Raw genomic sequence first — 72,089 nt, forward strand, 5'->3', positions numbered from 1 at the left:
AGTCCCTCACGTCCCTGCATCTTCACTGAGCGCGGGAAGAAGAAAAATTTCTTTCGGGGAAAGTCTGTTTTTGGGAAACCGATCTCGAATTGGTGAACTTAAAAACAGACGTTGCCTCCTTCTTTACATCATTTTCCTCAGGTGAGAGAGGCAAATATATTTGTACGTTTCTTTCCATTATTATGCACTTTCATGGGTAAACTGATTCTCTCTCTCTCTCTCTCTCTCTCTCTCTCTCTCTCTCTCTCTCTCTCTCTCTCTCTCTCTCTCTCTCTCTCTCTCTCTCTCTATATATATATATATATATATATATATATATATATATGTATATATATGTATATATTTATATATATATATTATATATATATGTGTATATATATATATATAAATATATATATATATATATATATGTATATATATATATATATATATATATATATATATATATATATATATATATATATATATGTATATAATGTGTGTGTGTGTGGATGCAGTCTGCTTTATTTCAGTAACCTCAATGTTGGGAAGGTTTTCTGGACAAGTTTTACATGAGAAAGTCAAGAGAGTAGGAAGGGGCACGTGAAGCATTTTCAGTATCCATATAATACTTTTCTGCAATCAGCAAGCAAGTGAGGAAACATAAAAGGTTGGCTTTTTTATGGAGATGACTTATCGTCTTACGTTGTGAAATAATTACATGTGAAATAATTACATGTGAAATGTGCAGTAATCTTTCCATGCGCATTACAATATCCGATCTGGGGACAAATTGCTTCGAGGAATATATATATATATATATATATATATATATATATATATATATATATATATATATATATATATATGTGTGTGTGTGTGTGTGTGTGTGTGTGTGTGTGTGTGTGTAATGTGGACATTAGGAATAATAGAATGGGCCCTTGGAAATTTTAAGATAAGCAAGGGGAGGAAGAAAAGACGATGGATTGACCAACTAAGAAAGTTTGCGGGTGTGGACTGGCACCGAGAGACCATAAACATACATACTCAAGTGGAAGGACATGTCTGAGGCCTTTGTTCTGCAGTGGACTAATAATGGCTGATGATATATATATACAGTATATATATATATATATATATATATATATATATATATATATATATATATATACATATATATATATATATACATATATATATATATATATATATATATATATATATATATATATATATATATATATATATATATTTGATGGGTAAAATGTAGACGAGAGATAAAATGGACGTTATTTGTAGAGAAGTAAAAATTACAGAGAGAGAGAGAGAGAGAGAGAGAGAGAGAGAGAGAGAGAGAGAGAGAGAGAGAGAGAGAGAGAGAGAGAGAGAGAGATACAGGGGCAAGGAGAGGTCCCAAGATACCAGGTATGGAGAAAAGGGTGACAAACAAAGGCAGAGATAAAGTGGGGAAATATGCAAAGAAGCGAGGGGAAAGAAAGATAATAAACATGATAGATTAAAGAAAAGGAGATAGGGTGAGGGGAGACAAAGGAAACAAAGAGAAAATATGAAAATGTTATGAAATGTGAAATATGAAAAGGGGCGAGAGGAAAATAAATTTAAATGTATATGGATGTGCAAAGTGTTTAGGCACCACCAGTAATGGATTAGCTAAAGGGGAAGGAGCTGCACACGTATACGCACATTCCTTTCGTGCAATATTCTCTCTCATTTATTTTTGTTGTTGTTGTTGTTGTTGTGGGACAGCTGTTTGGCTACGCGTATGTGTAATTCCTTTCGGGACAGAAAATGGAATTGGTAGAACCACCCCATTGCTCTTGTAGTCCGTATTGAAGTCCCTGCTAAGATAATGGAAGTTGCTGCTTAGAGTGACGGGAAAGTGGGGTTTGATTTGAAAAGGACTTACTGTACGTGTTACGCAGGCAAAAATGCTCTCTTGCCCTTTACGAATTTCCTCTGGATCAGTGTTTAAAATCGAGTTAAAACCGAGAATGTTTTTGTGTCACTCGTCATTTAGTTTCATACTCTACAGGACTTGGCAGCTGTGCAAGTTGGTCGTTCGGTAATAGGATTTAGCAATGGAGATCTTAGGTGAGTTTTAGTGTATGTGCTTTCTTGGCCATTGTTGATGCAGCCACTTTGGGAGAGTAAGCGTATTTACTGTAGCCCCCCTGATGTCCTTCAAGTTTTTCTTTTAATTTAAAGAAACTGCATTTCAGTTTCCATGTCAAATATACACTAGATCAACTGTTACATTTTGGGGAATGATACAGTTTGAAATTCTACTTGAAACATTTCTTTTGTATCTTACATGTACAGCTGGTGATTAGAGATTTCCCGTGGCCATACGAAAGTGTAAGAACTCATGCTTCACGTTCCTTCAGATGGACAACTTATTCCACTTTGAATGAAATTGAAATTCTAACAAAAGCAATTGTAGTTTGGTGAAAAGTAATACTCCATCGAAATTCAGAAGCCTAGTATGATTTGTAATCGGTACATTATTCAATTTGTGTATCAAGTATCTATTAAGGTCTTGGGGGGGGGCGGTTAGAAATCAAGTGGAAATCACAAGTTTGTCGAAGAAGCTCTTATTGAGAAGTTGTAGTCTCTTAGTATATGACAGTTTTCGAGTACGATTGTTTAGATTTGTGAATATTTATGAATTAAATTGAAGTATAGAGAATTTGATTAGTATTATAATAAATTTTATAGAGAATATTCATAGCAAACAAGATATACCCAACATAAATTATTATAAGTTCTTTAGCACCTCTGTAAAATTAATTCAGTCTGTGACACAATCCAAGAACTTCTGTCGATCACTATACTTGTCGAATTCTACCCCTGACATGCTCCAAAGAATTTATATTTTATTCTAAAGAATAAATCCAATCTGAGTTGGTGTCATTCCTAGCGACCGAGTTAGTAGCAATGTTTCTCTGAAAGAATGTAGGTTTAAAAGATTCGATATTCTCTCCACTTCTGCGTCACCTAATCCGCATGCTGCTATATTCAAACGATGTTTATTACATGCATATTGAAGGTGGATGTCTGCAGCAAATTTCCCTCTTTTGTCTGATTACATCCCGTACTCCTCTTGCATTTACATTTAGTCCTTTTTTACTAATTGCTGTTAATTTCTGGCAATTATTGCCTTCGCCAAAATGAAATATTTTGTTAAAAATTCAACCCTGTCGTCGTTTATTTATTGGTTTCGCTAAAGTCGAAGATTTTACGAAGGGTATGTATTCACTTGTCTGTTTGTTAGTTTATTTATTTATTTGTTCGTTTATGAGCAACTTTACACAACAACTACTGTATCGATTTTGACCAAACTTGGTAGTCATGTCGAGGATGACCCGAGGATGGATCCGCAGCATTTTAGATAAAGTACTTAAAAGTACAAGTACGCAGCAGTACTTTGAAAATAATATCAATACCAAGTAAATGGCAAATATTTCGTTAGTTTATTTTGTGTTTGTGAACAAAAACCAATTTCAACGAACCTTAGGGGACATGTGAGTTATGACCCAAGGACAGATCCATTAGATTTTGAAGAAAATACAAGGTACAAGTGTGCAATAGAGTTGAGAGCAAAATAAGGCTACTTGGTGTGGCGAAGGCATGCTCTCTACCGAGCAGTGCCCCTCAAATTGTTCATGTCGACACTAATTTATATAGTCAGGGTTCGATAGACCAAGTCGACAGAAGAAATTTTTTTTTTTCTCACCTATTCGACTCCAGTTTTTTTCGTGTCGCATTCGTAGTTTAAAATATCCCACTGGGTTTCCATGACTGTTTTTCGTGTTTCATATGATCTGGATATTGAAAGTTCTTTTCTTTTATTGATCATTGGACGTGTTCAGGATGGTACTTGGTTTCTGATGCCTTGATTTTCTCGTTATCCCTTTATTAGGAAAGCCTCTTGAATCTCAAGTCAGATGTTGGTAGCATATTATTATTATGATTATTACAAGCTAAGCTACAACCCTAGTTGGAAAAGCAAGATACTATAAGTTCAAGGGATCGAACAGGGAAAAATAGCCCAGTGAGTAGAGAAACAAGGAAATAAACTACAAGAAAATTAATAAACAATCAAAAATTTAATGAAAGTAACATTAAGTTAGATCTTTCTTATAAAACTATAAAAGCTTGAAAACAAAACGAGAAAGAAGAATAGGATAGAACAGCGTGCCTCATTGTACCCTCAAACAAGAGAACTCTAATCCATGAGAGTGGAAGGCCATGGTACAGAGGCTATGGCTTTGCCCAAGACTAGGGAACAATGGTTTGATTGTGGAGTGTCCTACAAGAGCAGCTTACCATAGCCAAAGAGTCTTTTTTACCCTTACCAAGTGGAAAGTAGCCACTGAACAATTACAGTGCAGTAGTTAACCCTTGAACGAAGAAGAATTGATATCAGTGTTGTCAGATGTACGAGGACAGTAGAATGTGGAAAGAATAGGCCAGACTACTCGGTGTATGTGTAGGCAAGGATAAAATAAGCCGTGACCAGAGAGAGGGATCCATTGTAGTCCTGTCTGGCCAGTCAAAAAAAAACAATAACTCTATCGGTAGTATCTCTACTAATAAATAAAAAAGGAAAATGCTGCTGTCATAGTTATCACTATTTTTTTTTAGTTCTTGGCATCGTTCTTGGCCGTTGCATTATTCATTATAAATCGGACCGTGACCTTTCACGTTTCCCAGGTGGTCCTATGTATGAGCCAGCGCTGGACATCCTATTGATCTCCCCAGTTTCGGGAGGGGATATTTCTTTTGATTGTACATCCAAAATTTGTCCATATGATTTTAATCCTTCACTAAACTCCATGACAAACCGTAATATGATATATATATATATATACACACACACATATATATATATATATATATATATATATATATATATATATATATATATATATATATATCTTAGTGTTTGTGGGTGGCTGGAGTTGCCTAGAAATCTTGGTTTTCAGGTTTCGTTCAATTATTTTTTATCCCATATACATCATAAATCTGCTACTGGACGCTGTTAAGAGTTTATTTGTAACCTCGAAATAAGTTTATATCTTCTGATAAATTATCGGAATTTTGTTGTGGGTCGTTGCGGCATTTGCAGATTGGACTTCGTATTTGAGATTAACCTATTGTTAAAATCGGTTATTTCAGAAAAGAAGTATTTTCAAGATGACTGCGAACATCTGCTTTTTGCAGCCATGCAAGCATATCAAAGTAGTTTTTGCCGGGCGGGAAGATTGGACTGGGAGTGGGCGGGATATTACCTTGGGTGGTGGTCGTGGGTACAAACTATTGTTTTCCGAAATCTGTGTCTGGAGGGTTGGGCGCGGTGCCGAAAGCCGATACTTTGCTAGAATTTAGAAAAAAAAAAATGCCAATACGTCGATGGCAAACAGGTTATCGGCAAATACAAGGCAAAGTCAAACGTCAGGGCCTTTGGCTGAGGGGGATGGAGGAGTAGTGGGAAAGATAGCCATGGCCTAAAGAATTGTGACCCCCTTTGGGAGATGGGCGAGGAACGACATAAAGAATTGGAAGCAGCTGTCGCAGTATATATATATATATATATATATATATATATATATATATATATATATATATATATATGTGTGTGTGTATGTACAGTATATATATGTGTGTGTATGTACAGTATATATATGTATGTATGTATGTACAGTATATATATGTATGTATGTATGTATGTATGTATGTATATATGTATATATGTATGTATGTATATATATGTATATATGTATGTATGTATATATATGTATATATGTATGTATGTATATATATGTACATGTATATATATATATATATATATATATATATATATATACATATATATATATGGCTATATGTATATGGATATATATATATATATATATATATATATATATATATATATATATGTGTGTGTGTGTGTGTGTGTGTGTGTGTGTGTGTTTGTATATGTATATGTATATATATGTATATGAATTCAGTGTTTTTGAAGTCGAAGCTATCCTCAAAACACTAAAGAGATGGAAAGCCCCAGGATATGATTGAATTACTGCTGAGATGATACTGGCCGAAAAGGAAGTGACTCGCAGACTATTTACAAGATTATTTTGTACAATGTGGCATGAAGAGACAAAACCTGGTGAATGGGAGCTAGGAGTGTTTGTGAAAATAACAAAAAAAGGAGACCTGACTGACTGCAATAATTACAGAGGCATAACACTTACATCAGTTGTTATGAAAATTTATAGTATGCTTATTCTCAAGAGGCTGGAGAGTAAGATTAATGAAAAGGCGAGAGATGAACAAGCAGGATTTAGAAAAGGTAGCAGTTGCACTGACCAGATTTTCATTTTGAGATTTACAGCAATGCATAAGAATATAGAAATATCCTTTTGATGGCATTTATGGACTATGAAAAAGCTTTTGATAGTGTGCACCGTCCAATTTTGTGGAGAGTCCTGTGATATATATTGGAATTCCACATAAATATGTAAATTACCTTAAGTCCGTTCATAAGCATCAAATGAATTTCCAGTGTACAGTAGAGTACTCCAAGGGAATGTGCTGTCACCTATGCTGTTTATCCTCCTCATGGATTTTTTAAGACGCAGAACAGTTGGGGGTGGTGGAGAAGGATTGGTCTGGCCTAGAATATGGTTATGATGCTGTCCCTATTAGCAGAACACCACAGGATTTACAATGCTTGGTTACCAGAATGCATGAAATATCACAGGAGTTTGGGCTCTAGATAAATAGAAGAAATGGAATATGCAATGGAAGATGAAATATCATTGGAAGGAGAAATGATTAATGAGGTAGAATCATTTAAATATTTAGGAACTATGATCTCCAATAAAGGGTCTTTAGAATGGGAGTTTAATGAAAGATTGAAAAAAGCAAATCAGGTGTTGGGTAAGTTAAGTAAAATTTGGAAATCAAATTCCCTGAAATTACATATAAAAATCAGGCTATATATCAGTTTAGTGAAGTATATGTTACAGTATAAACACTACCTAACAGATTTTGTAGATTTGAGAACAAAGCCCTCAGATGAATATTCGGAGATAAATGGCAGGATAGGATTAGAAATGAAACTATAAGAGAGATTATTCGACTGCTATATGTGGATGAGATCATGGTGAGGGGTAGATGGAGATTGCTTGGGCATACTCTTAGCCCTCCCCGAGAGAGATTAGTTCATCGAACATTTAATTGGGTTCCACAAGATAGAAGAAGAGTTATTGGACTCGGGCCTAGGTTGCTGAGAACTATGAAGCGTTAAGTAGATGATGATAAATGGAGAAGTATTGATTTAAAAGCACAAGATAAAGATGAATGGCGAAATCTAACTGAGGCTCTTTGCGTCAGTATGTGTAGAAATGATAATGGTGATGATTGACTAGCATTCATTAAATCATAATGTAACCAACTTTTCCTTAGCATTTTCTATCTTCTAAGTTTACTTGTATTTTTTTTTTCACAAAAAAAAATTTATTTGCTGCAGTCAAACCCCCTTCCGAAAATATCTCCATAACTATTCTGATTTACTCAATGATGTACAAATATCTATCCTTGCCTCAATTCACTCACTGTCATAAAAAGTTTCGTTTACTTTCAGTATTTTCCATCTGATGACAACTGTTACAATCTTTCTCCCTGCCTTGCACCTTCGTAATTGTACAATCTTCTAACAAACTAATTTGTACTGTTCCACATCCTTGAGTTATCCATACAGTAAAAGTGCTACCCCTTTTGTGTACTCCTTGTGCGATAGTACTGTTATCTCATTTAGCCAGACAACTACAGAATTAATCCAGCTGCCGACTCTCATCTTGATTTTTTTGACAAAAACTTTTGGTTGGTTAAATTTATCAAATTTATCCCTGGTCTGGATATTAAACTTTGGCACCGTTATTCAGATTGTTCTTTACACCTGTTGCATTAGAATATTCATATTTCTGACCATCCTTTGCATTCAGATCTTCTTTGACTCTCCCATCCTGTGTGTGGTAGCAGTTAGAGTTAATTCTAAGAGTCTTGACTTCTCCATCGTAAGGTTTGACACTACCCAGTATTCCAGAAGTTTTAATCCGTTTGTGACCAGATTTTGGAGTGCTCTTCCGAATCAGGCAGTTCAATAGGTGGAACTACAGAAGTAAACTTACAGAGAATTTTGTATGTTGAACAGGCTGACATAAGTTTCTTCTCATTTTATACATGGCAGATCTATTGTAACGTTGTTGCTAATCTCAAGATAGGGTATTCATTAATCATTACTTCTCATGTAGTTTATCAACTTATTTCCTTTCCCCACCCGGGTATTTTTCCCTGTAGGAGTCCTTGGGCTTATTGCATCCTTCTTTTTCAACGAGAGTTGTAACTTAGCTAGTATATATATATATATATATATATATATATATATATATATATATATATATATATATATATATATATATATTTTCCTATATTCCTATGTATTGTAGCCATGGAAGGGAAAATTATTGGAGTTAGTACTTTCGTCGGTTAGGAATATCAACAGATTCAACAATGAGAATACTTATACAAATACGTCGTATTTACACAGGACAAGGGGATCCCACAGCTGTCAGTTTCTTGATAATTCCAGAAAAGTCCGAGTTTAGATAAAAAGAATAATACCGGATTAACAGAAAACAGACCAGGGCTTAGATTTCAACTTTGACATTTGGTACACGAGATTCAAAGGGATTCAACAATATTCCTTTGGGGTATAATCATTTACATGGATTATTTCACCCGTTATAAAATTGCATGGTCAGAGACGAGTTAAGTAATCCATGTTAAAGGCTCTACCCAAAGGAATGTTTTTTAATCATTTTCAATCTCCCCTACCAATTGGTCAAAATTTTGACCTAAGACCTGGTCTGTTTTCCGTGTCTATAATACATTTTATATTCATCACGTGTCAGATTTCGTGGTCTCTCTACACACACACACACACACCACCCATATATATATATATATATATATATATATATATATATATATATATATATATATATATATGTATATTATAATATTTAACCAATATTTCTTAAGAAAGAGTCACTCACTCCAGAAGGAATACAACACAGAGGTCACTGTCCTTATAATACTTTTAGGTGTTGAAAGGGGGATAAAATCTGGCTCAGAATACTTGAACATGGCCTCTTCGTACATCTGCTCATAAGGTTCACCAGCATCGCACCGATTCCCCTTTGAACCCGGCTCTATTTATAACCTTTCATTGTTTTTCACTTTCAACATTTATTTCCTCACACTCCCATTACCAATATTTAATGTCTACAGATATTTATAGTCAAATTCATTAGCCCAAATTGGTTTGTAAATTACACCGTGTATTAATATTCCCTGAACAATGTTATTGATCATTGGTGCCTAGTGATTTTGAGTTTCGTTGTCCTAACTGCTAAAGTATTGTGACTCTGGTTATAAATTGATTAAGATCCTGACGCAATTGTAATTTGTGGATAGAACCCCCCCCCCCCATTCAAGGTTTTGAACAATATAATTTAATGCAATGCATTAAATACTATCGAGTGATAATAAATTCAGTAGACATTTGTATGGAATTATTCACCATAGATTTAGTTGTTGTCATTGTTTAATTAAGGGAGAACCTAAGAATATTCTAAAGGCTATTTTGTGCACCTTTTAGAAATTTCTTAGTTGTTTTCTTAGAAAAAAGGGCAACTCTACAAAAAACGAAAAGGACATCTTTTGAATCAAGTATCTGAGAGAGGAAACTTAATATTTACTCTTCATCGTGTAATATTCATACAACCCATATATAAATTTATAGGTAGTAGGCTGTACAGGGCGCCAGCCAGCCACCCGTTGAGATACTACCGCTAGAGATTTATTGGCTCCTGTGAGTGTTACACTGTATCCCTCTCTCTGGTTACGGCTCATTCTGTCTTTGCCTACACATACACCGAATAGTCTGGCATATTCTTTCCCCATTCTCCTCTGTCCTCATACATCTGACAATACAGATTACCAAACAATCTTCACTCAAGGGGTTGACTACTGCACTCTAAATGTTCAGTGGTTACTCTCCACCCGGTAAGGGAAGAAGAAAGACTTCAGCTATGGTAAGCAGCTCTTCTAGGAGGACACTCCAAAATCAAACCATTGTTCTCTAGTCTTGGGTAGTGCCATAGCCTCTGTACCATAGGTTTCCACTGTCTTGGATTAGAGTTCTCTTGCTCTAGTGTACACTCGGGCACGTTGTTCCATCTTATTTTCCTCTTGAATTTTAAGATTTTATAGTTTATATATGAAAGATCCAATTTAATGTTGCTGTTCTTAAAATACTTTATTTTGATTGTATTCTTCTCTTGTAATGTATTCATTTCCTTGCTTCTTTTCCATACTGAGCTATTTTTCCCATTTGGGGTCCTTGGCTTGTAGCATCTTGCTTTTACTACTAGGGTTGTAGCTTAGCTTCTAATAATAATAATGTACGCACAAAATGAGTTTGAAGTAAGAATTTTTTCAATTTCAAAAGTATTGTAATGTTTCCAGTTTTGTTGAGGGCATTTAAATAATTTTCTTGTTTACAGAAACTAAAATATGGTGCATGGTTCCCGAAATTATGGTATTCATAAAACCTTATAACACACACTCTCTCTCTCTCTCTCTCTCTCTCTCTCTCTCTCTCTCTCTCTCTCTCTCTCTCTCTCTCTCTCTCTCTCTCTCTCTCTCTTGTTTAAATTTAGAATGACTTAGTCATCATCAATTTTGTTATTGTCTCGATTTATGGTCTTTTTGTGGTTAAACTAGTTTTCGTTTTTAATAAAAAATTTTGAATTTTTTTCAAGCTTGTGTTGATTATAGGTTACATTGAAAAAAAAAACTTTCTTTTTATCGTAAGTGGAATGACTATGATTTAGGAGCAATGGAACTATAGTATTTGGTGGACAAAACTCCTATCGTTTTAGCTGTAGGCAGATACAAATGACCGTTGAAACTATGCGATTCGCAGATATAGAGAAATCCAGGCTGAAGGCAGTATTGAGTTTTCATTTAAGGAGAGAGCGCATGCGCAGCCATGTGGAAGGAGGGAGGGGAAAAGTGGGAGGAGTAGGGCGAGGGCGAGGGGAGGCTTTAAAGTGAGGCATTGAATGGCCTGACGTGAAGAAGAGCTGCCTCTATAGACAAGGCCTCCACGATGCAGCATTGATGCTGATGCTGATGCTGCCGCCGCTTCCTGGCCATAGGTAACGGAGGGAGGGGATGGAATGAGGAGGGAAGGGAAGGGAAGGGAAGGGAAGGACGCCTTTCATATTTGCCCCTACCCCAACGAAACACCAGATATGCCGTTATTGAATTTCACTCCAAACCGGGGGTTTTAAGCTTAATCGGTTATTTTTCAGGTGCGCGAATGCTTTTAAAAATCCCTTTGATGTCTCTGGTTCAGTGCAGCACAAAGGCAGCATTTTATTAAGGTAGACATGCTGCTATACTTTGGCATAAAATAATTTGTTTGGGAAATAAAATCGGATTTAAGACAAACTTTGTTGTATGGAGGAAAACTGAGCTTTACGTCATTCATGGACCAGCGATGTTCATGAAAAGTTTAAGCAGAACTTTTTAATAAAGGCCCTTTTTCAGCAAGAGACATTGGTCCTACGACGTTATTCTATAGTAGTATCAATATCAGTGGTCATCTTCCATATGTATACAGACATAAAGTACAGTACACACACACACACACACACACACATATAATATATATATATATATATATATATATATATATATATATATATATATATATATATATATATATATATATATATATATATCATCATCGTCATTATCCATGGCTAGTCCATTGCAGGACAAAGGCCTCAGACATGTCCTTCTACCCGCGTCTTTCCATGCCAGTCTATACCCGAAATTTTTCTTTGGTTTAGATGATAACACAGTTATAAGTGACACTGGCCAGTTATTCATATTCACCCGTACTGTAGACAAAGATTTCGTGGTACATGAAGAAATGCTGCACTTGAGTCAGGTGTCAACGAATATCGATGATTTGGAAAATGCTAAATTCTTTCTTAATGAGGCGCATTTGCACTGACTCGCAGTGGTGCTCTTTTACCTCGGAAAAGTTTTCTGCTATCTGATTGGTTCGAATTTTCTTGTCCAACCAATCAGCGATCAGGAAACTTTTCCTAGCTAAAATGGTACTACTGCGAGTCGGTGCAAATCTGCCTCACTACAAAGAATTGACCATAGTTGGTTTAATAAAGGACAATGGATTAGATTGTATCACGGTGCACTGTATAAGCATTTTGTGGCAAGGTATTATAATTTAGTGATGCCATTAATCAGAGGTGACAAGAAGTGACAATGACACGGAAAATTTATATCGTTCCTTGAAGAATTGAATGCAGAATTTGGGGATGTACTCAAGGGGTTAGTACGGGAAAAATGCTCTAGAATTTGTTTGCTCTTCGGAAAGATAGTCTTTCCTTTCTTCTAACTGAGCAAAATGGCAGTACAAAATTGAACGAAATTGTGGTAAGATAGATTTTATTTACTCTAGCATTTCTCACAGACATAACCACCTACTTGAATTTACGTAATCTGAGCTTACAAGGCAACCAACAAAGTGTTTCTTATCTGGTTGGCTACATTTAATATTTCCACAAGAAGCTCTTACTATTCAGTGCTTGCTTAAGAAAGAGTGATCTGGCACGCACTTTATCATGTTGTGAACTCATGACAGATAATATAAAGTCAGACTTTTCATGCTTTTGCCAAAATATAAAATGAAATCTTATCCTTGAATTTGAAATCATATTTAGACTTCGAGAAGCTGAAGCGTAAAGGTAGAGCATAATAGCACAGATGTGCATGAAAGGATCTTTTTAACCCTGTCATTGCAACTCCACCAAGGCAGTTGAAAGGATTTCAGTCAAAACCTGGTACAGAGGTAGACTATGATGCACTAATTTACGCTTCGTCCGTCTTGTATCCAGTCAGTGTCTGTCGCACTTGTCATCTCAAATCCCCTCACAATATTGAAGGGATTTCACTTGAAGTGGGCACAAAGGTAGTCCATCATGCATATGATACATAATCGTCTCTCATTCTGCCTATCCATCAATGTTTTCATAACATTTACTCAGTTTATTTCTAAGGCCTTCAGACCTAAACAAGATTAGATGGTAGAGAAAATCGGGATAAAATGGTCGGGAGGATTTTTTTTTGCTAAAATCCTATAAATTTCTCAACATTCTAGAAACTTTCAGAAAAAAAAAATGATGGGGATGGTAGGGGACATGCGTTGCTAAAGCATTGTTCCCTAAAAGCTTATTTTAGAAAAGCTGATATCTTTTATGATTCGATACTGGAGTGGTTTTTAAATTCGTACAGCAGTAGTTGCTCCTGACAGATCATGTGCTCCTACCGTATGGTGTGATTGGTTTCTTTTTCATCTTATTATTTCTTACTTTGATTCATTTCGTTCTATTTTAAAGGTTAAATCTTACCTATTAATGTTCAAAATTGGTTTACTTTTGATTATACGCTTAATTTTCTTCTAGCAGACCTAAAGGAAAAATGATCACTGTAAGAAATAGGAAAAAAGTCATAAGACCAACTTATCTGTTCCCTGTAAATATCTTTATTGTAATTATTATTGCAGCATCAGATTTTTATGGTTATTGACTTTTATTTCGAGTTAATCTGAAGCACCTTTTTTTTTTTTTTTTTTTTTTTACTGTGGTAAGACCAAGGTACATTCCTGTCCTGTCAGGTATTTCATGTGTATATTTAGATATCTTACCATTTTAATAACTGACAAAATTGGTCGATTGCTGCGTTTTGCATGGTACATTAAATCCTCATAGATGACTTCGGAGTAGGTAATATTAAACTTTTATATGCATTTTAATATAATTACCTCAACACAAATTAAAAGATCATATTGCTCGGTCTTTGGTGATTAGTGTGAAAGCATAAGACTTGCTTTTTAACTAGTGTCTTTCAGAAATATAAAGAAAAGAAAAGAAACAAAAACAATTATCCGATTAATATTTGTCATGCGAAGGAAATGACGCATTTCACAGAGACGAGGAGAGGCGAAAGAAGACAAAGCTTTAAAATAGAAGGAAAATGGTTCAGTTAAACAAAGAGAAGAACGTTAATAAAAAAAAAAGTGATAATGTAGATGTTATTAAGAACAAAGAAAAGGGAGAATGATAAAGAGGGGAAAGATGATATTGAAGTGAAAGATGCTCGTCTCTGGAAGGGAAGTAACAGTCGTAATTAGAAAGAAGTAAAAATTGGATTGGCGAAGGAAGGGGAAAGGTGGAAGGGACGATGTAAAAAGTAATGTATTGGAATACGCTCAGTGGCGCTCCCGCGGGCGCTTGACCAATCGGGTTATTCGAACGTGAGTACAACTAGAAGGTTGAAGTAAAGACCGGGAAATGTCAATATCTGGTGCAGAGGGAGAGATAGAGACTTGTCATACAAAGCACATATTCGCCTGTGTATTATATCCAATTTTGCCTTTGTCTTACGGTTTTGTGCATCTACTGCTCTCTCTCTCTCTCTCTCTCTCTCTCTCTCTCTCTCTCTCTCTCTCTCTCTCTCTCTCTCTCTCTCATGGGCAATTGATCATTGACATTTCAGCTCGATACATCGATGGCGGTACAGTAGTTCGATAGCTCAATATGGTGTTGTCTTGGAGGGTAGATGGTAACTCCAGTTATATACAGGGTTGGTGAAAGTGGTGAGTAATTGGGCTCAAGTGATAAGAAATTTAATCCTGGGTTAAGTATTTTCTTTTTCTTGAATTAACGAGGTAAGTGCGGAATTTTCATACAAGTTGGATGTACAATTTGTTCGTCCGTTGGTCACACCCATTTTATATATGTGTTCATTGATATTTTTCCTATGCGTCTTAATGCGTTTGCGAGTAATTGAAATTGTCATGTTTCATATACTCTTTGAAAGGGCATTCTTTGTATTTTCGCATGGAATTGAAAAAGAAAATATGAATATGAGCATTTCTGTATAAAGCACTTATCGTAAACTTTGTTACATAAAAGATAAAAGGGCATTGTCCGTCTTTGATCTACCATTGCTCAATTTATTCTGACAAGCTATTTATTTTATTTGTGGATTACATGGGAAATTTATCCAACTTTCCGTTGCAGTTTTCACTTTTTCTTCTAGTGTTATTTAATTAAAAACTTTACTTTGAGGGATGCTTTTCTGGTCCGTCCGTTCGTTTCAGATTGCACAGAGCTTTCGTTCAGGGCGGGGTCTTAGACTCATGGTCATAGCCCCCAAGTGTATACTAGAAACAAGAGCCACACACTGAGTGTGCTCCTGTGCAGTCGCTCAGCCTCGAGAGCGTGACTGCAAGATATCAGCTTTTACTCTATATTTCTTATAAAATTGAGTTGGAGAATCAGTTCACTCACAACACACCTAGAGCGTGACTGCAGGACTTGAAAACCAGATTCCTCATGAAATTGAAGAGAAGAATTTCCTTGGTAGAAAAAAGTTTTATACCAGCAAGTTGCAGTGAGTAGAAGAGACTGGCAGAGGAGTGAAGGATTATGAGTAGGTGAGAAAGGAGCAGTTATAAGCGTTACAACTTAAACCTGCCCAAGAGGGACGGGGGCTGGGGGGCTGGTAGTTGAGAGTATGGTACCAAGGAAGGAAGAGACTGAACAGGTTGGGGGATCTCTAAAAAGAGAACAGACTGGACACAAGTCAGAGGATTATAGCGATGAGGTCTTTTAGGGACAGAGAGTCCATTGCTGAGTAAGGATGGGAGAGAAGGAGGTTTCTGGGTGGGTGGTGAGGGAGAAGGAATTTTTGGAAGGTACTGGTGCGGGTAGGGTTGGGATAACTGAATCAGAAACAGTGGTAGGTTGATGATAAGGCCTTTAACGTGGGACTCTCTGCAGCTCTGGCGGCTGCGACATAGGTCCAATTGATGTACTTGGTGGGATGATCGTCATTGATTCAAACCTTATCAAGCTCTCTGGAAACTTCCTGTGCCAGGTTTGATAATAGAGGGAACAGTTTGGATATTTAGGACAGATTTCTTTTGCTTCCTTAAGTGCTTCAATGCAGGTCTGTGTTGGATGTCTTCGGCTGCAGATGCCACAGACCGTGGGGCTCCTGCAGTCGATTCTGTGATGTTCCAAGTGTTGGCAGTAGTAGCATCTTAGCGATTCTAGTGAGAAGTCTTCAGTGGTGAAGGTCACCATATTCCAAGGTCCAGTGACGATGTGATGGGCCCAATGAAGGTGACAATGACCTTCTTTGTGGGCGCTTCACCACTGCCTTTGTGGCACTCTGCATTGGCGATGTTTCTGCAGTCGATGAGGAAGTCAGGAGGCATCTTGACTGGATAGTTGCAGACCACAGTTTTCAGCAACCTCTTTTCAGGGTCCAGGAACATCAGGAAAGATTCCCTCTGAAGAAGGCTGGTGCTGTGTGGAAGCGTCGGGTGTGCGGCTGCAATGGCGCTACTGCTGCATATGACCGGGCATCTCCAATGGAAAGCAGCTTAAACTTGGGAAGTTGCTTTGGGTCTGTTGAGGTGGGCTCTGGTGGTGGTGTGGACACTTGAACATAGGAGAGAGTAGCAGATGCTCCAGCTAGAAACTGAGTCAGGCACTTGGTCCAGTTGCAATCTGACAGATAGCTCTGGCAGATCAAGTGTTGCGGCGTCGGTGGGAGGACCAGTTTCCATGGATGATGCAGTTGGCTTTGGTCCCAAAGAGGCAATTAATGGAATTTGTGTAAGGAGGTCCATACTGCAGGGGAACCCTACACTATAGGACCTTTCATGATTCCTTTCATCTTATACATTCCTAGGCATTCAGCATTTCGCACTGCATATTGCTCATTTATGTCAAATCCACACTATCAAAATACCTAGAAAACAAGAAAGTCTTCAGTTTCCTCTTGAAAGCCTTAAAATCTTAGTCTTTCGGATATCTAGTGGGAGCTTATTGTATAGTCTAGAGGCTGCACTTTTGAAAACTCTAAAACCTACAGTAGACGTATATCTTGGTTTCAATAATTTGAAGTCATCTGTAACTATTCCAGTGTCAATAGGATTTGTTGGTTGCACAATATGTAGCAATTCTCTTTGAAACAAGTGGTTGCATAATTTTCTTAGAGTAACATTTTCTTGTCTTAGTCTAAGGTTTTGTTCTGATTTAATAATTCGAGTGATTTAATTTTGGTGTTAATTCTTCTGTATTATTGTTATCTTTGTATAGAATATATTTATTTTTGTAAAGAGTGCATTATTTGGATCACCAATATCTTCTATCAGTGCTTTGCTCTAATCCCTGACTAAGAACCGAAGTAAGAGGTTAGTTTAGAATAGTTCAAGTAAAGTATTCACCCAGTTTTTGTTTTGAGTAACGCAAGAGACCTTTATATTCAGTGTTCATATATATATATATATATATATATATATATATATATATATATATATATATATATATATATATATATATATATATATATGGCCGTCTGGGAGTTGCGTGATATTCTTAGAGATTGGTTGTTATTTTTCCATTGTAACAGATTAATGTAAAAATAAACAGGTGAGTTTGGAGCTCGGGAGTTTATGTAATTCGCCAGCTGATATATACTGATAGGAAACATGTTTTCTGGGAAAATGGTGGAATGGCTAGTGGCGACCTAAGAAGGTCGCCTGAGGCACCCCTCTAGGGCATGCTGGGAAAACAAGAGAGGTCAGGGTCGCGCACGTGGAGACGGGGTTGAGAGGGTATAGGGCTGTTGTGGGAGGGAAGGGGAGCTCTGGTCAGGGAGCTGGCACTCAAAGGGGTCTCCCTATACATTGGTCTGCGGTAAGTATGTTAAGAAAAATACAATTTTCTTAGAAATCGTCATATATGCATATATCTATCTATCTATCTATCTATCTATATATATATATATATATATATATATATATATATATATATATATTTTATATATATATATATATATATATATATATATATATATACACACATACATATACATACATATATGTATATATTTATGTATATTATTTATATATATATATTATATATTATATATATATATATATATATATATATATATATATATATATATATATATATATATATATATACACACAGGTAGTCATCGACTTACGACATATGTGACTTATAACTGATTGATTTTACGACAATTTTTTTTTCAAGGTGATGACGTTACGAGTATATCTGAAGTACTACACAAATAGGGCAAATATTACCTTGGAAATAATCTATTGTATGAAAAATAAACTGATTTGTCTTCGTAAGTTTGCATTTTCTTTTACTGTATTGATAATATACAGTATCACTTTTCAATAACAAGTACATAAGAAAAGTTTTAAATACCTGTGCAGAGTTCATACGTGGCTCATAACGTCATGTCACTTGCAGAAAGCGACCGGGGCAATACAGTGATTTCCTTCCAATAGGCTAACGATTAACATTAGTATTCTAATTATCGAAATATCAAGTAACAATACGAGCTGTTTTGTATCAGTTTTCATGAGTACTACGTAGCGTAAATTTGACTATACGCTAGTTTCATTCAATCTCTGTTAATATATCGATATTTATCCTAAGAAAGTACACGAAGAGGACCAAATATATTCTTAGAAATAATATATTTCCTTTTACATTATGAAAATGAAATACGTTTACTTTTTAGTTAGTATTTTAATTCCTTCCAAGAAAAGAGAAAATGGATTTATATATTTTGTAAGTCATTCTTTTTTCTAGTTTACGTTGCGTGTCTTGTGACGTCATATTTCTGGCGGAAGCATACTGGCAAACCAAATGATTTCCTTTCGGCGCCTTACTGGGTAATCTTATTACATTATTCCCATCATCGAAACACCGTGTAACGATATCAAGTGTTTTAGTGGTCTCCTTGAGAAGGTATGAGAATAGTACAACCTGACGTAAATTTAAGGGAAAAAAAAGTGTGATGACGTCATATTTTTGGCAGAAGGCGAGTGGCAAATCAAGGGATTTCGCGAGTGGCAAATCAAGGGATTTCCTTTCGATACGTTACTAATATTCCCATAATCGAAACATCAAGTAATTATACAAAAAAATTCTTATAATGTCCAAAGAAATATGAGGATTTAACAGTGAATTAAAAATCAAAATACGGAGAGAGAGAGAGAGAGAGAGAGAGAGAGAGAGAGAGAGAGAGAGAGAGAGAGAGAGAGAGAGAGAGAGAGAGAGAGAGAGAGAGAGAGAAAAGAATGTATGCAGGAGTAAGTGTACAGGAGTGTAAACTCAGACTTATTAAAATTATATTGGAGAGAGAGAGAGAGAGAGAGAGAGAGAGAGAGAGAGAGAGAGAGAGAGAGAGAGAGAAAAGAATGTATGCAGGAGTAAGTGTACAGGAGTGTAAACTCAGACTTATTAAAATTATATTGGAGAGAGAGAGAGAGAGAGAGAGAGAGAGAGAGAGAGAGAGAGAGAGAGAGTGAGTATTCCCATGATAACTAATGATAAGGTCTATAAACGAGCTGTATGGAAACTGTGATACCCTATAACAAATTGGTGCTGATGTAATATTCATTAAGAAGATATTTCGAATGTCAAGAAAATTTTATAACTCCGCATTATTCGTACTGTATGTGCGCATAATCGCAATACGGCCAGCGGGACCTTGAAATCAGCTGATGCCAACCGAAAGAAAATAAAAAGTAATGGTTGATTATTGAAATGCTCAAGAAATTGAAAAATAGAATATAAACATTCTTTAATAAACCACAATTAAACACAATAATGCCTAATGAAATATGAAGGCTTAATAATGAACACACACAAACGCACATAGAAAGAGCGAGAACGTTTTCTCATGATTAATAAAAATAACCAAAACAAACTGTATGAAAACTATGATTTCCTGTAACATATTGGCGGTGATGTAATATTCATAATGAAGATATTTCGAATCAGTTAAGAAGTTATATAGAAAATACGAATCCGTATGTACGCCATCTTTTACCAATCAAGAATGACTTAATATTCTGTTTACTTTCAGCTGATCATAACAAAAGGTAAACAAAATATTAAGTCATTCTTGATTGGTAAAATGCTTCGAAAATTGAAAAATAGAACACAAAAATGCATTAATGGAGCATATGATACCTTACGAAACAAAAAAAAAAAAAAAAAAAAATAAATCTAATAACGGTTAACAGTAAGAAAATATTGATGAAATATGATCGAGATGATTGCTGAATCATGACGCATCATAATAAATCTACGAAAACTCAACTTTTTTTAATTCGACATACACTTAAATCGACTTACGACGCGTCTTTCTGGCCATATGTGTATTAAGTCGAGGACTACATGCATACTCTTAAGAAGCTGGTGTAGCATGAGAGTAAATATTTTATTCACGTATTTTATTTGTGTATTTAAGAGATTTATACCCAGTTCGAAAGGTGGGTCTCACGTATGTAGGATTAAGTAATGTATTTTAATTACCTAAGACTGTTGTCATTCCTTTAATTGTATTTTCATTCAGTTCCAAATATGTAAATTTACATTATTTCTAAGAGTTAAATTTTTGTTTAACGTATTGTTACGAAGTCATATGTAAATTTGTAAAAAGGTATGCTGTATGACACACACAAGCTAACACGAGGGATTTTGTCATATTTTTCATGTGGTTAGAAAATGCATGAAGATTCTAGATTAAGGTTTTCTCTTTTTTTTTGTAACATTACAAAAGGTGGTGGGTGGAGTTAGCTGAGTGTGTTGCCCTCGCCATGTTACATTGGTACCCTGCTTCAAAAATTGATAAGTTGACAAACTGACGCGAGAGCTGGCCGGACCATGAGCAACCCTGGCGCCGTAAAGCCCTGCTCCCAAGTGTCTAGTATGATGTACTAGAAGGTTCTAGAGTAATTAGGTATATATATATATATATATATATATATATATATATATATATATATATATATATATATATATATAGGGGTCTAGCATACATAACAGACAGACAGAGAGATTCAGCCTACACTCAGATAATTCTGTGTCCTCACCAGGCTCTATCCAATCACTTAGTGTTGCCTCTCATACATGAATTGTGTTGTTTCTCAAAAGTGTACAGTGTTTGTGCAACACTGAAGTATTCGTGTATCTGATTAGAAGTGAAAAGGGAGGTGAGAATTACCAGTAAATGTTATATTGAGGATTATTTGTAACTGTCCTTGTAAAATTAGTTAAAGTGAAGTGCATTAGAATTTTTGCTCAACCAATCTGTAACCTTGTGTGAACCAAAAGACATAAGAGTAACAGTTACGTGTATGTATGTCATTATTGTTTAATCACTAGAGTGTTAACTGTTGACTTTTTTCATTAATTGTCAAAATTAAATATTTTCTTAAATTGATTTCCAGTGAAACGAGTGATTGTATTTTTGCAAGTGTTTTGTCATAATTCTAATGTCTATTTCAGATTTAAATTTCGAGTGATTTATTTTTGGTGTTAGTTTTTTTTTATTGTCATTTTTATATAATACAGGTTGGCCATCAATAATCCGGCTATCTATAATCGGGAAACATCAGTTAACCTGCATTATTTTCGCTACTGGCCGCTTGGTTGGCGGCACTGTTACTCAATTATTTTTGCTACTGGCCAGTTGGCAGCGCTGTTTCCAACGTAATCAAACATAAGACGCACGGTCGCACCCTCGTCAGATTTAGGAAGACAGTTTTTAGTGTATTTCAGCATATATTGTTGAAAACAGTCTAGCTGTACATAACACAAACAGAAACATATGGGTATATTTCCCTGCGTAAGACAAGGTCGAAAATTAAATCAAATTTGAACGAATTTGCGTCATATCTGCTGTTTAAGACGACTGCTGAATTACAAAACCTTCAGTGCATACGGTACCTTTTCTTGTATACTTGAAAATCCAAAATAAAACAACTAAAGAAAATTTTATATCGAGCTTTTGCTAAACATAAAACCAAAAACCACTGCTTTGTCACCTTTCATTACCGATCATAACGAACAAGTGAACACCTGTGTATAAGTTACCTTTTGCAGCAACAGATATCTTACCAATTCTGGTCTGGGAATTTACTTTATCCTTTCTAATAATGTCTAAAGAAATATGAAGATTTAACGGTGAATTAAAAGTCAAAATACGGAGAGAGAGAGAGAGAGAGAGAGAGAGAGAGAGAGAGAGAGAGAGAGAGAGTTCTTTTTTTATTTTTGTTTCAACATCCATATTTTATGACCAGGGAGAGTTAGCCCTACTGGTTATTATTATTATTATTATTATTATTATTATTATTATTATTATTATTATTATTACTTGCCAAGCTACAGCCCTAGTTGGAAAAGCAGGATGCCATAAGCCCAAGGGCTCCAACAAGGAAAATAGCCCAGTGAGGAAAGGAAATAAGATAAATTCCAAGAGAAGTGATTAACAATTCAAATATTTCAAGAATAGTAACATTAGAATACATTTTTCATATATAAACAATAAACACTTTAACAAAACAAGAAGAGAAATAAGATAGAATAAAGTGCCCGAGTGTACCCTCACACAAGAGAACTCTAACCCAAGACAGTGAAAGGCTAGGGTACAGAGGCTATGCTACTACACGACTAGAGAACAATGGTTTGATTTTGGATTGTCCACCTAGAAGAGCTGCTTACCATGACTAAAGAGTCTCTTCTACCCTTACCAAGAGGAAAGTGGCCACTGAACAATTACAGTGCCGTGGTTAACCCCTGGACAAAAAAAATAATTGTTTGGTAATCTTAGTGTTGTCAGGTGTATGAGGACAGAGGAGAATATGTAAATAATAGGCCAGACTATTCGGAGTATGTGTAGGCAAAAGAAAAGTGAGCCGTAACCATAGAGAAGGATCCAATGTAGTACTGTCTGGCCTGTCAAAGGATCCCACAACTCTCCAGCGGCAGTATCTCAACGGGTGGATGGTGCTATTAGGCCAACCTACTACCTTTCATGATTCTTCTTTTTTTATATTTTTTCTCAATATCCATACTTCATGCCTAGGGAGAGTTAGCTCTTACTGTTCCTTTACATTTCATGATTTTTATTTTTTTTTCTCAACATTCATACTTCATGACTAGGGAGAGTTAGCTCTTTCTGTTCCTTTACATTTCACGATTCTTCATTTTTATATTTTTTTCTCAACATCCATACTTCATGATGAGGGAGAGTTAGCTTTACCATTCCTTTACATTTCATGATTCTTTTAGTTTTTTGTATAGATTTTTATAACTTCTTTGTTTCAACTACTGTTTGACTGACACAGAGAAGCACAGTAAGATGAAATTGAAGCTTTATCTATTTGGCTGCAATGACTGTTAAATAGCTGAAAGCTGTTTTCAAGGCATAGCAATAATTATCTGCTAAAAATTTAAAATGAACATTTCTTTTAAAGGCTAAGGCACAGACAGTAATGTTTTACTTTATTTTGGTAGTTGGTAAAGCCAGAATAACTATCATTGGTAGGTTTTATAAGAATAAGAATCATCTCCCAGCTATAGTATGTTTTTTTCCATTTTTTTTTTTATAAAACTATTAGAAAAGGAAAGGCTTTTTTATTTTTGAATGAAAGTACAGTAAAACTAGTGCTACTGTTGCATTTCACCACCAAACTTTGTCATATACATTTGACTGGTACCATTACCGTATGACATTAGCTGGGGATGCACAGTCAGAAAAATGCTGATAGATTATTTACCAAAACTGAGTATGGTTACTGTTTTGAATATATTGGCTTAGATTTATATCACTTGCTTATTAACCAACAATCTTTTTCTTTTTGTAGAAATAGAGAAAAACTTGAATTATACTTTGTGTAACATTCCTTGAAGTTTACCCTGTGTCTGAGCTGGAAAAATTAAGAGTTTGATGTAAAAAAAAATATTTTAAAAGTCATAAGATTGAGGAAGGAAGCTTATGCCAGATGCAGCTAGAACAATCAGAAATTGACATTTGAGATAAAATTCGTTGGAGTACTGTTATGAAGTTAACTTATTGTCATGGGCAAGAAATTTTTTATCACTTTTTATTATTATAATGATATATAAACTGTTGAAATGGGGTAGATGATTTTTTAAACATTTTGTTAATTAATGTTGATATTTTATTTTTTTTTTTCCCTTACCCTTTACTGTGTAATAGTTTAAGGGTTACTGTATTTGTTAAGATGTAGCTTAAACTGTCTTAGTAACTAAATAGAAAAAACCTGTTTCCAGTATATGCTGGCTACATTATGCATGGTGTTATTTTATGGTGAAACTATAATTTCTCTTTATGCTAATTGTTTTTAGTTTGGAAATGTTGGTTTTATGTTTATTATGGGGTATGAATTTTTTGTTCAGTATTCTTTTGAATGCTGTAGAAGTTAATGGTTATTACTTTCTCTTTTTCAGACACAGCGTCCAGAGCAGAGTGTTATGCAAGCTTTGGAGAGTCTTAATGATGGCCAGGTTAGTTTATTTCTTGTTATTTTCAAAGTGAATTGTATTTTTATATTTCTGATCTATATTTAATATAGTTGTAGACTTCATGCTTTTAAAAATGTTCAAATAGACTGGAATGTATGCAAGTCTAGCTATATTATTTTTAAGGTTTATAAGATTTTTTTCCCAATTGCCGATAATTCATTTTCAGGTCAATGACTTTTTGACTGGTAAAGCGCCACTCAACCTAACCATGCGTCTCGGAGACCACATGATGCTTATTCAACTTCAGCTGTCCACTGTCTCCCCTAGTGGTTCCAGAAAAAGCCGCCTGCAGCCCTCCCATAACCATAGCCATAGTCACATTCATTCTCATAGCCATACTCATTCTCATAACCACACCCATTCCCATTCTAGTACTCATTCTCATTCTGGAGGTCATGAGCATGGTGGAGGTTCTTCCTCTCGTCCATTAACCCCATCATATGCCCCTCACACTTCAAATACCTCATGTTCCAAGTATTCTCATGGTTACGTGCAACAGGACTCTTCCAATGATAGCTTACCAGTCTCTTCTGCCTCTCTGTCTTCATCATCAGATGGTATGGTAACACCTCCAGCTACAGCTTCTGCCATCCCTAGTCAGAGCTTACACTCCTCTTCCACGGCATCTTCATCACGTGCAGCCTCTCCCCCGTTGCCCTCAACATCATCATCAGTGTTTTCAACTATGTCACCATCTTCCAATTCATCACCTCATCATCCTCACCACCATCATAATCTTTTTCACCATGGTCTCGGATGTTCATCCTCTTCGTCTCCTCCATCTTCATATGTGACAACTCCACCTCATCATCATCACCATCATCACCACCACCATCATCATCACCATCACCATCACTATCGCCCATCCTCAGGCCACCCATCCACACCTATTAGCCCTACATCTTCCCCCTCCAGTGGTTCTAGTGCAAACTCACCCTCAGGGTGCAGTTTTGAAGGTGACCTTCCCATTAGAGGTTGTCCCCATCGGGGAGAAGAATCTGATCCCAGAGCATCATTAGATACGAAGGCATTAGCTGAAGCGAGCCGTAATTTGACCCAAACTCTAAAACAACTGTCGTCTGAAGTTCTTACTTCAAAGCCAGAGCAGAAGGAGGTAAGCAGCTTTTCTAGTACAAAAATTAGTACTTTTTTGGAATTGATTGAATTTTTTATATTAAAGAAATTCTTTTATTAAAAATTTAATTGTTCCGACACGAATATAAACCCTTGTCATTTTATGAGGAGTTAGATTAAGCACAGCTGATGTTCAGACTATAAAAACTTTTAGTGAGGTGGCAACCAACTTATATGCAGTATCCGGAATACTCAAGGTCTTTTCGTTCACTCACTAAACTCACCACTTTTGCTTTGGCCATGGTAGAGAGTAGATCAAGAGATACAAATGGCCAGAAACTGGGAGAGGAAGAGGGGGCTGGCTGTCAACGTTCAAGACATAGCACTTGAGTAAGTAAGAAAGAGAGCAGATATTGCTGTGCTGTCTCCGTTTTCTGATTATTATTATTATTACTTGCTAAGATACAACCCTAGTTGAAAAAGCAGGATGCTATAAGGCTAGGGGCTCCAACAGGGAAAATAGCTTAGTGAGAAAAGGAAACAAGGAAAAATAAAATTTTTAAGAAGAGTAACAACTTTAGAATAAATATATCTTATATAAACTCAAAACTTTAACAAAACAATAGGAAGAGAAATAAAATAGAATAGTGTTCCCGTGTTTACCCTCAAGCAAGAGAACTTTAACCCAAGACAGTGGAAGACCATGGTACATAGGCTATGGCACTACTCAAAAGACTAGAGAACAATGGTTTGATTTTGGAATATCCTCCTAGAAGAGCTTTCTACCATAGCTTAAAGAGTCTCTTCTACCCTTACCTAGAGGAAAGTGGCCACTGAACAATGATAGTGCAGTAACCGCTTGGGTGAAGAAGAATTGTTTGGTAATCTGTGTTGTCAGGTGTATGAGGACAAGAGAAGATGCCTGACTATTCGATGCCTGTGTAAGCAAAGGAAAAAAAAACCAGAGAGAAGAATCCAATGTATTACTGTCTGGCCAGTCAAAGGACCCCATAACTCTATCAGTAGTATCTTAGAGGGTGGTTGGTGCCCTGGCTACTTACCACCTACAATAAACTATGGACTATATAAACTATAAAAAAGAGGTGAGAAAGAAGATAGTATAATGTGCTCAAGTGTACCCTCAAACAAGAGAATTTAGCCCAAGACTGTGGAAGACCATGGTACAGAGCCTGTGGTACTACCCAAAACTAGAGAACAATAGTTTGATTTTGGAGTGTCCTCCTAGAAGAGCTGCTACCCTTATCAAGAGGAAAGTAGCCTCCGAACAATTTTAATGAAGAAGAATTGTTTGGTAATCTCATTGTTGGCTGGTGTATGGCGACAAGAGGAGGATGTGTAAAGAATAGGCCAGACTATGTCTTCGGTGTATGTGTAGGCCAAGGAAAAATGAGCCATAATGAGAGAGAGAAAGAGAGAGTGATCCAGTGTAATACTGTCAGGCCAGTCAAAAGGGCCCAGTAACTCTCTAGTGGTAGTATCTCAATGGGTGGCTGGTGGCCTGGTTAACCTGCTACCTACTAGGTAAAGATATTTAATCCTCAAGATATTCATGAAAGTGTTTTAAACATCTCACAGGACACTGAATCTCCTGTAACTGGTTTGCATACATCCAAGCATGTTGGATTTGCTGTATATGTGTATCATAAAACTAGGAGCAAAGATATTGGTTTGGTTTGTGTATTAGTTATTGTTAGCTCCAAAGGGTTTTAGCAACTGTAGAGGGTGAAGTTGATGAACAAACAAATGAGGAAAATATATTTATTCCTGCAAATATAGTTTCAGATAAGTTCACTCACTTTTCAATTGATAATTTAGATGTCTGTGAATGTACACTTGATGGCTCTAATATGCATATGACAAGCATGGTTATGTACCAGTCAAGGTTGCTGAAAGGCTATGTATTTGGCAAGGTACTTGTGAATATAAGCCAAAGACTTCTCTGCTGCAGACAGAATAGCAAGGTTCAGGAGATTGGCAACAACTTCTCTGAAAAGGAACCTGCTGCCTGCCCTGATGCGGCAGTTTTTGTTAGGCCACCTCTCCTTGTTAGAGAAACTTTCCTCTCTGGAGGTTGCATCTGTGCTTGGTGCAGTGGCTTCTAAAGACCCAGTGGTCACAAGCTTTAGACCATCCTGCAACCTTACTGCTTGTACCGCAAGTGATATCGGACCTCCTGTGGTGGCTGGACAAGGAGAACCTGTTAGTGGGAACACTCCTTCAGACTTCTCCCCCACAGCTCATGCTGTTCAGATTCATCTCGCCAGGGTTAGGACACTCATCAGGCAAAGAAACGAATCTCGGGCCTAAGATCATACGAGGACACATAAACTTCATGGAAATGAAAGTGTTGCAACTAGTGTTACTCCACTTGGCAAAGACTCTGAAAGGTCACTCTGTGGTGTTGATGAGTGACAACTCCACAGTAGTGACCTACATCTCCAAACAAGGAGGCATAGCCTCTCTCCTGTTATGCAAACTAGTAGTAGAGCTTCTCAAGTGGACACTGTCCCAGTCGATCTCTCTCTTGGCGAGGTTTATCCCCGGGAAGAGAAACATCATTGCAGAGCATCTGACCCACCAAGGGATGACAGTTGATTCAGAATGGTCTTTGCTTCCTCGAGTGGCGAAGAGACTTGTGACTTTATTGGGTTCCCCGTCTCTGGACATGTTCGCCACCCACCTGAATCACAAACTCCCGGTGTAGTGCTCTCTTGTCCCAAACCAAGCTGCAGTGATGGAAGACCCATTTCAGCATTGGGACAGTCTAGATTTCTACACCTTCCTACCTATTTGTCAGACATTGAAGAGAATCAGAACATCTAAGGAAGTCACAGTAATGCTAGTGGCCCCAAGGTGGCCAGCATTGGAATGGTATTCAGACCTACTGGAACCTCTCATGGAAGTATCAAGGGAACTTCCAGAATGGCTAAACTTGTTACGCAAACATCACACAAGAAAATTCTACAACTCGGTACATTGCCTATCCTTTCCCAGCTGGAGACTATCCAGTGTCTCCTCCAAAAGAAAGGCTTTTCAAAATCAACTGAGTAGCAGCTTTCCGGATACCTCCGAAAGTCTTCTGCAGCAGTTTACCAGGTTATGTGGAAAATCTTCTGTGATTGGTGTTATAGGGGGAATATTGCTACACTCAAAGCCATTATTCCCCTGATTGCAGACATTTTAATGTTCCTGAGGAACACAAAGGCCCCCTCAGTCACTGCAGTAAAAGGCTACTGCCTGCCCTTGAGCCATTATTCAAACTGATAGGACTGGATCTCTCCAAATCTTGGGAACTTTCAGCCGTGATTAGAAGTTTTGAGCAGTCTTGTCCTCCTCGAGAACTAACAGCCCATGGGCCTTGGATAAAGCCGTAGACAGCGACTTCACATTAAAGACTCTTCCTCCTTGCCTTAGGTTCAGCCAAGAGAGTGAGCAAACTGCATGGTGTATCTCATCTTAAGTCACATTCCAAAGGGTGGAGAGAACTATCTATCCTTTGTTCCTGAATTTGTGGCCAAATTCCAAAATCCGGTTGATAATGATATTAGATTTAACTCTTTCACAATCTTGTTTCTCTAAGAGGTAACTGATGACCCAGATGACATTTTACTGTCTTGTAAGAGGAGTATGTAAATTTTTGAAGAGGACACAGTATCTTAGGCCCTAAATCTCCAATTTGTTTGTGAACACTGGCTGATCTAAAAAGAAAGTTTTGAGTAACACAATTTCTTTTTGGCTAAGAGAAACTATCATGAGAGTATAAGTCCTCAGGCGAAATGTCTCCAGCCTCCCCCCTCCCATCAAGCATATATGTGGGCTTGCCGTAACCTTAGCGTTCTGCAAAAAACACTCGGTAGAACGAAGTTCTAAAAGCAGGAGTCTGGAAGACAAACCACTTTTACAAACCTTTACTTTAAAGATTGCACACACTGGTCCTTAGACACCTTTTCCATAGGCCCTATTGTTGCTGCACAACAAATAGTCTGACTTCAAATTATTATGGGACAAGTAACTGCTCTTATCCCAGTCATTGGTTATTCTCTGCATTCTAAGGGTATATATGAGTATAAAGGCGAATTGTGGGTTGATCGGACTTTAAGCCCTCACTTGAAATCTCCCTAATGCAAGTAAGAATACCTTGTTTTTTGTTTGTGTATTGGATGATACATTGAATATATTAATAATACGAGCCACTTGATATTATTTCACCCTGGCAAAGCTTTCTAGAATGGAACAGAAGGCCCTGCCTTGTATGAGCCAGCTGCACTTTTTACTAATAATTAACTTGGTCTCTTGCTATTACTTTAGTAATTGTATCTTGTGAGAGAAGGGCAGACTTCTTACCTTCACTGGGGCTTCCCCTCATGTAAGGAAGATTCCCCCATATAAATGACCCAAAAGTTTGTATCCACATAGGGATAAACTACAAATCTTATATAATTTTTATTTTTCCTAGCTATAAAAGCCTGAGGCATTTACCAAAGGTCCCATAGTTGTCCCAAAAGTCTTTGACCAGAAGAGTGTTGTAAGTAAGCGCTTGATACAGGCGAAGTGCGTTATGTGCAGCAGTTGCCCATCAACGCAACATTATGTAATCTACTGATTTCTTTTTTATTGTTTTGCCATAGAAAATGAAACTATAAGTAACACCCTATAAATGACTTGGGTTTGTATAGCTAGGAGAAATACAAATTATTTAAATTTTGTAGTTTTCACTGACACTCCAAGCTCTTTTCTAATTCTTTGCAACCATCCCATCTTCCCGGCCTCACCTAGTATGTGACTCACATCTTCATTTATTCTATAATTATTATATAACAATTACACATACTTTTATGGATCTGAAGCTTGAAAACTTGTTTAATTTTCTGGATTCCCTTTTCTCACTTTATCTAACATATCCTCTTCAACTTTCTCCTCTTCAAAACGCTTAAACTTTTAAGTAACCTCTGGAGTTTCTTGTCACTTTGGAAACATCAGCCTTTCCACAAACTGTTCACAATCCATTTTTTCTCTACTTCTACACCTGTATTGAATATTTTCTTCTCTGACCATTTCTATCACACCATCCATATTGATGTAAAATTAATATGGATGCACAACACCGTATTTTAACTCCAGTTTTACACTACCTGTCACTCCCCCTCTAAAACCTCTAACATATCTTCCATTTTTATCAAGAAATTTTTTATGCTCCCAACACATGATCCAATGTGTTTACTAGTTTTTACATTCCGGTATGCTTTTCTAGGTCCATGAATGTTACATACAGCTTTTGCTCTTCATTTTCAAACATCTTGCATAAATGAATCGTAGCAACAATTGATCCCATATTTCACTTCTTTATCTAAGCCCACAAAGAATTTCCATTCCTAGTGGTGCGAACTGCTTTCTGTTCCCATCACAATCTTGTCAAGTATCTTCCATTGCATATCAAGTAATCTCTCTATCTACCAAGGCACTTCCCCAAATTTTGGTGGGGTTAGCCAACATAAAAAAAAAAAAAAAAACCACAAAGTGGACTTTCTTCTTAGCTCCTCCCAGCCTGAGGAGGGATTCAGCCGAGTTTGGTTGGTACTGATATATTAAAGGAAACATTAATTCTTCTCACCCTATTCTTTTTTGCCCTTTCCATCATGAAGACATACCTTATGTAACCTGTTCATTCATTCAATTATGCCTTAATCATAAATATTGAAGGATGTAGTTTTTGTGTATATTAATCTTAAGTTAGTTTTTTTGTGAATTTTTGTCTGTTTAAAGGAATTCTCTCAAAATATTGTAATGGGGAAGGCATATCTTATTGCTATTGTGAATAAAGTAATGGAGAAAATTCCTGTCATAAAGTTTAGATCTTCTCAATATATTATATGCATTTGAATACTTTTGCTCATACAGGTAATGCTCAATATAATATCTTTCAGGAAAATCGGGCACCACAGGAAGTCTCGGCCACATCTCAAAGAGATGGAAGCGGTAGTAGCAGTACTAGTAGTAATACTGGAGGCAGTGGTAGTGGAAGCAGTAGGAGCTCAAGCACTAGTAATAGTAGCACCAGTAGCAAAAAACAAGGAGCCATTATTGAGAGTATGCATCACCATGGCAAGGGGGTCTACTCGGGGACTTTCTCAGGTAATCTACGAATAAGTCATGGTGATCTTGCTGTTGATTTATTCATTAAAGAGGTATTTTGTTTGGAAGCGATATGGTATAAATATGTACATCTTTGGAACATTTATATCCCTATAACCAAAATATCTAAACTTTTGTGTAGAATTTACACTGGAACTGTATGAAATTATATGGTAAATAAGGATTTAATGTATTAACTTCATATGTATTGATGATTATTAATTCTATTCTATTGATGTATATTACCACAATGAATTAATATTATTTGCGATAAACCATCTTGTTTTGTCTAGACTTTTCACTTGGTTCTAAAATAGACATACAGTATATACTGTATATAGCCATTATGTTATACAAGGAAGTTTGTCATTGGTGTTAATCTTTAGACATTGATTTTAAGTACTGTAGTTTGAATAGTGTACATTTTTAATGCATGATCAGAATTGGAGCAGATGCAAATTGAATCAATTCAACAAAGTGGGAAGAGAGCAAAGAGAAATATTGGGAGAGATGGATGAAAAGAAATATTTGCAATTGTGAAAGCACACAACAAAGAACTACAAAATTCTGTTATACAGTAGATAATTTGGATTTTTTTTTTCTTTTTTTTTCTTTTCTTTTTTTTCTTTTCTTTTTGTGTGTGTGTGTCGAGCAGTGGGAGGGAGAAAGGTTCCGAATTATGCGAGATTTTGATCGATCAACGGCCCCGCATAAAGGAAAAATCGCATATTTTGAAACACATAACAGGAATAATTCTATTAGGGTCAAGGCAAACAATTTAACCATTCAAAAATTTTTACTATCCCTTTTCAATACTTATGTAATATACTGTGTTTTTTCTAATATTAAATTCTTCAAATGAATGATTGAAACATTTGAAATTATTTAAAAATGTAATAACTTGAAAAAGGTTAAAATTACATCCAAGATAGGTGTATATACTATGTATTTTGCTATAACAAGACCTAAAACTAGGACAAATTTTAATTAATTTAAGGGAAAGAGAAGATTACAGAATGGCCCCTATTCCTGGGTGTAGCTGGTTGCTAAGGATGTCCAGGTTTATAAATACTGTACAGTAATGCCTCACAACATGAAATTGATTCGTTCCGGAGTGGCTTTCCATTCGTGAATTTTTGTGTAATTAGTCACATTTTACACGTAAATCACCTAATTCATTTCAAATCCTTAAAAAACTCCACATTAAATTTTAAATAAAGCTACAGTATAACCACAATGTAATACTGTACAACCAAATACATTTGAAGCATTCACCATACATGAACTAACTGTTAATACCTGTAAATTAAGTAGTTATTTGAACAAAATGCAATAGTAAATGGAAAATAATACAATACATACAATAAAATATTGTGCATGTGTAAAATATACAGTACCAAATGTACTTTACTATTATAGTTACCCTTGCTATAGCAATAAATATATTTTCTACTGTGTAAACAACCTGTTTTCTTAGACTTTTTTAATGGGTGACTATTTTATTCTTGGCCTGGATGACATACACCTTTTCTTATCATGAAACATTTTTCGTAATGCGAGTCAGAAAAATATTCGCATCACAGTGTGAAAATTTCTTAAGCAGATTCTTTCATGAAGAGAGGTATGACTACTAAAAAATTGAAAATTGGTATTTGGAACATTAAATCCATGAATCAGATTGGGAAGTTACAGCAAGTGGAGAATGAATTTATGAAATATAGTTTGGATATCTTGGCCCTATTCAGGAAGAACAGGTGGAGTTGGAAGAGACAGGGTAGGAATGATGATGACACCAAGAGAAGAAAATGCATTAACTGTGTAGAGAGCTGTAAATACTGTAGTAGATTGTTACTTGCAAAGTTCAAATCAAAGCAGTGCAATATGAGTATATGCACCAACGAATGATTCCCCTGATGAAAGAAAAGATGAATACTATGAAAAACTGCAGAGCGTAATAGATGAGATCCGAGAGAGGGACATGAAAATTATGATTCGCAACTTCAATGCTAAAGTTGGAAGAAATAATCAAGGGATAGAAAATGTGATGGGTGCTGATTGTCTTGGCAAAGTTGCAAATAAAAATGGAGCACATTTCAAAAGTTTCTGTTCAACAAACTTGTCATTGGAGGTACTCTTTTTCAGCTCAAGGACATCCACAAATATACATGGACTTAACAATGTGGAAATTACAACAATCAAATATATCACATTGCCATTAATAAGAGAGAAGAAGGACTCTGAGAAATGTAAGAAGCTATGGAGGTGCAGATATTGGTAGTGATCACCAGCTCATTTGCTATTAAGCTTCTAGAAGAAGAGTACAGAGAATCATTTGCAATTGAATGTAGGAATCGACTTACATTCTTAGAGACTTCAAGAGATGAAGAACAAACAATTAAAGAAGAATGGTGTGAAATTAAGAATATATATCATTCATTGTGTCGTGAAGTTTTGGGACGCAGTCACAAGAAGAAAATCATGGATATCAAGTGATCCTTGGGATACTATAAAAAGGAGACAAAGACAGAAATTGACTGTTGAAAGTTTTCGAGGAGGTAATGAAAATTACAAGGTAGAGCATACTAAGTATTCCAGTATTGGTAGTGAGATCAAAAGAAAAGCCAGGAATGACTGTAGATAATATTTAGACAGTGAAGCAGATGAGGCTGACAAATCTATGAATTCAGGAAGTGGCTATGGTGTAAGAATTGCTCTTAGAGTTAATAAAATCTCTCCTAGGGCAAAGAAGAAGCATATACCCATCAAAAAGAGAGATGGATCTGCTATAACAACAGAAGATGAAGAAAGACAACGTTTGATGGAACACTTTAGTGAGGTCATGAATAGGAGATATGAAGGGAATAATTTGATTGATATACCTGAAGCTGATGAGGACCTTTATGTACTCATGAATGAATTCAGTGTATTTGAAGTCGAAGCTATCGTTAGAAAACTCGAGATAGAAAGCCCCTGGATACGGTGGTATAGTTGCCGAGATGATACTGGCTGAAAATGAAGTGACTCGCAGACTACTTACAAGATTATTTTGTAGAATGTGGCATGAAGCGGCAAAACCTGATGAATGGCAGCTAGGAGTGTTGGTGAAAATAGCAAGAAAAGGAAACCTGACTGATTGCAATGATTACAGAGGCATAACACTTTTGTCAGTTATGAAAATATTTACAGTAGTATGCTTATTCTAAAGAGACAGAGAAAGATTGATGGAAAGCTGAGAGATGCACTAGCAGGATTTAGAAAAGGTAGAAGTTGCCCCTACCAAATTTTCATTTTAAGACATGTATAGTAATGTGTAGAATATAGAAATCCACTTCTCATGGCATTTGTGGATTATGAAAAAGCCTTTGATACTGTGCACCGCCCAAATTTATGGAGAGTCCTGCGTTATTATGGAATTTCTCTTAAATTTATGAATTTGATTAAGTCTGTTCATGAGTATAGCAAGTGTAAAGTTAATGTTAATGGAGTCCTATCAAATGAATTTCCATTGAACAGCAGATGTTTTTAGCACGGTATCTTAAATCCGTATATAGTACTTACATAGAGGCCAGTGGTGAAATAGGATAGTCTGGACTAGGTAATGACAAGTTTAAACACATTTTTTATATGTGGGGATATCTTGTTATTACTGTATTATTGTTTATGGTCACTATCTGTTTGTTACTTATAAGGGTTATATGATTTTAATTCTATTTTTTCATTGAACAAATGTAAGATTCGTCAAATTTTTAATTACAGGAACCCTTAACCCAGCACTTCAGGACCGGCAGGGACGGCCCAAACGGGATATTTCTACAATTATTCATATTTTGAATGACCTTCTCTGTGCCACACCCCAATATCGTCGACATTCAAATACTACGATTTCAGTAAGCACATCCACCCCATCAAGCAGGAATAAAACTTATTCAAACGCCAAACGAACACCTCATTTCAATGGAGATATTTCAAGTAATACTCTCTCTCAAGAGGATTCGAGGACCTGTGTTAGTGAGAAGAATTCTAGTAGTGGTACACATTCCAGTGAACAAGGTAACCTTTTGTAGTATGTCTTGTATTTATTTATTAATTATACAGTACAGCAATACAGCAAATTTGTAGGTCTAAGTTTGTAGGGTTGAGATTTACAAAATTCTGTTTATTGTAATTTGGGTAGTATAATGTGCATATTTTGTTTCAAATAGTTTTATTAATGGAAAAAAAAATTCTGTCATGGCTAAAGTAGCTTTTTTTCTATATGTACGTAACTGTGCCAGATCCTGTAGACATCCTTTTTCCGACCTGGGTGCATATTTTCGTATTCTTTTTCTAGAATTGGTGAGATGTTTTTCTGGGTGACTTTACCATTATATTTGACCATTTTCTCTGATGTCTAATTCATTATCTCCATTTTGCTTATATTTATGAGGAATAGCAAACATAGATTTAGTTTCTCTCATATATATTATATATATGTTTGTCCTACTCATTTGTGTGTATGTTTATATATTCATAGTTTTATTGTTTTTATACTGAAACAGTAACTATATAGACCAAGAGCATAAAATGTTCTGAAAAAGAATTTGACAAGAAAGTTGTTGACACTAATTTTGTGTAAATGAGGAACAGCGTCACCCATTGCCAGTCAGATACATTCTTTCTATTCATTTGTGTACTGGCTTATATATTTATAATTTTTGTGTTAGGATTATGCTGAAAGAAGACGACAACGACGAAGATTATGCTGAAAGATGCATAAGGTGTCAGAAATGATAACTAAATAGGTCAAAAGCATAAGATATGCCCATAAGAAGACATAGCTGATGAGAATATATTTTACTCGCCAATCTTTCATAAATAAATAAGAGTATTACTCATTGTAATCATATATTGTCAATATATCATGATTTTGCATTTTTTATTCATAGTTTGGTGTTTTGTTGCAAAATGCCTAGTGTGCCAAAGAAGAAGGTTGTATCATACAAACGATGAAAAAATTGCAGGCAGGCTGTAGATGCCCACCTCAACACATTGTTAATGGAAGCGTATCTAGACTGACCATGGTAGAGAAGGAGGGAAAAGGGGGAGACCTGAACATGCTATTTCAAGAATGGTCCTTGACCACTTTACTTCCACCTCTCACACTTTAATGTCCACACCTTACGTGTGGTAAGTCCAGGGACACACCTATTAGTAGTAGGAACCATTGAACCTGTGGTCTTTACCTTCAGGGGGATGCAAACTCTCTCCCTTGGTCCGAGTAGTTTTAACTACGGGATGACTATGTATCTTATACAAGATTTCTCTGTTGGCGCTGAGAGGCAGACATACTAGCTGTCGTCTCTCTTCTTCCTGATATAGTTTTTTCCAGTCTTGTGATTTTTACTATTGCTGACTCTACATTTGTTTGAGAGAACAGATAGGGGGAATTCACCGTTGTTCAGAGCATCTGGCCAAGATTGAATCTCATCTTTTCAAGACAACTTTCCCCCATAGAAGAACAGTCTGATGTAAAAAGAATTCTAGGGCTTTTGACCCTGCTTGCGACAAACCTTCAAATCTACGTAGGGTATTACGATCCTTAAGATGCAACAGTTTCTCCTTTACTTAAACCAGATGGCTCTGTCACTCACTGTCCAAAGGGAAAGGCAACTCTGCTGATGTGTTTGACAGTAAGCAGAGTAATGAGAAACTTGATCTTCCTCATTCTTGTTTTCCAGAGGCTAAACTAACTAGTTTAGCTTTTTGATCGGGTGAAATTAAAGCTCTCTTGATAGACCTTGATGCTTATGGCGGTGTAGACCCAAATGGTATTTTTTCTTTGTTTTTTATAAAGACTGCAAATTTCTTAGCTCCTAAATTATGTTGTTTTGGGTAAGGTAGCAAGAAGAGGAGTGTTTAGCACTTGGAGAATTTGTAATGTTACTCCACTATGTATATGTGTTTTTGGTAGCTGAAGTCCAACTGGCTTGACCTCTATAATCTATGGGCGAGCCAAGAAAAGGAAAAAAGGGTCAGCTAATAAGTCATTCACCTAGATTTGAACGGTCTAAGAATGATCCTTTAATTTGATACTCTCTTTAAATTGTTCCTTACGCCATTTTTTTTTTCAACCACGTGGTAACAACAAAGTTGAAACTCTTTGATATAACAAGGAGAAAAATTGTTATAAAAAGATCATCACACTAACAGAAATAATCTTAATTTTGATATCAAATAAATTCATTTCTCAATTCTGATTGATTATTAAAAGACATGATTCTATACAAAGGATTTGATTAACTAAGTTTAATGTAGTATATTTACATTGGTGTTTGTATTGTTTTAAAATTTATTTGATTATCATTATCATCTCCTCCTACCCTTATTGATGCAAAGGGCCTCGGTTAGATTTCGCCAGTCGTCTCTGTCTTGAGCTTTTAATTCAATACTTCTCCATTCATCATCTCCTACTTTGCGCTTTATAGTCCCAAGCCATGTAAGCCTGGGTCTTCCAATTCTTCTAGTGCCTTGTGGAGCCCAGTTAAACATTTGGTGAACTAATCTCTCGTGGGGAGTGCAAAGAGCATGCCCTAACCATCTCCATCTACCCCTCATCATGATCTCATCCACATATGGTACTCAAGTAATCTCTCTTATAGTTTCATTTCTAATCCTGTCCTGCCATTTAACTCCCAATATCCTTCTGAGGGCTTCATTCTCAAATCTACTAAATCTATTGGAGATTGTTTCATTGTCATACCGTGACTCATGTCCATAGAGTAACTCCTATCTCACTAAAGTGATCTTTAGTCTGATTTTTATATGAAATTTTGGGCGATTTGATTTCTAAATTTTACTTAACCTAGCCATTGTCTGATTTGCTTTTTTCAATCTTTCACTAAACTCTAATTCTAAAGACCCTGTATTGGGGATCATTGTTCCTAAATACTTAAATGATTCAACCTCAATAATCCTTTCTCCTTCCAATGATATTTCATCTTCCATTGCATACTCCGTTCTCATCATCTCTGTCTTTCTTCTATTCATCTTCAGCCCCACCTCGTGTGATATTTCATGCATTCTGGTAAGCAAGCATTGCAAATCCTGATTAATAGAAATAAATTTTTAACAGCAAAGGTTCAGTTATCAAACATGGTTATGGTGACTCTTTGTCAGATAAAGGTAGTTCTATCACAAAAGATTCAATGAATTCGTTAATACAGACATCATTTTTCATGTCTTCCTTTATAATGTTATCAGTGTGCTTAATAGCCTTGACCCAATTCCCAGTAGTGATGGATTCCAAAGCTTCCCGCAAAAGTCCTTTCAAGTCTTTCGTTCTGAAATTGTTTCTTGAAGCAACATATTTCTTTATTTGAGCCCATATGAAGTCAATTGGGTTATAATGGGAATGGTAAGGAGGTAATCGTAAAATCTGGTGACCATTTTGAATGGCTATGTCGTTGATTACATATTTTGGTTCTCGTGAATTTTTCCTTGATTTCATATAACTCATATTTTGTAAGGTATTCTGGAGGGTTTACACCATGTTTGTTCAGCCAATCTCGCATATCATTCTTTGTTCGTGACATTGTTGGCAGTCTGTCGATTTGAACTGAATGGTATGAAGCATTGTCCATTACAATTACAGATGGAGGTATGTTTGGAATACTGTAGCTGCATTGTGAACCATTTTTGAAATACATCTTTATTCATCTAATTATGGTAATCTCCATCATAGTGTTTAGCTTGGAATACCAGCTCAGCATTGGGAACAAAGCCATCCTTTGATCCATCATGCAGGATGATGAGTCAGCTACCCTTAACTGGTTTTGATTTATGCCAGTTGCATGGTCAGACGAATCATTTTGCCAACACTTACTTACAGTATAATTTTAGTTAACGCAGGTTTCTTCTATATATATGTACTGTACGATCGTTCTCCCATTTCCATTAAACATTTAATTTTACATAAATATTTTGTTCTTCCACTTGTAATATCACTTCTCTCTAGCAGAAATTTTCTTGCACTCAGTTTTTTATAAGAGAAACCTATTTCATGCAGTAACTTTCGAAAGCTTTCATTGCGTCCACTGAAGCCAATATTTTCCTTAACTCGTTGTAAAACTCTCTATAATTGGAATTTTGTTATTTGCATAAAATTCTAGCAGTTCGTCTTATAACTCCTCGATCAAAGAAAAAGGTCTTTTGAATTAGGGTATTATGTCAGTCTGTGTAACACTTCTCTTACAGTGTCTGGTCTAATCTGCTTTTAGAATGTGTAGCCTGTAGAGGCAAAGTTTATAATGTAGACAATCGATGAAAGGATTGGCTGGGTCTCTCCAAGGTGATCCCGGCCATGACAAAATTGCTGTCAGGCTCATGATTTTTAGCTTGGGCCAAATTTCTTAAGGTGATGTACGATCTTAAAATCGTTACAGGTTCTTTTAATAATTAAAATAAATACTTCCAACAACAACCATTGAAAGATGGGAAATGAAGATAAAAAGAAACTCACGAAAAAATACAACACATTTATCCATAAACTTATATAATGAAAATCAGTTACTAATTCGTTTACTTTAACTGACAAATCAAATCAATCAAAACATCAATAGAAAAGGGGAACAGTCAGTAAGGTAGAAATGCTTAAGGAATAGTTTTCTGCAGCAGCTGAGATGATACTGGTACGGAGACTTCAGGCTTGAGAACGTTGCAGAAAGGCGGCTGAAGTTCAGATGAAACTGGCACGATGACTGGATACGGAGATGTTACAGAAAGGGTGGCATCAAGATGGACATGAGAAGTCTTCTCCAAGAATTTGATGATAGTGTTGAACTAAGGCAGGCTGCAGGCAGTGTTGGCTACTTCTCGTCACAAGCAGGGAGGGCTGGCTGCTTCAATTTGTCTCTTCTCAACCATAACAGGATTTTGGAGATAGGTTGAAGGGAAGGTTGGAAATGAACCCTGTCAGGCTTCTGGTCTTCTCTGCTTTTTATTTCGTCAGGACTTGGCTCTCATCTGCTTCGGACATAGTTCCTTTCTTGTCTTATGTCCTGTCCTATCTCTCTTGGATAATCTCTTCTTGAAGTTTATACACCCATGTATGGACAAAGTTAATTACAGTGGGCAGTGGTCATTTCCATAGAAGGAGTTTTTTAACAATTATGCTTCTCTATTGGCTTCCACAAAAACACCCACTTCATAACAAAAGGGCAGCATGTGTCCACCCATGATGACATATTTCATAAACATGGATATCCTTCAGGCTCAGTTTCTCTAAATATGCTGACTCCACTGATTAAGATGATGACATCTTGGTCAAACAGGACAGTCCCCTTATCGTAGCAGGTACTCTCGTTGAGGCTCGGTTTACTTTCAAAATGCTGACAACATTGAAGCGATGACAGGTTTGACCAAACAATACGGTAGTCGAATCTTGTCCCGCTGCTCTCACTTTGGGGATAGATATTTTTGTCTTTTATAACATATCCTTTTAAAGATATTGCATCTACCCATGACAGGTGAATAATGACATCATTTGTCAACTAGGGATTGTTTCTCGGGATCCTGAGATCCCGGGATCTTGTTGCTTTTTTGTCCAAGAAAATTCATGCGATTTTATTTTTCTTCCCGGAAAATCGCGGCAGCGTTTAAAATATGTGCAAATGAAAAAAAATTATACATCTTCAATAATCAGCAGCTATTGCCGTATAACTGTACCTATTACCTGACACTGATCTAAACGATTTAAAAGTATTGCCAGCAAAAAGTCTTCTTTTGTCTACAGCAAAAAGTCCTCTTTTGTCTACAGCAAAAAGTCTTCTTTTGTCTACAGCAAAAAGTCTTCTTTTGTCTACAGCAAAAAGTCTTCTTTTGTCTACAGCAAAATAACTTCTTATTCGCCTTGATGACGGAAATAGTGATGAAATGTTTGCTTTATCCAAATCCAAAGAAGGAGGAATGTCTCAGTCAGTCGACCCAGAGGGAGCAATAAAAAACTCCATAAAACAGGTCAAATAAGTCAGGTGATTGGCAGGAGCATAACTGAAGAGTTTGAAATTTTTGAAGTAACTGGAAAAAAGATAGCAAACATAACCAAGAGAAAAGCTGCATTAGAATCTATACCAACCACATTTATAGAGGAAGACAGTTTTTCCAGCTGTATTACTGTTTATCACCAGACTTTGAATTCGACCAAGTAATAAAAGTGTCAATTAGTTTGTACTTTGTAGTAACAGTTAGAAGCAAAATTTACTATTTTCCTCTTTTGGCATTTTATCAAAAGAGCGATATATGAATATATAGTTTTCTAGTTTTTTTTCATATAACTGCCATAGAAGCAGATTTCATGTAAGTTTATGCTTTTCGGAGTCGTTTGAAGACAGTCATTTTTATTCAAGACTTTTGGTTTTTGTGTTGACATTACTCCTTTTTTCTTATCAGAGTTATATTAAGAAAGAATGTGATCTTATACAGTTATTACAGTCCTTTTTATTTAAGAATTTGCTTATTTGTAATGAACATTGATCATTTTTCTTTCACCCAGTTTACAGTATATTACAAAAGCATTTAATTGTATAAGATATTTTCATACAATTGTAAAAAGATGTGCCTCTTTCTTGAATTAGTTTAAGAGCAATAACTGCATAAAATTATGTGTTTAATCAGTTTAAATTTTCTGCCCGTTAATTTTATTGAACGCATCTTTTTATTGCATTATATATTGCGGATATGTCTTTCCCAATACTTTAAAAATAATCAAATAATCACATGTTATAAGTATTTTGCAATATTTCATTCCTTAAATACATGAATATTTATAAAATCCATGGATTTCTCAGGGTTTTCCCGGGACCCGGAAAAACACTAACCTTTCCCGAAATCCCGGGATTGGGAAAAGTGTGTCAAATGACAATCCCTAGTGTCAACCTTCTTATGTTGATGTTTTGGGGTGTATCCAACAAAGGAATAGAGAGATACAAACAAAATTGTATTAGAAGGCTGAATAAATTTTCTATATAGCACTTATGGTTACATGAACAGATGATGTCAAAGTGTGTATTGGATTGCGAGAGGATTAAATGTAGGAATAGGTGGGGACAAGATAAAACCAATAAAAGAGCCAAATGTAATTTAGCTAAAACACCTTACAGTGGCATTTTGTATGACCAAGCTTCATGTAGCATTATTTTTTGCACTCCTCCTCCTCCTTGTGTTTCCATTCATCCCTCTACATACCCTGTCTCCTCTCTACTCCTCCAATTCCCCTTGTAGTTCAAGCTGCTTGGCATCAAAATTTTGATTTGTAAAGTATGGTAAATTATTTATCCAAATCTTGCCATTGCGCTATTTTGCACTTATCTCACCCCTTTTAGAGAGTGTCTTAGTGCAAAGCCATTTGCCTGTTCTTTCCCCCAGATCTGCCTACATCTAACACAAGAGCTGAGTGCATGGTAGAAGTTAGGAATCCATTGGTGTACCCAGTGTCTATATCTTCTACTTTAGCCTCAAGGCTCTGTTCTCATATGTATAATGCAAAATGTAACATGAAATTAAGAAAAATATTTATTTTGCGTGAATATTTAAATTTCAGTCGAAATTGAGTGACATTCAGTATATCAAATAGTTTGACCTAGTACTGTACATTAGAAAATTAAGATTTTTACCTCGATAATCTAGTTAAAATTTCTTCCGTAACTAACATATTAAACCCTCTTTTCAGAATGTGGTGATGAAAATCAAGCTATGAGGACTAAAGTTGAGCAGTTGAGATTTATAATGGAACAGAGACGTGCAAGACGCAAGGCTCGTCGGGATGCGCGTGCTCAACCTTACCCCCATGCAGCAGCAACTGCTTGGGCCACAAATAATAATGTTCCAACTCTTGTTACCACAACGAGTACAGCTGCCAAAACAGCATCTCAAGCTATGGAGGTGGATAATAGTAATGCTGATGGAACTGATCAAGCCACCTTATGCGAACTCAATTCTGAAACAGTGGTTGCTTAATGTTGGCTTAACTCTAGAGGAATGATACAATGCAAAGAAGTCTGTGAGTAACATGTGGATTATTAGTGTAGTGGACTTTGATTTGAATTGGCATTAGTACATAGGTACTTCTCAGTTGCTAATTTTCAAAAGATTAAGGAGTGTCTTTCATTTAGCCAGTCTGTTTGTTAAGTCTTCACAAGGGGTTGCTGTGCTTAGACTGGTATTGTAGTTATGGATGGTTTATAGTCTGTGATGTAGGGTTTATTGTGTTTATGTATGAACATGCAATACAAAAGCATTGTTTGATATGCTTCCATAGATGGAAATATGGCATGTAGGTCAATCATTATATTATACTGTGCATAAGTACAACTGTTACCAGGCGAATACTAAAACACGATTGGATAAAACAGCATAAGCCCCATATGTTGTATTTCAAGATCTTTTGAAGATTTTCCTGGGTTTTCAGGAAATCCATACAGTATTTAATAACAATTCTTAATACAGGGACTTATAAAGCCCCAATGTTTTCCTTAGGAAAAAAAGGCCCCAAAATGCTTTGCACTTACGGCAATATCAAAGTTCAAGATATTGAGGAGTTGTTACTTCTTGAGTGGTTTTATGGAAAAGAGAAAGGTTGCAGAAGAGGATGTGAACTTTTCACAATTAGATTGGCAAATTTTCTGTTGTTTTTTTATATATACTGTACTGAGTGTACCAAGACATGCATTCATAGTGATATTGTTCATGAAATACTGTTCTGTTATATTTTTTATATACAGTTTTAATTTGTTACAGTCTTATCAAATTGGTTAAAATGATGAGTGGGCTACTGAAACTTTATGAAGAGGAATGTATTATGTTCATAGCTTATTCAAACTTCTTGTTTTAGTATATGAACAATGAAAAGGTTTTTCTCTGGGAGTGTCTGATGTCTTATTATTTAGAAGGAAATTATAAAGAACTCTGGTCTTCTTTCACATTTTAAATTCTTCAAGTCTTTCTTGATTATAAATTTAAACAAAATCAAATTCATAAAATATATGAAAATTTTAAGTTTTTAAGGGATGCAGTAATACAGGCTCTATCTCACTGATAATAATAAAAATAACAATAATAAGGTAGCAAAGTTATTCATGTTATATTTGAATTCATTTAGGGCTCTACTATGCAGTTTATTTTAAGGGTTTGTGTGTATATTGCAATTTCATATAAAAATATTGAACCAGTCAGATGGGATCTACCTCGATAGTAGTATTTGCACCGAGTTTAATAATGGCTGGCAATAATATCTTATAACTGTCAGTTTAAGAGAATGATGTTCAAATTTCACCTCATTCCTTATAGCACCATAGAAACAATTGCCATAGGCATGAATAGAATATATAAATGAATAGGCATTTTTTTCCATTAAATTAGAATTTTAGATAGATTTATATTGTGGATGTAAATTTGCAGTGTCACAATGTTGAGTTGTATCATTTATTTTTATTACTACCATTTGTTGGAATTTATTATCTATTGTAGTTTTGATATACTATTTAGGTCATATGATGGCATTTTATTTTTCAACAGCAATGGACTTCAACTTCTACAAAAGTTTTATTCTGTCCATAATGGCACTGAGATGTAGAGATGACAAAGCTAATGTTATCTGTGTGTAAGTGATAATTGTATCCACTCCAGTTTTCCCTTCTCTCTGCGATTGAACTTTTTCTACAAATCTCTTGCCAGGAGGAAGAAGAATCGTTCAACATTTTACAAAAAGTAATGTATATAATTTATACATAGTATTTGTATTAGCACAGTATCTGTTAATTTGTTGTAAATATTGAGGTTTGAAGTAGAAGTTGATGTGGCACAAGCATCTGCTGTAAATAGCAAATTTTTCAAGCTTTGGAGATGCAAGAGCATTTTCGATAAAAAGAAAACCAAGACTTGAACTCAAAGGTTTTGGTCATTGTTTTTTTAGCGTTCATATCTCTTCGTCAGGTCTTGGTAACCTCTTTTAAAGAGAGAAAAGTAAGATATTCATCCGACCCTCCTTTCAACCTTACAATAATTTGGATTTAACTTCAATCTGGGGACTTGGCAATAATGGATTTATAATAGAAATACTGGGATTACCATATAAAATGCACAACCTGTAGATTTCTTAGTGTAAAAATATTCTTTGAAAATTTTTAACTATTAATATTCAAGGTATTTTCTGTTATTCTTCATGCCATGCAATATGAAATTTCACAATTTAGTGTTGAGCCAATATTTAATGTGCTGATTGACAGCTGTTAGTTATATTTACCTTTGGGGCATTGATTTCCACATCCCATGCGTGCTGTAGCTTTATGATTTTTATCAGATTTAGGGAAACTGATTAAAAACTGTATAATTTTTACATGTGTAAACAATATATCAATACCTAACCTTACAGTCAGTAACTCTTGGTAAGACAATACACAACCCTTGCTGAGCTTGGCAACACTTCTTGTTGGTAACGAAATGGGCCCTTTTTACTGTGTAAACTGATATTTGGCCAGACAGACTGCCAAAGGAAAAAATGTCGAAAGACGGTGTCCAGTAGGTAAAGTGTCAAACAAACAAATTGTTGATCAGATATTGTGTTGACTAGATGTAAGGGATTAATTAGATAATTAAAGTAACTTCACCCATGCTGGTAATGCATAGTGAAGCATATACTGTATGCCAAAAGAGGAGCAAGGAGAGAGAGTATGTTAAATTAGATAATTGGAGTAACGCTTAAATATTCACACACACAGCAAAGCATGAACTACTTCCTAAAACAGAGGTGGAAGGAGATAATGTTAAATCACAAGCAAAGCAAGTGGTGCCACTGTTGAGCAATGATCGATTGAGCTTAGTGATTAATTAGATGATTGAAGTAACTCTCTACAGTAGTTAGCTATCTAAGAAATTCAATAAATAATGTCTACATACTTTATTAGCTCATGGCCTTTTGCTGCAGTAACCAATTAACTTCCCTCAAAGTTGATAGGTTTTGACACAATGTCTATTAGACTATTTGTCCTATCAACACTTTATCTGTTTGACACTTTTCTGTTCGACACCTTGTCGGTTTGACATTTTTTACCTTCGACACTGGTTATCAAAATTTTGTCCCACTACTAACTGATGGATTTGTATTTGAAGATGGATTTCAGTTAAAAGATCTCTTTAGTTTACACATGCTTTTGTAGCTATATAGTTGGGAATGCCCTACTGTGGTAATATAATGTAAATTTTGTCTGTAAGGTACGTAACCTGATTAAAGAAGATCATGAAATCAAAAGCTCAAACTATCAAGAGGTTGAGAATTGGAACAATCCCTTGTAGTAGTGCCATGGATATCTTGGATATCATGAAGACCTCATTGACCATGTAAAGATCTATGGTACTATTGCTAAGATCTTGAGGTAAACAGAGCCTGGTACAGATGGAGAGGCAGAGACTCTTAGGGCCAAGCCTTCAAATTTTTGCCCTCTATTACTAAAGCTAAAGAATTTGATTCCATTAGTAAAAGTTATCTAATATAAGTTCAGTTGCCAGAAATTTGGAAAAGTCTTCCTTGTATAACCGGAACAGTCTAGAGGACTAAAAATCTCATCAGTAAATTAAAGAGAGTAAAGAAACTCAACAGTGAATTAAAGAGAATAAGAACCGGAGTATTCCATTATTTCTAAATGCATACCAGAATGAGCATAACATCTGTGGTCAGAAAGGGGAAACAAGACATAAACTGAATTAGGCAGACAAAGCTGGAGACATCATCTAAATTGTAGCCCAATTATCATACCTCCCAAGCTAACTCAAGATCATTTCTTCTGTTATTCAAACTTATAATGTCTGACACAAAATATCTTGTTAATATCAGCAAGTGGTAGAAATATTTTATGTTCTTAAACACAATTGCCAGGGTTGAAATTTCAACATTATTAATATGTTTTCCTCAGTGATTTTAACAAGTAGGATCATGCTTCAACCTAATCATGGAATATTGAAGACCATGACATAACTTTTCATTAATCTTCCAAAAATGGGAAGGCCATCTAAGCAAGGCTGTCACAAAAAGTTACGTCTAGTTCAAGATGAGAAGATATTTAAGATTTTATGGAGATTATAGGTTATGGATGTCCACACAAGCAGTCTCTCAGGTTTATCTAAAAATTGGCTCCTTATAGTAATACTAGACAGCAAGGCTTATTGCATGTCCAAAGACAGTTCCTGTTCTGAAAATTTCTTACCATGTCCTGGGTACTAAAAGCAAAACATAGAATTAATGCTGGAAACTTGTAGCCCATCTATCTTGACCACGGTGGGTGTAAACTAGCTGACAATTTATAGCCAGTAGAAGGTGGTGAAGAGGCCTTACTAAAGCTACAGAGCACATTGTAAGGGCCACAATCAAAAGTAAGTCTCCGCTGACTTTCTAAAAGATGTAAGTTGGCTACAGGTAGCTATCCCATTGCCTTCAAAAACTTACTTCATGGTACTCTATGCATTAACTTCTCAACCTTTTTGGAAGCTGCTAAAAACTCCACTATCCTCCTCTTGAGTTGAATTGATATTGTAACTAAGGTTAAAGAAATTCCTCCGCCAGAAACTATTTCTAGCCTCCATATTTAGTTGTTAAGCTCATACTGTATCCATCTACAAAGTGGCTTGAAGGTATTGAGTTAAGGTTCCTTATGAGAAGGATGTTATCCTCAATAGATTTTGTTGCTACATCAGAAGATTATTTAGTACCTAAAGGTGAAAGTCTGGAAATTTTCAGCTGATTGAGAAGATAATGTAATCTGCCATCTTTGGAGCCTGGATAATTGCATTGCAGTGCAATATTAATCCAACTAACTCTATATTTACTTTCCAATGCCTGCTTGAAAAAATTAAGAGGTCTGGCTGATTCACTAAAAGTCTAATCTAGGATTATCTATAATCGTTGCTGCTATTTAATGTAGTATTAACTATAGTCCTCTTTGATATGTTTTATTATAAATACAGTACTGTATATGTATCTCACTGCACCTGAGGTAAATGAGTTTTGGCAAAGATAACAAAATACTTAGGGCTAAAATCTTAAAATTAAAATAGTGTGTTCTGACAGAACTACACTCCAATCACCCAATGATCCGATGCAACCTATAAGAAGGAAGGAAATATCTTAGTTCTTTTTATTAAAGAATTATTCAAATTGATATCTTTACATGCAACCATGAATGATAGCATGCAAGAAGGGACACTACTGTGCAACAAAATATCTGTAACATATGCTGTACTAGAATAAGGAGAAGTTGCAATCAGTGGGTCTCCAAACTTATTTTGGGGCTACATATCACCACAGGGTATAGCTCATTGTACTTTTCTTCTACTAGGAAGAACACCGGTGTGGCACTTAGGTGTTGCTTAGCCCAACCTTCCTCTATGTAGAAAAATCTTGGGACACTACTCGGCATGGTCTTATGTACTCCTATATAGAAGAATTCCAGTACAGCTCTCTGGCATTCGGCAGAATGCTTGCCCATCTTCTACCATAATGAACTGAAGAACTACTTCCAATAACAATATCTAAATACTTCCTAATGTGGTGACGCTGCATGTGTGATCGGCTCATGCATAGCATGGGCATGGTAGATGCAATCACAAGAAATCAATTTTAGGAACAATTTAAGCTTTATATTAAGTACAGTACCAGCAATCCATATTGTGTCATAGTGATTCAAATATTACCAGTAAGCTGGTGGACACTGCTAGAAATGTTGATCGCTACTTCTTGCAGATGAGACGTGCTGGAGGATTTTGTAACTACAGCCGCAGTGAGGTTGAAAGACAACAACTGCATAAAGTCTGTATAGCCTTAGATTATGAGGCCAATGACAAAGTGCTAATATGATAATCATGATAACAATAATAATGTTAAAACATGGATACTCCTAAAACAGATAAGTCATACCAAATGAGGTAATGAAAATATTCAGAAGCTCTGGGTCCAAGGCCTATTGAACAACCTAATATTCTTTTGAGAAATATCATTATTGATGATAACACTGTAGTTAGAATACAGTTTCCAATTCATTCATATGCTACTATATACAGTTGTATATGAAATCAATTTAAATGACCGAAGAGACTGTCAATGAAACTGCAAGCACTAGTAAGCTAAAGGACCAATGAACTGTCATTAACATTTCAAAAATAGACTTATACAGTATCAGTGATATTGTTTTTCTTTCTCCACAATGGTAAATTAGTCTAATTTCATTTCATTATATAATATGCTACATACAAAAGCATTTTCATTTTATTCTAACTAATAAATTGTTTTTATTTCTCATAAATCATTATTGGCTCAAGGTACTACTTGTATTGATAAAAATCCCCGCATATAAATTTTGCTTCTGTCACATGGTTTAGAAAAATAAATATTTTAAAACAAATGTTTATTAGGGTATTGGTTGCAATGATCAATCTGCATAGGATTTTGGGTTGAGGCTAACAAGGTTAACCCTTTTACCCCCAAAGGACGTACTGGTACGTTTCACAAAACCCATCCCTTTACCCCCATGGACATATCGGTACGTCCTTGCAAAAAAATGCTATAAATTTTTTTTTTTTTTCTATATTTTTGATAATTTTTTGAAAAAAAAATCAGGCATTTTCCAAGAGAATGAGACCAACCTGACCTCTCTATGACAAAAATTAAGGCAGTTAGAGCAATTTAAAAAAATATACTGCAAAATGTGCTGGGAAAAAAATAACCTCCTGGGGGTTAAGGGTTGGAAATTTCCAAAAAGCCTGGGGGTAAAAGGGTTAAGAACCACTGCTATGGAGTCTATGCTAGAAGAGTACAGAATTACCTAAAAATAATAAATCATGCAAGGTAAAGTAATTACCTTGTATGAATGCTATTTGAAGACACAAGGGAAAAATATTTAAACTGATACCAAAAACAATATAAAGCTATATAAATGAAAAACTCATGAGAACTTTGCACTTAATGAACAGTACGTATTCCCCAGTATTTAAGGACTTTCATGGAATTATTGACAAACCATTAACATAGGGTGAATATATAAATCATTCCAAAAGGATGAAGCAAGAAAAAATAACATAAATTTTGAGTAAAGAGAGAGAGCACAATTAACAAATATCATAAGCCAACCAAGCAAGGTGTTGTTTTCTTAACAGACACATTTGAAATTGCTACAATACCCTTGTTACCAACAGGAATACTGCTTAGAGGGGTGGCTAGCTGAGCAAGTGTTGTGCTTATTCTAGCACATGTCCAGGAGCTATTTGACTGCAGGACTAGGCATACATATATAATTCAACACAAATCTAGTTTTTTGGTTATAGTAACACCAAGACTTCCAAAAATAATATTTTTTAATTTAAAATCTAGTTGAAGGTTTTTTTCATGAAAAATAAATGCCACTATAATTTTTTCATTATTTTCTTATTAGCAAATAATCTTATTTAGTTGTCTATTTATTGCATGTGCAGTATATTTAAGCTGACGCAGGATTTTGTGCGAGTTTATTTTGATATACAGTGTGTGTGTGATTATATATATATATATATATATATATACACACACATACACACACATACTATTGTTACTTTGATTGCAAAAATATACACAAACTGTTTAAAATAATATTAATAATTGCTCTTTATATTTTGTATAGTGTGAGAGTGTAGTACCTCTGCATCAATATAATTTATGATTTTTCAGGCATTACTTGACTAATTATTATTAAATTCGAATGTGTTAGTAAGACCTATACTTATAGTACTTTACTATATATTTAAGAGGCTTAATTGCATACCTTAATTCTAACACTACACATTTTTGTAGAGCTAATTTTTCATTTGCAGAGCTAAGATTTTCTTTCCTTTAATTCTAATACTTTTATTATGGGGAGAGATTAAATGTGGTTTTCAGTTTGAGCTTGCTGGCCAGGTATAAACAAAACCGACCTGTTGTTTCAATGTGATATTATGTAGAATTTTGAGCAGTGCTTGTTCTTGCCTCTTATTTTATTGCCCTGGTGGAGGAACAGTGCAAATGCCCACTGGTATATAGTTGAGTCAGAATTGTGTAAATTTTTAAAGTCAGTCATGTTGGTTAATGGTTTTAGTTGGTAACTAAATGCATATGTGTGAATGCAGAATGGCATACAAGTAGAAACTCTTAGAAGGTGAGCATATCTTCCGTTGTTATTACTGTGTTAGAGTGGTGGTCAGATATTTTGGGATATCCTATATTCGAATAATACATGAATTACCTGCCATCTTATGTTATGAATATGAAAATTTATGATAGTGAAAATAACCTTCTATGTGACTCAGAATTTACTGTTTTAGGATATTGAAAAGCTCAGTTAGTGGCACTAGTCTATATACCAGGAAAACCTAATATGATTTCACAACCTTGATGCTATTATAATTGACGAGGATTATTTATTATCTTGTAGATATTGTATTTCTATAGCCAGGAAACTATAAAACCAAAGACCAAAATACGAATGTAGCACTGTATATTGAAATTAACATTGGTAATTGGTAGTTAATAAAATTTGCTGTGAAAGTTAAATGACCTTACTCTAGCAAAAAAAAAAAGAAAAATATGGTTGAGAGTGTTTTAAGTTGACAGTAAATTGGTAAGGCACTGAAATCATTGTAGTTTTACTATGGGCCGAATTTCATTTATGCCTTCTGTTGCAACTCTCCAAATGTCTGAGAGATGTGAAGCACAAACTTTAAACCTGTTGTTGATTTTCTTTCACTTCACTCTTGTGGCATTAAAGAACATTCTTCATATAGATGAAACTGAATTAAAGTGAAAGCCATCAAAGGATACTGAATAGAAAGTGGCCTAAGTTTGTAAAAGACTTGAAGATTGTAGTTGAATGGAAGTAATGTAGCACATCGCTTTTGATATGTTTTGTTATTTGAAATTTTAAGTAAGGATTGAATTGAATATTTTACTATATACATTTACATGTTAGATCATTTTTTACTTCTGGTTTTTTTTTCTATTTTGTAATAATTTGTAGTTATTACAGTATGTGGATAAAAGTTATACTGTATTTGTAAATTGTAGTTATTGTGATTATAAATACTGTAATGTAAACATTATTTTACCATTATCTCTTTAGAGAGCTGTCTTTGGTAAGTGTATAAGTGCAGGTACAGTACTTTATTGAGAGTTTATGATAGATGTAGAGGTGGTCAGAATGTTATGATTATTGATTAGTTAAGTAAATTATTGCTGGATGGGTCCTTTGTATGTGAAAGAAGAGCTAGTTGTAAGGTTTTACTTATTTGTGATCTTGCAAAGCTCTCTAATAATAAATGTAGGAGGGTGTTAATTCAGTAAATTTTCTTAATTATGAATATTTAACTTTAAAAGTAAACAATGTTAAGTCAAAATATATTTTTTCTCATTTTAGGTAAACTGAATTGTTCTTCTTCGTTGTTTGTAAATGTTATTGATTGTAATGTACAGTACATTATTTTCACTGTTAATTTAGCACATTGATATTACCTTATTGATTCTGAAGGTAAAGGTGCATAGCATGGGCATTTCATTCAACCCTTCATAATTATCACGGGGAAGTTGGTTCACAGTAGTGTCTAAGAGAAATTTTTGTAGTAGAAAAGATAGATTTTATATATATATATATATATATATATAAATATATATATATATATATATATATGTATATTTATGTATGTATATATATGTATATATATAATGTATAATATATATATATATATATATATATATTTATATATATATATATATATATATACATACTCACCAGGTTTTATCCGGTTTATTGACTATATTAGTCTGGATAGAACTGGCAAGGTAGCCAATGTTTACTACTCAAAACTCAACTGCATTGGGAATCAATTTTTAGTTTTGAAATCTGAAATAATTCCCATTCTTATACCTCATGTGGCTCATTGCCCTTCATTACATCAAGTATATATTTGTAAAGGAAATATCAGGTTAAAAATAATAGCCACAGTTACAGGCAGTAAGAAATAGTGATAATCTATATTGTTGGTAGTAATGAATATTCAAATTACAGAGCGGCTGCTGCTCTTCTTTATCTTCTGTTTCTTACATCTCAATTTTTTAAGTGGATGTGTCTTAAGCCCCTTCCACATAAGAAGCAAATGCAGGGTAGGTACTCTGATTTGCCTGTAATTCTCTTGCTTTGAAACAGCGTTATCTGATCAAACAGTCCAAGGCAGGCAGTAGGCACAGGCAGGCAAGCATATGAGTTGGGCCAGATGCCTGGTAGAGGGCAGAGTGCAGTCAGAGCTATGCCAGGCAATGCGGTCAATAGTCAGGCGCCCATCCAGTGCCTTAACAACGGGTACGGTCACTTTGATGGTTTGCCCAGGTTGACTCATCCATGATGTCATCTTTATTTGTGATCGCCACCCATACCACAAAATTGGTAACAGTGTCTGCCTGCCGTGTATTTGCTCTTTGTTTGGAAGGGGCTTTATTCTTGTAATTTGCCTTCCTTCCACTAACAAATCTGATTTTTTCTGTTAATTGAATTTTAGTCATTTGTAAAATGAGCATAAACAATATATGACGTTGTTTTAAATCTATTATGTTAGGCATGTTAGATGATATCCAAGGCATATTCATTAATCAGACTCCAACTGTGTTTAAATTGACCTTGATTGTGTATGAGTAATTTGAATAAGTGTAGAACATGAAATGGTTATGTAATTATTGCAATTAAAATTAAATGGATAATCAATTTTCTAGCATGCTTTGCAACACTTCTCAGGGATTTCTTCTTAGTGCTTAATTTTCTGCATTAAATTATGTTTTTAGATATTCAGTACAAAAAATTTGTCAGGGTTGGAAAAATTTACTCAACATTTAGTGTATCAGATATTTTGCCATCCGAACTCAAATGATTTAAAATGGAGAATACTGTCTTTGGTGATATAGTTTGCTTTATTATATTTGTCTTGAGAGTTTCAAAATGATGTTTCAATATACACTGTGCGGGTATAAGAGTTGGACCAATGTCACATTTTTAATGATGATAATGATCTACAGTTGAAACACTTCACAGTACAGTAAATACTTACAGTATAATAATTTACTTTTGAAATCATGTAGCCAATGAAGCAAAATAGTTATACTGGTACATTTATCTTTATTTATTTACATTTTATTTCTGTTGAAATATCGCAGAGTTTTATCTCATGGATCTCAACTTCTTAAAGCAGGGAAAAGAATTTTACTGCCTGTAACTAATGCTGTTAATGAAAAAGCGTCAGACAAGGAACAAGTAACTTTTCCATGTTTAACAAGCAACTTTTTTAAGCTGAATGATATTATCTAAAACTTCAAAATTGTATTGCTACTATTGCACGGAGAGTTCTTTGCTATAACCAGTTTACAAGAACCTGTGTGGTTTGTTCTTCATTGGTCGGTTTCTTTTATTATTAGTACTAGAAATGAGCGAGGTTATCACAGGCCATAAGTTTTTTTCTGGGGTTAAAGAGTGCCTGTTTCTTTATAAACTGTATATATAGTAATTTAAGCTATAAAGCTCACATTGTCTGGTACAATATGATCATGGTGTTGCTTTTCTTATAAATTTTGGTTTAAGCTAAAAAGAAAATAAGTTGGATGAATACATAATTGAAAACATGATGGTGAGGTAATAAAAATAGGCAAACCCTTACTGTTTAAGGATGAAAAAAAATATACAAAAGCAAAACTATATAGTAGCTAGTCGAAAAAAAAAAATATTTTTTGTTTGTGGACTTGATTTCTTTATAGACAAATTTTGAAAACAGGCTTGGCAATTCAGTTTTTACAAAACCAGTAAAAGAAATTATCTGGCGAAAGGGCGAATTTAGATTAAACTGGGTAGTAATATTATTAGGAAAGTCCTCCTTATGTATTTATGAGAGTTGGCCCAATTCCAGTACACAAGCCTTTTTTAACCAGAGTACTTATTTACTTTTTTCTAAAATTCCAAGGAAAGCTATTTATTTGAGTACAGAATTCCATATACAGTAATGCCACCATTTTTTAGATTCTCTGTTGAATAGATTATTAATTTTTTTTATATACCCAGGTATTTGGAAATAAACATTCGCTGCACATATGTTCCTCTTATTTCTTTGACTGCTCGTCTGTATATACAATTTTAATTATGATCAGGCTGAAGATGCATAAAATGTTAAATACAATAACTAAATACTTAGGACAAAGACATAAAACTGGCCCAGAAAAATACACAAATGAAAATATATTATGTTTCCTCTGTGTGGCCATTTGGTGCAGATAGCTTATATTTGTGTGTTTGGGAAGCTGTATTTTTGGATATGAGGGAAGGGGCTCACCCCTGTTAAGTGAATAACCCTTAAGTATAGTGATTATGTCCCTATGATTTCCAGTGTTGAAAAAAAATTACTACTAAAAGCCCATACTGAAGTCCATTCAGTCGAACACTACAATAAAGCTCGATTTCTCAAAATATGAAATTTTTGGAGAAAAATGGTATTTACTTTTATTGTTGATCAGTTTTTGTCATTCAAACATAAGAAGAGGAAATTTTATACCCAACAATCTGGTGAATCACTTTTTGAGAAAAGGAAAAACTTCCATTTGAAAATCAGTCACAATTGAGAGCATCTTCTATACATTGATAAAATAATTTGTATGAAACGAATTAGAATAAAATAAAAATGTCTTCTTTCTAAATTTTTGTATATAAAATTATCATTCTAATGCTTTTTATAAGAAAGGAATTGGTCACGAAACTAAATAAAAAAAGTAGTTATAAATTGAATCAAATCCAAAATAACACTGTTTTAATGGGGCCGACTTGCAATTCTTAACTTTATAAAGCCATTCAATTCTGCCTTGCTCTTGACCTTTCAACCCTAACAGGCTCAACTTACTTTAGATCATGTTACTATAAAGTAGTTTAACCAGCCCACTCACTACCTGTTGACTTCATAATGAATTTTTAAAAAAGTGGGTCTCTTGGTAGTGAATTTTTAAAAAAGTGCGTCTCTTGGTAGTGAATTTTTAAAAAAGTGGGTCTCTTGGAAAACAAAGTTTCCCCTAATATTAGTTGGATGTTTCCACAAATAATTATTCACCAAGGAAAGGTTTCACATACGATTTGTTAACTATGTCTGTCTCCTTCGCTATTTCAAGAGTTTTTGTCACTACATGGAGCTCCATTCATAAAATCACAAAACAATAATGGTGTGCAGTAGAAGGCTACCGACCTACTGACAAAATGCGGTATTTCAAGTTTGCATTGACAATATACTACAGTATTCAATTTAATTGAAATATTAGAACATAAATTTTCTGAAAGTAATCTTTTAAGTAACATACAGTCCCCATTAGCAGTGAAATGAAGTTTGTAAATTGATACAGGGAGTTCAAATAACTGAAATGTTTTTATAGATTATCTTATCATTTTATTCAACCTTAGTTTTACACATAGATTACATGCTCAACGCTGCTGTAATGAAAATAGGCACATAGTCTTCATTAACAGGGTGCACATTATGGATACAGCAAAAGCCATAATGTCCTATTATAGAAGTCAGATAGAAGAAAGATTTAGAAATTTTAACTCTTGGTACACCTCTCAATGCTTTAAACTTATTCAATTAAAAAATACAGCATCTCATTCAGCGTGCAGTATTGATAGGTCAACTGTAGTGTTAAAATCTGAGGTATCAATACTACCAAAAATAGATTATGGAAGCCAAATGATGTAAATAAATCACAAATCAGACTTACAAATCTTAGATTCAGTTATTAACGAAGTACTCCTAATATGTACTAAAGCTTTTAAGTTTTGCAAGTAGGGAAAAATACATAAAGTTGGGTGAGTCAATGTTATCCTTATACTGCTGTTGTATCTGTTTTGAGTGCTATTCGTTTAGCAGCAGATGGGTTTACAGTATGTGAAAAATAAAATTGAAGCTCTTTCAAACCTGTACAGCGTAGCGAACTTTCAGAACCCTTAATTTGTGAAACACTATTACCAATAGACCACGCTTGAGAAATCAGCTTAGAGTTAGCTGTCAGGCAGGTAACATCAGAAATACTGCCTTTTAGTCAGCTCACTGGTCTTCTGAGACTCATCTCTATCAAAACTTGCTGTATTAGAGACTGATGCTTGCTTGTCATATTTATTATAGTAGACTAGAGTATTCAACTTACAATATTCACAGGGTCTAAAAGCAAGTTTCCAATTATGTTTGGAACTTTTAATTTAGTCAGCAACCATTGAAATGTACTTTTCCATGATAAGAATAGTGAGGCATACACACACATTATTATCTCCCAGAAAGTAATTGCTAACAACAGAGAAGACATCTTAATATACACTGAAACATCTAATAATCTGGAAAGGGAAATGTCAAGAGTGTCTGGTGCATCACAACTTTGCTTCTTGCAGAAAAATGTACAAATAAAGGTTAATAAACCGAGCTTCCTGAGAAGTAATATGAATATCAGGCAAGGTTCACAGAAATAATACATATTTGAGAGGAACTCCATAATAACACAGGACTCTCCATAAAATTGGCCGGTGCACACTATCAAAAGCTTTATATATATATATATATATATATATATACTGTATATAGATAATATATATATGTAATTGTTTAACTGTTCACTAAACATTCAACTGGGCTCCAAAAGGCATTAGATGAGTTGGATGACTCAGGCCTACATGGCTGAGGACTATGAAGCGTGAAGGAGATTATGAATGGAGAAGTATTGAATTAAAAGCTCAAGATGGAGACGACTGGCGAAGTAGAAACCGATGCCCTTTGCATCAATACGAGTAAATAGATGATGGAGAGCGGGCTTGGGCGATGATCATATGTATATATGGCCGTCAGTCTTTAGGGCATTGTCCTCCTAGATAGGGCAATGTCACTATCCTTTGCCTCTGCCATTCATGAGCGGCCTTTAAACCTTTAAACTGTTGGTGCCCTGAACAAGTCTTATTTTTATCAATTTGATGCCCCCCCCCCTCTCTCTCTCTCTCTCTCTCTCTCTCTCTCTCTATATATATATATATACACACACACACATACACACACACATATATATATATATATATATATGTGTGTGTACTGTGCATATACATCATGATCATCATTCATTGATAGTCCACTGCAAAACAAAAGCTTCAGTCATGTCCTTCCACTTGCGTGTGATTATGCTGTTTTTATGTTCACATCCGCAAACATTCTTAATTCGTCAATCTATTGTTTTCTCTTCCTTTTTATGCTTATTTGCAATCTCTTGGGACCCATTCTGTTATTTTTAATGCCCATGTATTTCCTGTCGTTCTCAACATATTTCCTGCCCATGTCCATTTTGTTTTCTTATACGTTAGAATATCTTTTGCTTTAGTTTGCTCTCGTGTCCATGTTGCTCTTTTTCTGTCTTAGTGTTACTTTCATCATTCTTCTTTCCATAGCTCTATGAGTTGTAAATAGCAATCTCTCTCTTTAATTTTTCTACCATCTTTTGCTATTCCCACTCTATATATGTATGTATTTATGTATGTATATATATATATATATATATATATATAATATATATATATATATATATATATATAGTATATATAAATATATATATATATATATATATATAATATCTATATAATAGACATGTATCTTGTTAATGAAATTGTAAGGAAGTACAATGTAAATAATTTAGTTCAATGATTGTTACATTGCTAGCATTTAATTATATAACGACAATTGTTTATTTATTTTTAACGACCATTAATTACATACATTAATGCTTGTTTTTGGCTTTCATTTCAGTTTTGTTAAGTTTCTTTTATGTATGATTTTATTTTCTAATTCACGTTGTACCCTGAAGAAGTGTACGTAATACACGAAAGCGCATGGTACCTGGTCTTTTACTTTCCTGTTTCTTGTGGATTTTACACACATACACACACGCATATATATATATATATATATATACAGTATATATATATATAGCATTTATTAAGCCACGGGGGAAATTTGGTCAGAATCGTCATGTTTTTTTATGTCTTCAATTCGCCCATTTAAAATCATTTCAGTTAAATAATATCTTGGATATAAAATACTATTAAAAGCAAAATATAAACACTTTAGCACAAACAATGAGTGATTTGGTTAGGTTAACTAATTAATTATAATACTGTACTATCCAATTCTCTTAAAAGCACTGCAACCTATTGAATAAAGTATGAATTTCGGCAAGTAAGACAAATTTGTAGTTTTAACTACTAAATAACAAGAACTTGTTGTATTGTATAAACTACCTACTGTATAATGCTAATGCCACTGGATAACTAAAATATCTGGCTGACTAACCTGGTTGGATTATTCTTTAAAAGCTAATAAATATCATTCCCTCCACAACATAAAGCTATCAAGAAACCACAGTTAATCCAAGAATCACCCATAAGTGATCAGGTATTTGATAAATACTGACTTTTTTTTTTTTTTTTTTTTTTTATGCGCCCAGCCTTCTGTCATAAAGTCCACAAATAGTGTAATTTTTCTCGGCTAGCTATTGTGTAGTTTTTTTTTATATTAACAGTTGTGTAACAAGTTTTATTAGAAGTTGAACCTTCATTTTAAAAGGTTTTAAATTTAGGCACATTTATTTGTCTTTTTTTATTTGCGTTATTAGTTTTAATGTGTATGACAAAAAATCACTTAATTTAATTTATCTTAATTTAGAGGTGTATCTTAAATTTGGCCTTTCAAATTCAGGCTTTATTTCCTCCAAGAGGTGAAGCCACGATTGTGTTGCAAGCATATGCACACCCCTTAATAAAAAGAAAATAGTGGTCCGATGTACAATTTTCTCCCAAACTTGTTCACTCTGAGTCTGATGTTTTATTTTTGTTAGATAACTTGTATATTTACATAAATAGGTATATCCAAAAGTTTGCAACTAGTGAGATATGTTTTGCAATATAACCTGATTCATTTCGTGATGTCCCAGCTTAGGCACTTTCTGCATGTTCAAAACAGTAAGTTTCTGTTGTAAAATTTTACATTTTATATTAATATTTTAGAGGAGTGCTACATAATTTAATAATGACAGCACTATAATAGTAACTGTAGAGAGCTTGAGGCTTTAGTTGCAATTTAATACAACATTGTAATATTAAAACTCGTACATCTAGCATGTATATATATACATATATAGGGAATCAATGCAGCGGAGATGTGTAGTAAGTAGTATTTCAGGTAATTCCCAAAATAACTGCATGCTTTTTTAGTTTCATGTCCACGCTTCCAATAACATCTGAGTCATCGGCATTTTGCTCATTGGCTACCCAATATACATGTATATTAAACTCTTAGGATGAAAGTGTGATATTTATGTCTGCGTAACAAACAACTGTTGCGTTGCATCCAAAGAAATGAGAAAATGTATGATGAAACACGTGGCTAAAATGTTTTTTTATTGATATTATATGCAGGTTATAAACGCTTTTACCTGTTTCACTAGATTTAAGATTCCCTCTCCTCCCCTTGGTTAAAAAATGGAATGGCTGATGTGTTGTATTTTGAAAGGTGTGTAGATTCCCATGTCTGTTCTTCACGTTAATAAATCAGTATGTTAACATCGTCTTTTACTCAACATTATATCAAGGATGAGAAAGGAGGATGTAAACCATATATTTTTCCTCGATATTCTTCAGAATCCTGGGAACTCAGTGGTAGGAGGCTTCAATGACCAACCACCTTTAACTGACTCAATTTTATATAATAAATTGTTTTAAACTAAATTATTCCCCAAAACTACTGGCATCTTGCTAAGGGGTTGGGTTGTAGAGAGAAAAAATTCTTAGATCTTACTTATAGTTGGAACCTAAATACTTATTCAAATTTATTTGGGTTCAAGCCATGTCGTCCTGATGGAAGCTTCCTATAGACAGCTTTCTAAGGGATATTTGGCTACAGTGATACTCCCAGAGAATTGGCCATAGGTCTCCAGAATTCTAACTCCTGGCGCGAGTATCCTTAAAATTTCTCTTAAGGATATTTCATAATATCAGGGGACGTATATCTTGATACGACAGATGGCAATCTTCACCACGTATAGCGTTTTCGCTTCACGGGGGAAGAGTGGCGAAATTAAAGGGGAGCCGTTATCAAGGTTACCCTTCCTCCCCTAGTATTACAAGGCTCCAAGATGGTGCCCATTCCTATTTTGGTAGCGATTTTGCACGGTGTTCTCCCTGTTCATCTAGCATTCTAGATTGCTTCTTTTGAGGATTAATTATGCATTCTCCAGCATCTTCTGCCTTTGGAAAGTTTAGTATTTAATCTTTACGGTGTATAATTTTTAGCTCCTGTCTCACAATGAAATTAGCATAATGTAATGTGTATTTTGGGCTCAAGCCATGGCGTCCTGATGGAAGGTTCCTTATTGGTAGCTTCCTTGGGTATATAACTACTAGGATATTCCCAGAGAATTTAACCACAGTTATCACAGAATTCTAACTTCTGGAGCGAGTATCCTAAAGGTTTCCCTTTAAGACATCGTATATCAACAGGGGACGCATGTATTAACGCGCCACATAGCTATCTGCACCCCACATAGAGTTAACACTTCGATATGGAGGGGCGGAGAATAGCTGGGGAGCCGTTCCACAGCTATACTCGTCCGTGGCTACTTTTGCTACTCGAAACGTAAACAAACGGGCGCCATTGCTAAATGACGTCACGTCCGTCCTCATCTTTCTTCTAGTAGCTTGCCTTGCTAAGACGGATTTTCCCTTGTGCTTTTTCATCGGCTTGCATCTTCGTAATGTCGCTACCTTCAGCCTTGCCTTCTTCTGGAAAGTTGAGTACCAGGTCCCAGTATTGTTTAAATAAGCTCTGACCGTAAAGTAACTTTTACTTGTCGAGATATTTTATGTTTTCTGGCAGAGCTGTGCTACTACCGGACACGCCATTTTATGGCGTCGCTGTTACCCTGCATGCGTTATTTAGCTAGCCTTAACAGCTTATTCCGGCCTTTTAACTAATTGATACTATTAGTTATTTAGTCTTCATAGCTAGGAACTTCATATATCGTGTTTTGACGCTTTTTTATCGGTCATCGCCTGACCCCATACTAGATCGCTAGCTTAGCCCCTAGGCCAGAGCGCCTATCACCAGTGTTCATGCATGATATATTCCAGTGATCCTAGGTTAAGTTATGAAGATAGTGGCATTATTTTATGATACTGTTTACTGTGATGCAAGTGTTTTCGCCTTCAGGGACCATATAGGGGATCGGTTTGATAGTGTGCCTTTCTAACCTAACCTAAATGTAGGACCCCTATATGCCCCCTTCACCCCCTGCCTTAGGGCATTCCCTCTGTGGCCTTGCTCCCCCTACCACGTAAGGGGATCAAGTCCATACCAGAGTACCTATCGCTTCTCTGTCCTCCCTAAGGGAATGCTCCACCCTTAGGGTTGCGTCTGAGAATGAGGAACGGCCTGTCCTTCCTCAATTGCTGAGGTTAGGTTACCTGACCTTCCTTGCAATTGCGATACGTCTTCCAGCCTACCTAGCTTAGGGTTTAACATCGCTGCTCTAGGTTAGGCCTTGAGAGGAGCTAGTTCTGTGCCTTGCTTGAAACGGTACCCATGCACCGTTCTCAGCCAGGTTGCCTACCTTAGGCTAGGGAGCGTCCTCCCTTCCTTGGTGGCCGCTTTGGTACAGAGCCTCCCCTATGGAAGACCCTTCTTCTTCTCCCCTCCCCCCCCTATCCCTTGTATGGCCTAGCCTATACCTAGGTTAGCCTATACTCATCTGTCCCTTGTCCTACAACTCCTCCTTAGGGTGGAGTGACAGGGCTATCTTGAGTCCCTGTGTGCAGTCCGCTCTGGTACATATACCCTTCATAGTGTCCTATGGGGTTAGCCACTGGAAGCGTTTTGTCCGCAGGGGTTCTCCCCCCTCTTGGGTGTTCCCTGTCCCTCCCTTGGGCTACTCTGGCACCCGGCCCCCTGCCATTGGGTGATAGGGCTAGCCTCTATCATGGGTACACCCATTCAGGTGGGATGTTGTGGGGTTCGTATCCTTACCCCTCCATCCCTTCTTCTGTCTCTTTTCCTGTCCTGGTGCCGGTCCCTTGCCGCCTCTACTGCCGGCGATACCGCCCTCCCTTGGTGACACATTCCTAGTATCCTCCCTAGCCGACAGTCCTCCGTGTGCCGGAGGGCTGCCGCCTTCCGTCGGTGTACAGCCGATGGCCTACCCTTATACTACCTAGCTTCTGTCGTCCGTCCCTCGGGCCGGCCCTCGGCGTGCCGGCATCCATTGCCGGCGGTCCGGATATGCTATATTCACCTTCCTTATCCTATGACCCTGTCACCAAGCCGGCATCCGAAGCCCGCCGGCGTGCCTGGCATTACTCCTGACTTCTCTGTGTCTTCACTAATGCCAGAAACTCTGCTGGAGCGGCCTCCAGCATTCCGCCGGCCTGCCGGCGCCTTCCGGAGATGCCAAGAGTCTTGCACCCCTTCTCCCAGCTATCAACTCCATGCTGATAGCCCTACACCGCAACCAGATGGCTTGGCTACCCCAATAGATAGGTATTGTCTTACCGTTCTATTAATGGCCATGCTGTCTTCTTGCATATCACAATTTTCCAGCATGCTGCGTGTATCTTAGCACGGCTGGTTGCCGGAGACCGTTGCCCTATGGGGTCTTCTACGACCCCCCATATTAATGGCCTGAGTGGTTTCAGTCCTAGATTTACATCTTAGGCAATTCCTGCTAGAATTACCTTCTGCCTCCCTGGCGATCTATGAAGAATTCTGCCTTGTGTCCTCGGTCACAAACAAATTGCCTATTGATAAGGTTACGGTAACCAGCTGGGCGGGATACACGGAGTATGTGTCTATCTACTTCATTTCCCGCTCCACTCTCTAACATTACAATGTTATTAATTATTTAAGATTAAGTTAAAGTTAACTTCTTAATATTTAACTTTAGAGTAATATAAGTCATTTGTATGACTTCCGTATACTCATGTTCTCTTTCTCTTACAGGAGGAGTACGTGAAATGTGACCACAACTTCTGTGGAGTGAAGCGCCCGCACTTCTACGGGCACACGGCGTGTAGGACCCACGCCCCTTGCGCCAACAAGAAAGGTGATCTGAAGTTTTGGGACCCGCAGCACTGTACAGTCTGCAAGGACCGCCTGGTCGAAGCGTTCGACAATCCTCCTTCAGCGGAGGTTAGGGACTCTTCTCGAGAGAAGCTACGCAAGTGGGTGCGTGGCTTCCAGAAGAACGCCACCGGACCATATCTCGCCACCGAAGACTTGAGGGCCTTGCTTTTCCCGAAGGCATCCCCAGACCCAGTGGTCCCCAAAGATCAGATTCCCACCGTCCAGATAACAGAACCGGATGTAGTCATGGCTCAGCCATGCACGAGTGCCGTTTGGATGCCGACAACGCGGAACGTATGTCGGAACTGTCGGAGAACACAGAGAGGAACCTCATGGGCGACGAACTGGACTATGAGGAAGATCAGGTGGAATACCCTGAGTCGGAGCAGGAGGTCGCTCCACCTTCCACCCCCACACCGACTCCTACACTGACGGATGTATCACTCCCGTCTACATCTGCTACCCCGGATCCCGCCCCATCCAACACCCAGGAGATCTTCAAAATGCTTGAGGCTCTCATGGATAAGAAACTCCGCGAGACGCATGAGTTCTTCAAGTCCAACATGGGAAGTTCGAAGCAGCCGAAAAGGATTTCGGTTAAGGACCTCCCCGCATGCTCAGATACCAACCCCTGGAGGTATGCCGAGCACATGCCAATTACGACGGGCAAGATCTTCATAAGTGAAAAGGTCGGCTCGATCGCGTTGGAAGAAGTGGAATTCTTCCCAAACTTTGAGGCTTACCCGGACTGCTACGTCCGACTTCGATCTGAACCTGCCTTTAAAGAAGAGACCGAACCGAAGGAGGTTATAGTGTTCGATCTCCCGAAGGCCCAGGCTATGCTGGCCAATACAGTGAAAAGTAGGGGCATCACCTGCTCAAAACTACCGGCGCTTAGCAAGAAGCACCCTACCTACGTCGCACCAGACGATGCGACCCTCCCCTTCTTGGAAAAGGCCTTCACTGCGGTGCATAAGGCAGTGGAAGAAGGAAAACCTTGTCCTGCACTGGAGGAGTGCAGACCCTTCTCCCTGACTACTTCCCCTGATGTTAGACACTGGAAAGATGTCCAGTCAACATTTGTGGTGGGAAAACTAGAACCTGACGTCGCTGGCCGTCAGTTTAACGAAGACCTCCCAAAACTTAATGACCATCTCCTTCGTCGGGAACATGATACGAAGGAAAGGCTCGCCGCATCTATGTCCCTCCAAGTACAGCTCGAAGTCATGGCCAGTGACACTAGGGTCCCTGACTACTACATGGTTCTCGCCAAAACACATTTGGCGACCGTAGTAAAGGATCTGTACAGCTTCACGAAGGCTCGTAGAGCCTGTCGTGAATTCGTGTTCTCCAGTGCTACAGTGAGACACGAACCCCGGAGGCTGATCTCCTCCAACATCTGGGGTAAGCACCTCTTTCCCTCCTCCCTTGTGAAAGAGATCACCGACAAGGCCGCCACGGAGAACAGGAACCTTCTCCACAAGTGGGGCATGTCGAAGAAAAGGAAATCCTCTCAGGACGACGGCCCTCAACCTAAGAGGAAACCCACGAAACCGAAACCCCAGCAACGTCAACAGAGACGGCAGTTTCCGGGATCCGCTACTCCCCAAGTGGCAGCTCAGCCACAGCAGACCTTTCAACTGGTCACCCAACCGGTCTTGTCACAGTCGCCGGTCTTCACCCCTGCTTTTGAGCAACAGTCAACTACCTTTCGTCCCAAAGGTAGAGGCTCAAACAGAGGTGCAGGCAGAGATGCATCTCGCCGTCCCTCCAGAGGCAGAGGAGGAAAGGGAGCTAGCGTCCGAGGTAGTAAACCCTCGGGAAACCAGAAGCAATGAAGTGCTTCCGGTGGGAGGAAGACTCCGCCAATTCCAGGATCGTTGGACCTTCGATCCCTGGGCACACAGCATTGTCAAGAAGGGTCTAGGCTGGAGCTGGACTCAACCACCACCAACCTTCCAGCAATTCTTCCATCAGTCAACCCCCCTTCTGGAAGAATATGTCCTAGAACTCTTGAACAAGGTGATAAGGAAGGTAAAGTCCACCAGGTTCCAAGGAAGACTGTTTTGTGTCCCCAAGAAAGACTCCGACAAACTCAGAGTCATTCTGGACTTATCCCCCCTCAACAAGTTCATAGCGAACGACAAGTTCAAGATGCTGACTCTTCAACAGATAAGGACCCTTCTGCCTCAAGGTTCCTACACGGTCTCCATAGACCTGGCGGATGCCTACTGGCACGTTCCAATGAACCACCACGCTTCCTCCTACCTAGGATTTCGACTCCAAAGGAAAAGCTACGCTTTCAGGGCCATGCCCTTCGGCCTCAATGTGGCCCCTCAGATCTTCACAAAGCTGGCAGACGCCATCGTTCAACAGCTCCGCCTCCGCGGCGTCCAGGTGATGGCCTACCTCGACGACTGGCTAGTCTGGGCTCCATCGCCTGAAAATTGTCTAAGATCCTGCAACAAAGTCACCCAGTTTCTGGAACACCTGGGATTCAAGATAAACAGAAAGAAATCTCGCCTCTCTCCAGCTCAGAAGTTCCAATGGTTAGGAATCCAGTGGAATCTTCAGTCACACCGCCTTTCCATTCCCCAGAAGAAAAGGAAGGAAATAGCAGGGTCTGTCAAAAGACTGCTGAAATCCAAACGGATCTCAAGACGTCGGCAGGAACGAGTTCTAGGCTCTCTACAGTTCGCCTCAGTGACAAACCCAGTGCTGCGTGCACAGCTAAAGGATGCCGCGGGAGTCTGGAGACGTTCTGCATCCATCGATCGAAGAGACCTCAAGAGACGGCTCCCAAACAGACTTCGGTTACTCCTAAAGCTGTGGTCGGAAGCAAAGGCCCTGAAAAGGTCCATCCCTCTTCAACACCCACCTCCATCACTCAACATCCACACGGACGCTTCGCTGGAGGGTTGGGGAGGTCACTCCCACCAAAAACAGGCTCAAGGAACATGGTCTCCCCTATTCAAGACGTTTCACATCAACATCTTGGAGGCCATGGCGGTCCTTCTAACTCTGAAGAAACTCTCCCCGCCTTCCTTGATCCACATTCGTCTAACCCTGGACAACTCGGTGGTAGTCCGATGTCTCAATCGCCAAGGCTCAAGATCGCCCCTGATAAATCAGGTGCTTCTCCCAATCTTCCGTCTGGCAGAGAAGAAGAAGTGGCACCTGTCTGCAGTTCACCTACAAGGATTCCGCAACGTGACAGCGGACGCTCTATCTCGGACAAGCCCGATAGAGTCGGAATGGTCTCTAGACGCAAGATCCTTCTCCTTCATCTCTCACCAAGTCCTAGAACTTAAGATCGATCTCTTCGCAACGAGCGACAACAATCAACTTCCTCGATATGTGGCCCCGTACGAGGACCCCAAGGCAGAAGCAGTGGACGCCATGTCACTGGATTGGAACAGATGGTCCAGGATCTACCTGTTCCCTCCCACCAACCTTCTGCTGAAAGTCCTCTCCAAACTGAGAACCTTCAAGGGGACAGCGGCCCTAGTGGCTCCCAAGTGGCCCCGGAGCAATTGATACCCCCTAGTCCTGGAGCTACAGCCCACGCTGATCCCTCTCCCGGGCCCAGTTCTCTCCCAGCAAGTACAGAAGTCGACTGTCTTCGCTTCACCATCGAAAGTCAGGGACCTTCATCTCATGATTTTCTCTCCCTAGCCGCGAAGAAGAGGTTTGGGATCTCGAAGAAAAGTCTAGACTTCCTCGAGGAATACAAGACCGAATCCACACGACGGCAATACGAATCATCCTGGAGAAAGTGGGTCTCATTCGTCAAGGCAAAAAATCCTACGGAAATCACCATTGATTTTTGCATGTCCTTCTTCATTCACCTTCATGGACAGGGCTTAGCAGCCAACACGATTTCTACCTGCAAATCAGCCTTGACTAGACCACTACTGTACGCCTTCCAGATTGATCTGTCCAGCGACATCTTCAATAAACTGCCGAAGGCATGCGCTCGTCTACGCCCAGCACCCCCACCAAAACCTATCTCCTGGTCCCTGGACAAGGTGCTCCATTTTGCCTCCAACTTGGACAACGATTCGTGCCCTCTCAAGGATCTGACTCAAAAAGTTATATTTCTTTTTGCTCTTGCCTCAGGAGCCATAGTCAGTGAAATAGTGGCATTATCAAGAGACGAGGGTCACATCCTGTTTACAGACTCAGGAGACCTTACCCTCTTCCCGGATCCGACGTTTCTCGCTAAAAACGAACTACCCACCAAAAGATGGGGCCCTTGGAGAATCTGCCCCCTGAAAGAAGATGCCTCTCTATGTCCGGTAGAGAGCCTCAAGGTCTATCTTCGTAGAACTTCTGACTTTGGTGGAGGCCAACTCTTCAAAGGAGAAACATCAGGTAGCGACCTGTCACTGAAACAACTAAGAGCGAAAATCACCTACTTCATTCGCAGAGCGGATCCTGACAGTACACCCGCAGGTCATGATCCTAGAAAAGACGCATCGTCTCTGAATTTTTTCCAGAGCATGAATTTCGAAAGCCTCAAAGAGTTTCACAGGCTGGAAATCCTTGCGTGTTTTCTTCAAGCATTACGCGAAACAAGTGCATGAAGTCAAACATTTCGTGGTAGCCGCAGGTAGTGTTATGAAACCTGCACTTAACTCTGCATAGAACAGTGAGTTACTTGGGACTTAAACTCTTCGGGTGCCTATGTTGACCCTCGTGTGATACGTAGTGAATTCAGAGACACTTAGTGTTTTTTCATAGACTGTTCTTTACAAGGTGAAATGTCATAGTCATCACATGAGTGCCGCATGCCTAGAGCATGATGTGTTTTTTCCTTATTAAAGACCAACGTTCCTCTGGAACCTGTGCCTTCTAATAATTTGAAATTTTCTTTCAGATTCAAGAGCGAAGTCTTTCATTACTATGTACATTATAATTTATTGTAAATTAATTTTACATCCCTTATTGCATTTATTTACTATATTCTGCAATTGTGAAATAAAATTTCTATTTTATTACTTGTGCGTCTCAATCCGCTCCTACTTATACTATGAAATACATGGTTGTCATAGTTTCATTATCCCCTTTTCTTTTAAAATGATGAAGAATAATAGGTTCAATCCATATTATATACTCACCTATGCTATGTAATATTCCTGACTGAATACTTACTTGCGCTATACCTTCGAGACCAGATCGTTCTCTTGCTACGAAATACAGTGCTTAACCACCACTTGTCTGTCATTGAGAATGTTCCTATATGAATATCAACCATTCTGTCTTGTCTCCGAGTTCTTCACGTTCTCCCCGCAAGGTGGGTAGCCCTTCGATGACCACTTTGATCTTCGGCATGGTCCGTTGGGACTTCTCTGCCAAGGGGGGCAGGAAGTTACATCCCCACGGAACCTCTATCGAGGTCACTATGCTCACCTTATTCAAAGCCCTCGGCACTTAGTCTACAAGGGGAAATCTACCACGATACATTGATTCTCTGGTATTCTTCCATCAGGACGCCATGGCTTGAGCCCAAAAAACGGATTTTGAGCAAAGCGAAAAATCTATTTTTGGGTGAGATAGCCATGGCGTCCTGATGGACCCTCCCTGCTACTTTGTCCAGCCTTTCAGGCCCCACCCTGTCCTGCTGTATCATGGTGATCGGCAAGCAACTGGCATCAGGATGAGGATGGACGTGACGTCATTTAGCAATGGCGCCCGTTTGTTTACGTTTCGAGTAGCAAAAGTAGCCACGGACGAGTATAGCTGTGGAACGGCTCCCCAGCTATTCTCCGCCCCTCCATATCGAAGTGTTAACTCTATGTGGGGTGCAGATAGCTATGTGGCGCGTTAATATATGCGTCCCCTGTTGATATACGATGTCTTAAAGGGAAACATTTAGGATACTCGCTCCAGAAGTTAGAATTCTGTGATAACCTGTGGTTAAATTCTCTGGGAATATCTTAGTAGTTATATACCCAAGGAAGCTACCAATAAGGAACCTTCCATCAAGACGCCATGGCTATCTCACCCAAAAATAGATTTTTCGCTTCACTCAAAATCCGTTTATTGGAGCGTAGCTGGTCACCGGAGGCGCCAATTTGGGCGCTGTCGTTCATCATGCATGCTTTATTTAGTCAGCAGAACGACATTCCCGGTATTTAGCTTTAATGAATTATAGCTATTTAGGCAAAATTATACTAGTGAAGCTATGATCATGCAAACAATTTTCCTCTTCAGAATGTGTCGATCGTATACGTTAGAGTCTCGGTGATATAGGTAGCCGAAATATCGCCCTGCGCATAGGCTAACCTAGCCTATGCGCTTTAGTATACTTTCATACATTATCCCCGTTTACCCTGGTGTATCATTTTTTTTGGGCTCAAGCCATGGCGTCCTGATGGAAGGTTCCTGTTTGGTAGCTTCCTTGGGTATAAGACTACTAAGATATTCCCAGAGAATTTAACCACAGGTTATCACAGAATTCTAACTTCTGGAGCGAGTATCTCAAAGGTTTCCCTTTAAGACATCGTAATACAACAGGGGACACGCATGTCTGGTCGTGCCACATAGCTATCTCCACCCCGAACAGAGTTAACGCTTCGGTGTGTAAGGGCTGAGAATAGCTGGGAGCCGTTCCACAGCTAATCTCACTCGTGGCTACTACTGATACTCGAGACGTAAACAAACGGACGCCATTGTTCTAATGACGTCACGAGCGTCTTTATCCTTTGTTTAGTAGCTGCCCTACTGAGACGGATTTTCCCTTGTGTGAACTTTATCGTTTTGCATCTTCGCTATGTCGTTACCTTCAGCCTCGCCTTCTTCTGGAAAGTTGAGTACAAGGTTCCAGTATTGTTTAATTAAGCTCTGGCCGTAAAGTAAATATTATTTTGCGAAATAATTGATGTTTTGTGGCAGAGCTGTGCCTCTACCGGACCCGCCATTTTATGGCGTCGTTGTTGTTTTGCATGTCTTATTTAGTTAGCCACAACAACGCTTCCGGCCTTATATACTAATCGAATACATTAGTTT

The 72,089-nt window shown here is 36.9% G+C and overlaps 1 protein-coding gene across 1 annotated transcript; it reads left to right on the forward strand.

Annotated features, from left to right (window-relative positions):
• Positions 1-15,411: 15,411 nt before the first annotated feature.
• Positions 15,412-50,000, forward strand: LOC137629547 (midnolin homolog). Its single transcript, XM_068360968.1, has 6 exons — positions 15,412-15,664; positions 24,549-24,605; positions 24,790-25,737; positions 31,643-31,850; positions 35,607-35,900; positions 43,555-50,000. Exons 2-6 carry the CDS (start codon positions 24,573-24,575, stop codon positions 43,839-43,841), a joined length of 1,770 nt encoding a protein of 589 aa, XP_068217069.1. The 5' UTR covers positions 15,412-15,664; positions 24,549-24,572; the 3' UTR covers positions 43,842-50,000.
• The last annotated feature ends 22,089 nt before the right edge of the window (positions 50,001-72,089 follow it).

Source organism: Palaemon carinicauda, chromosome 37, assembly GCF_036898095.1.
Source record: "Palaemon carinicauda isolate YSFRI2023 chromosome 37, ASM3689809v2, whole genome shotgun sequence".
Classification (NCBI taxonomy): domain Eukaryota; kingdom Metazoa; phylum Arthropoda; class Malacostraca; order Decapoda; family Palaemonidae; genus Palaemon; species Palaemon carinicauda.

Bases quoted from the DNA above. Each gene is read 5' to 3' on its own strand.
- LOC137629547 (XM_068360968.1), top strand. From the start codon at position 24,573: ATGCAAGCTTTGGAGAGTCTTAATGATGGCCAG. The intron at 24,606-24,789 runs GTTAGTTTATTT...ATTCATTTTCAG, and splicing joins AGAGTCTTAATGATGGCCAG to GTCAATGACTTTTTGACTGG. The intron at 25,738-31,642 runs GTAAGCAGCTTT...AATATCTTTCAG, and splicing joins CAAAGCCAGAGCAGAAGGAG to GAAAATCGGGCACCACAGGA.